Source organism: Cibotium barometz, chromosome 45 (assembly GCF_041138505.1).
Source record: "Cibotium barometz isolate CiBa-2024 chromosome 45, ASM4113850v1, whole genome shotgun sequence".
Lineage (NCBI taxonomy): Eukaryota > Viridiplantae > Streptophyta > Polypodiopsida > Cyatheales > Cibotiaceae > Cibotium > Cibotium barometz.
This window is the reverse complement of record NC_141090.1, coordinates 34,444,587-34,516,675: the sequence shown is the minus strand read 5'-3', so window position 1 is coordinate 34,516,675 and position 72,089 is coordinate 34,444,587. Positions and strand designations below refer to the sequence as shown.

The following is a 72,089-nucleotide window of genomic DNA, read 5'->3' as shown; positions in this document are numbered from 1 at the left end:
TTGGATTTCATCGTCAAATTGCCTCCATGCACCTTCTACCACCTCTCTCCTTTTCAACTTTCTAATTGCTTCTTCAGTATACTCCACAAATAGATCATCCTTAAGAAGGAGATTATTAACTCTCAGTTTCCTTGTGGGATAATGAGAGAGATCAAGCTCAACACCATCATTCACATCCCAACACCATTTCAAAGGCATGTGATCAGATAAAGCAAAGTTGCAATCAATAGAGATTCTCAGGGTATGGGGAACCCAATAACCTTGTTGACTAAAAAAAATCCTATCAATTCTGGAAGAAGAAGAAGAGACATATTGCAGACTAAAATAAGTATGTCCCGATTTGTCCCTCCAATCCCCTAGGTGCCAACTATCCCCATGAGGCCCAGATCTCTTCTTAAATCCTCCCATTTACCTTTTTCCCTTCCTATCAAAGCAGAGCTTCCACTACCTTTTCAACCATATTGAAATATCCCAAGATAATACAAGGGACTTGAATATTTAAATTGGCAATCCAGTTCCACATCTCACTCCAATTCCCCTTGTATTAGAAAATCTCCCTCTTTCCCACAAAAAAGAGACATTTTCTAATACAAGGGCAAAGCATCATCGTGTTTTGTGTACCATCATAAATCCTACTAGAGTGAGTGAGATTGCACTTCTATCGAGCTTGCATGAGCGTCTCGGCTCCAAAAGTCAAAAGTTTGGAAAACAATTTGGAATCTTTTGCAAAACATTATTTATTATCAAAAGTTTTTGATATATACATAGAGCGTCTCGGCTCCAAAAGTCACCGCCTCAATCGCATACGCATAAAAAAGGTGATACTGCAATGGAGACATGCTATGATATACACGATTCATCATTGTTAATGGTGCTGTAATTCTTCTCCTAGGAATAAAGCGGCTAAGAAGTCTAAAAATACGGCAAGAATTTCTAAAATTCCGGGGTGAGTGATTATAGAGTTGGACATAATGAATAACTCCTAACCTTATCAAGATCATGGCTAGTGAGATATTCTGTCTGAGTCTCTGTCGTTGATTGGTATTGACGCGAATACTTCGCCCTCCAGAGAACGACATATGCTGACGTCGCACTAGTGGATCGTGAAAGTATAGATCCTCAAAGTGACGAGCGAGTCTCACTCTGTTTTCTTGGGTTGTTGTAGCGAAGTTGATGAGATTTTTGAAGGCAAAGGCGATCATATCCTGACTCTGGGAGAGTCCAGGAATGCTAGACAGATTTGGGGTATCCATCTAAAAATCCAATTCAATATGAGTTTTCAATTTATGAAGTTCATTTCAAACATAATCTTAACAAGTGAAAACATTATTTCCCAGATTTACTTTAAAGATTTAGGCAATTGCTGTTGCTGTTTCATAAGTTTACAACAGCGCTCTAATACCAGGTGTGAGACCCCTCTGCCCCCTCCGCGCACCGGATTCCTGGTTGCTAGAGCAGAGCGGAAGTAGCTTCCTCTTGCTTGGGGCAGGGTTTCCTACACTCGGGGCCTCGCTCTCGAATGTCCGGACACGAGACTAATCTGGTGGTCATTTCGAAACCGAAACTGAGAGAATTTCTCTTGCCCGAAAAATGGGGACGATTCCACCTTTTTTATTTTCTTAACGAATTTTCTAACGGGTCAAGAGACTAAACTATCCTTCACCTAATTAAACCAGATAGAAGGAAAACTATCACTGACTTAATTTGAAGAAATCAACGCTTTTTTCCTAACCGAAATCAGGCACAGCTTGATCTAATCATTTGAGGAAATCAACGCTTTTTTCTTAACCGAAGTCAGGCGCACAGCCATTGATCTACTTATTTGAGAAATTCTTCAGGATTTTATTTAACTACTCGAATTCTAAGCGTATTCCTATTATTTCAATTTAATTATTAAAACTCCACTGATTCCAGCCTAACCCCATTCGGCGGCCCATGGGTTAGCCACCACCCAACCACTGGAATTGGTAAAACTAGACAATTACTCACCCACCCATAATTGAATGCCTTTCTTAACTTTTGTTTTCGAATACAGATACGCATACACTCCTCTTTAAAACTTTAACATATAAAATAATCCATTGACAAACAGTGGTTACAGATATGATAACTCAAAATTTTCATCCAGTCGCTTGTTTCTCAAAAAACAGTATCACTCTGGACTCTCCATTGAGACCAGCTGGTCAGCAACAACGAGATCCAGTAAATAACAGATTACAATAATCATTTCGTCCATCATACATATCTTCCACGACATACGCATGGGTGTCCTAGGCACCACAAGTCCATGCATCGCCTTGTCAGAACCCTCCAGGATCCTCCTTAGGTGTCCTGGCACTTCACTCAGGGACCACTTCGTGGGCCCTTGCCTATCGTACCAAAAGCGCACCATTTTCAACCATACCGAGGCTGGTCAAGACCTGGGGGCTTTGCCGCGTGAGCTGTCCTTTGAACACTCCTCGCCAGCTGTTGCAACCGAACTTCCCTTAGAAAAACATATACCAAATGCTCCCTCCAGCATTCTGGCGTAAGACAGTCCTTTAAGAAAACAAGGTTTCTATGCAAGTTTTCAGTTTGATTTTCTTTTGAATACAAGGAGTATTTCTTGAATCAGTATCCCTAAAATTCTTGATCGTAATTCTGAATTTCATACCAAAATTTCTCGAATTCTATAACCTTGATCCATAGATCAATTTAAAGAGTCTCAACTTAGTTTCAGATTTGGCAGGAGTTTTAAGTGTATTTTTCTAAACTGGTCACATCTTCTTTCCTTGAAACTAACGAAAGAGTTTGGTCTTGGTCACAGTCTAATTCAAGGTCGAGTCGGATAAGATTTTTCGTGAACTATCTTTCTCGAAAAGGTTTGATAATTCAGTTACTATTTTACCAAATTTCTTTCTTTGAATATACACTTAACTGATTTCTAAATTAGTTACGAATTCCAATGAGAAATAAATTAATTATTTATCTGAATATTTCAATCTCAATAGATTTTTCAAATTTTCTTTTTACAAACTGTGTGAATATAAAACGATAGAAATTTCTCTCTTAGAGTATTTAATTATTCATTTATCAATTACTCATAGAATTTAAACATAGAATTTAAGAGAATTCTAATTTTGATATAAAAATTCTTTATGCATCTATTTATGCATAAAAATCAACTTCAATGGGAATAACACTTTTATATTTAAAAAAAAGAATTTCCTTATGTATCTATTTATGCATAAAAATTAATTTTTATAAGAATAACGCTTTTATAATTTAAAAAATTCCTTTATGCATCTTTCTATGCATAAAAATCAATTTTAATAAGAATAACACTTTTGTCATAAAAATTTTTCTTTATGCATCTTTCTATGTATAAAAATAAAATTTAATAAGAATAACACTTTTATAATTAAAAAAATTCCATTATGCATCTTTCTATGTGCATAGAAATTAAATTTAATAAGAATAACACTTCTATAATTAAAAAATTTCATTATGCATCTTTCTATGCATAGAAATCAATTTTAATAAGAATAACATTTTTATAATAAAAAAATTTTCTTTATACATCTTTCTATGCATAAAAATTAATTTTAATAAGAATAACAGAAGAGTTTAATTAATCCCTTAGTTAATCTTTCTAGGATTAAGAAAGATTGGAATGTAAAGAAGAGAAGGGGTGGCCTTTTTATCAAAGGCATAGCATTTAAATTTAATTCAAACATTTGCAAAACATAAAATTTAAGAAAACCATAGATTTTTCATTAAATAAGTAAGAAAATTAGCTTACATGGAGCTTGTAAGCTCTCCTTTGGCTTGAGGGATTGAGGGTTCTAGTCTTGTTTGAAGCAAGAGTGGAGAGGATTAGGCCAAAAAACAATTGAATTATTAAAAAATTCAATGTAGATGGCTCAGGGCAGGAGTAGAGTAACAGTGCATAAACACCATTAAGCTTTTACAAAGGGGAAGGCTTCTATTTATAGAAAAAAGTGAGCCTCTTACCAAGCAAACTAATTCTAGAATTTTCCAAATCAATTTGGTCAATTTTTTACCATTTTTGGGTCAGTTCAGCTTACTTTTTGGATCTAGTTTTGAAATAGGAGAGAGGAGAGATGAAAATATCTCATTTTATTGATTAAAAATTAGGGATAATGATGAGAAAAAGGCGCCTACTTCATGAGGGGAGATCCCCACTGTGAGGTGTCAAAATTTAGTTTTTTTAATTGTTTTCTTTGCTCCTTAGTCTACTCTTCATCTTATGTGAGCATTTACTCATTTTTGGGGGGTTTTTCTTTTATTCTTCAATTATCTCCTCCCTACATTTGGATTAATCTTATTGGTCCATAAGAACCTTAATCCAAATTTTTTCAGAAAATCTTGAGCCTTAAGCTAAGGTGCACATTATAATTTATTTCTAATGCACCTTAGGAATTTCTTTTTAAACTTCTATTTCAGGGAAATTTATTTTAATAAGAAGGGATATTTTTCCATCCAAAGATATCTAAAAACTGAATTATCTCTCTCTAGAATATTTTCTCTCTCTAGGTCAAAACAGGTAAAAACAAGATCTTTTATTATTCTGAAAAGGGGATTGATTACAGGGGAAGAAACTGGACATCTTGAGAGGCTGGGGAGGAATCTTACATCCTCTTCAACTTGAAAAACGCGAGATGTCCTCATCTCGCAAAAACTAAGAGCATCAGTTCAGCTTCTTTCTCCCAGGTGGCGTCTTCAAAAGGATAGAACTTCCACTTGACTAATAATTCTCTCAGAATTCTGTTCCTAAGAACCTTCTCTCGAACATCAAGGATTTCTTCAGGCTGGAGTTCCATCTGCCCTTGGGTTATTGAAGAAGTTAAGAGTTCATCGTTAAGCACATGATTTGGGCTCGGTACATACTTCTTAAGTAGGCTGACATGAAATACATTATGTACTTTGAGATGAGGAGGCAAAAGAAGATCATAGGCTGTCACCTACTTTCTTTGTAATCAAATATGGCCCACAGTATCTGGGGGATAACTTCTTGTACTTCCCAAGAGATAGAGAACTTCTTTTGGGGCGTACTCGAATGAAGACCATATTTGCTTCTTCGAATTTTCTATCTGACCTCTTCTTATCTGCATACTACTTCAGTCTATCCTGGGCAGCTTTTATATCCTTGCAGATTGACTGCATCTACTGCTCCAAGTCGTCAAGCATCTGTCTGGACATCTCGACACCCTAATCAATGGGTTGGACCAAGTTAATGGTGTTAGGCAGTCTTGTCCATACAAAGCTTTGAAAGGGCTCATCCCAATACTTCGGTGATAAGAAGCATTGTGAGCAAATTCGACTAGGTGTGCAGATAGCTTAGCCACTTCTTAGGTTCCCTACTAGCATGACCGAAGTATGTCTTTGATTACTTGGTTCACCCTTTCTGTTTGACCATCGGTCTCCGGGTGGTAAGCTATGCTGAGATCCAAGAAAGTTCCTACTGCTTCAAAGATTGCAGTCCAGAATCTTGACGTGAATTTAAGATCTCGATCACTTACTATTCTCCTGGGTAGGCCATGCAATTTGAAGATTTCCTTGAGGAACACTCTAGCCACATCCACTGCAGTGTAGGTTTCTTTTATTGGAATCAGATGGGCAACTTTGGTTAGTCTGTCAACTACCACGAAGATGGAGTTGTAACTTGATTGCACTGAAGGTAGTCTAGTAATAAAATCCATAGTGATACATTCCCACTTCATCTGGGGGATGTCTAATGGATGTAACTTCCCAGGCATTTTTACTCTCTCGGCTTTGACTTTCTGACATATCAAGCATTGACGTACATGATTAAGTACATCCTTTTTTAGTCCATGCCAAAAGAAGCTTTTCTTTATAGACATGTAGGTCTTGATGAAACCTCGATGTCCTACTAAAAGGCTATCATGAGCTTCATTCAGAATTTGACCCTTAGTTCCCTCATCATTGGGAATGCATAGCCTACTGTTATAATACATAATTCCTTCATCCAGGCTGTACCCTTGAACTCGGTTCAACTCCTAAGGAGTTTTGCTTTCCTGCATAAGTAGGGTAGCAATAGGGCCAAAGAATCTATCCTGCATGATCTTCTCTCTTGCTTCATTAATCAATGGATTTGACACCACTGTGATTGCAAGCAAGGAGGCTTTTCTGCTCAGGGCATCTGCTCTACCACATTTTCTTTGCCTGGGGGGTACTTGATTTCAAAATCAAATTCCTGCAGGGTCTGCATCCACCTTCTTTAGTGCATGTTGAGATCCTTCTGAGTGAAGATCCACTTTAAGCTCTGATGATCTGTCATCAAAGTAAATCTTTGACCCAGTAGGTAATGTCTCCACAATTTCAGGGCATAGACTACTTAAAGTAGCTCCAGGTCATTTTGACAGCATAAATTCTCTTATGCGTTCTAAGTTTTCGGGATTCATAGGCCACTGCATGACCTTCCTACACATGAGCGCACCTCCCAAAACCATTGGCATCAGTACCTCAAAGGGTAGAGAGAAATTTGGCAACTTCAGAATGGGATTGGTTACTAAGGCGGTCTTCAGCTTATCAAAAGCGCTCTAACACCTGGCAAACCATTGAAACAGGGTATTCTTCTTGAGAAGATTAGTCAGGGGGGAAGCTATGAGAGCATACTTAGGTATAAAAATTCTATACCAACTAGTTAATCCCAAGAATCCCCTGACTTCTTTCACTGTCTTTGGTTCAGGCCAATCTACGACTGCTTGGACTTTTGCGAAATCTGGAGAAATTCCATCTTTGGATACCAAAAAGCCCAAGTATTCAACATGGTCGGTAGAGAAAATGCATTTGCTCTTTTTTGCAAAGAGTTGGTGCTTTCTTAGAATCTCAAGAACTTTACGGACGTGAGCTTCATGGTCAGCTGCATTCTTTGAGTAAATCAGAATATCATCAAAGAAAACAAGAATAAAATCATCCAAGTATTCTCTGAGAATGTCCTGCATTAGGCGATTGAATGTAGCTGGGGCATTTGTCAATCCAAACGGCATGACAGTAAATTCATAGTAGCCAAGTGCCCATTGTCCATGCAGACGCATACACAATTCAAGTGGTCGAGCAGCTGATACCATCTCCATCTGACCGTGTTATTGAGAACCTTCTTGCAGCTTTTATGGCTATGGAGCACTCCAATGCATATATTTTGCATGCTCGAGCCCGGAGTTTTTGCGTTTTTCAGTGCTTGGAAGGAAGGGATTCATTTGGTGCGTTCACTGGGAGGGGCTAGCCACAAATAGAGAGAGAGAGAGAGAGAGCGATCGAGCACTGTGTAGCGGCACGGCGACGGCGAGGCGGTAGAGCATGGTCAGAGAGACCAAGAGAGTGATCAACCTCAATATGAAGACTGAAATCTGTATATTAGCGAGTATTGATGGTGGCCGTCTTCGGGATATCTTGATCATTAATCCTGATCTGGTAATACCCTGGTTTGAGATCTATCTTTGTGAAGATCTGGGCTCCATTTAGCCTGTCCAAAAGCTCATCAATTCTGGGGATAGGATACTTATTCTTAACTGTCAGCTGATTGAGACCTCTGTAATCCACACAGAGTCTTAACGTAACATCCTTCTTTTTCTGAAAGAGAACTGGCACTCCCCACGGTGAAACACTGGGTCTTACAAACCCCTGTTCTAACAGCTGTCTAAGCTGTTCCTTGAGTTCAATGGCTTCAAGGACTGGAATTTTGTAGGTGCACTAGGCTACTGGCTGGGGGTCAATTCTATCTCATGATCTACTTCTCGAATCAAAGGCATCTTAGTTAGCTCTGCTGGGAATAAATCATCATACTCACTTAACCATTCTGGTTCTTTAGCATTTAACTTTATGTCTACCGGATTTATTTTGACAACGTAAATGAGCTGCTTCTTTTCCTTTCATCAGTAACCTAGAAGCTTTTACTAATTACAGATCTAGAGATCCTAAAATTTGAGTTCCTTGAACTTTGTTCCCGTGAAGGCCACGGAAGGAAATGGTTCCATTGTGACAGTGAATGTCAGCTTGATTTTTGTGGAGCCAATCCATTCCAAGGATTCCGTCAAAAACTCCCAAACGTAAGACTTTGAACTGGCAGTCAGTTACATTCCCATCTAGATCAAACTGAATACGATCTGTCTCATGGTGAGTGAAAAGAATCTTCCCACCGGTCAATTCAATTTGCATAGGTTTCCCTGGTTTCTGTTCTAAGACTAGCTTACGCAAGCATCCAGGGGAAATAAATGAATGCTCGTACTGCCTGAATCAATCAAAAGCTTAAATGGCTTACCCTTATACTCAGCTGGAGCATGGATGACAGAGAATTGACGATTTGGCCCTTGGTTTTCAATCACAGCATAAATATGACCTCTTTCCTCTTCCACTAGTTTTGCTATCGTAACTGCTCTGGCTGCTGCTCTGCAGATTGGGGCGGAACCCTTTCTCTTTGGTTACCCCAGTTCTGGGAGGGAGTTCTGAGATTACTCTGAACATAGGCAGATGGTTGAGCTGGAGTCCTCCTGGGATTAACCTGATTTTGGTGAGACGGACCCTGATTTGACTGATACGAAGGGACTGCATCAGTCCAGCCTAACCCCATCCAGTCCCATGGGTTAGCCAATCACCCAACCACTCTAATGATGGGATCCAATTAGGTTGCTTGCAATTACTGTGATATCAAATCCTTTGATTATTGAAGCAAGAGAGAAGATCATGCAGGATAGATTCTTTGACCCTATTGCTACCCTACGTATGCAGGAAAGCAAAACTCCATAGGAGTTGAACAAAGTTCAAAGGTACAGCCTGGATGATGGCATTATGTATTATAATCACAGGCCATGCATTCCCAATGATGAGAGAACCAAGGATCAAATTCTAAATGAAGCCCATGACAGCCTTATAGAGCAGGACATCCAGGTTTCATCAAAACCTACATGTCTGTAAAGAAAAGCTTCTTTTGGCCTGGTCTGAAAAAGGATGTACTGAATCATGTACGTCAATGTGACATGCTAGAAAGTCAAAGCTGAAAGAGTAAAAATGCCTGGGAAGTCACATCCATTGGACATCCCCCAGATGAAGTGGGAATGTATCAGTATGGACTTTATTACTGGATTACCTTCAGTGTAATTAAGTTACAACTCCATTTTCGTGGTAGTTGACAGACTAACCAAAGTTTTCCATCTGATCCCAGTAAAAGAAACCTACACTGCAATGGACGTGGCCAAAGTGTTCCTCAAAGAAATCTTCAGATTGCATGGCCTACCCAGGAGTATAGTAAGTGATCGAGATCCCAAGTTTACTTCAAGGTTCTGGACTGCATTTTTCGAAGCAGTGGGAACTTTCTTGGATCTTAGCACAGCTTATCACCCTAAGGCCGATGGTCAAACTGAAAGGGTAAACCAAGTAATCAAAGATATACTTCGGTCATGCTGTGGTGGGCAGGGAACCCAAGAAGTGGCTAAGCTATCTGCACCTAGTCGAGTTCGCCTACAATGCTTCTTATTCACTGAAGTGTCGGGATGAGCCCTTTTAAAGCTCTGTATGGACAAGATTGCTTAACTCCATTAACTTGGTCCGACCCATTGATTAGGGTCGAGATGTCCAGACAGATGCTTGACGACATGGAGCAGCAGATGCAGTCAATTCGTAAAGATATTAAAGCTACCCAGGATCGACAGAAGCAGTATATGCAAATAAGAAAAGGACAGACAGAAAGTTTGAAGAAGCAGATATGGTCTTCATTAGAGTACAGCCCAAAAGAAGTTCTCTATCTCTTGGGAAGTACAAGAAGTTATCCCCCAGATATTGTGGGCCATATCTGATTACAAAGAAGGTAGGTGACTTAGCCTACGAGCTTCTTCTACCTCCTCATCTCAAAGTTCATAATGTATTTCATGTAAGCCTTTTAAAGAAATATGTGCCAAGCCCAAATCATGTACTTGATGATGAAATCCTAACCTCTTCAACCCAAGGGTAGATGGAACTCCAACCTGAAGAAATTCTTGATGTTCGAGAAAAGATTCTCAGAAATAGAATTCTCAGAGAAGTATTGGTAAAATGGAAGTTCTATCCTTTTGAAGATGCCACCTGGGAGAATGAAGCCGATCTGTTGCGGGATTACTCCCAGTTTGCGAGATGAGGGTATCTCGCGTTTTTCAAGTGAGAGAGAATGTAAGATTCCTCCCCAGTCTCTCAATATGTCCAGCATCTTCTCCCGTAATCAAATCCCTCTTCAAAAATATAAAAGATCTTGTTTCTACCAGTTTTGGCCTAGAGAGAGAAAATCTTCTAGAGAGTGGTAATTCAGTTTTTAAATATTTTTGGATAGAAAAATATCTCATCTTATTAAAATAAGTTCCCCTGAAACAGAAGTTCAAAAAGATTTTCAGAAGGTGCATTAGAAATAAAGTATAATCTGTTCAAGAGGCATTATTCTGAGGGTCAAGATTTTTTTAAAATTTTAAATTAAGGTTCCTATGGACCAATAAGATTCATCCAAATGTAGGGAAGAGATAAATAGAAGAATAAAAGAAAAATCTCCCAAAAATGAGTAAATACTCACATAAGATGAAGAGTTGACTAAGGACAAGATTAATAGTTAAAAAAAGAGAGATATTTAGGTGAAATGATGCATTTTTGACACCTCAGTATGGGGGAATCCCCCTCATGAAGGAGGCACCTATTTCACATGTGTGGGAGAGTTTTAAACTCCCAAATAATGAGATATTTTTATCTCTCCTCTCTCCTGTTTCAACTAGATCCAAAAAGTGGACTAAACTGACCCAAAAATGGTCAAAAATTGACCAAACTAATCTGAAAAATTCTAGAATCAGTTGGCTTGGTTAGAAGCCCACTTTTTCCTATAAATAGAAGCCTTCCCCTTTGTTGAAACTCAATAGCGTTTTGCACTGTTACCCTGCCTCTCCCAAGTGCCAAAAACAGTGAATTTTACTCATAATTCATTAGTTTTTGACCTTCCCTCTTCTAAAAGATTGATGACCACTCTTGTTTCAAACAAGAGTAGAACCCTCAAACCATCAAGCCAAAGGAAAGCTCTCAAATTATCTATGTAAGTTGGAGATTCTTCTCTTTTCTATTTCTTTTATGGTTTTTATGATTTTTGACTTCTCTAAAATGAAATGATCTTATGCCTCATTTAAAAAAGGCATTCCCCTCTCTTCTTTTAGAAACAGAAATAATGAATCAAAATCTGAGAATATATTATAGCCTTGGGTTGTTCAAAATGTTGTCATGTAAAGCATAACTAATACATAATTGATGTTTAGATTTTTGGTGAAGATCAATACTAATAATATTTCATTTCAACAATAAAAGTATACTCAAACAAAAATACACAGCTCAATATGATTTCTATAGGATAAGTGTGCACTCATTGTCTAAGAAATAGTGCTATTACATCAACTAAGGTCTCTTATACATATTTTTCAACAGTATTTCATATTTTAGTCACTCTCAATATTTAAAGTCTATGAACAAGTAGTACCAAGACTTGAACTTACACCTTTATCACTCATCTTAACCAGCCTCATATAAAGGTAAGAGCCCTCGGGCCATGCAACTTTCTTAGGTTGCATGTTAAAGTTGTAGTGAGTTAGTGTAATCTTTTCTTTGCTTTCAACAAACCATGCCAACAAAAGGGATCTCTACATAAAATCTGGACTAATGAGAGTTTGTGGAGTACTCAATGTTGAGTCTATCTTTGAGAGAAGATATGATGGCTTTATGAAACTCCATGTATTATACCATGCATAATTTCATAGTTAAAACCTTAAACAACCTCATTAGGACATACCATACCCAAAAAAACCTAGGCAAATAATGACACTCCCATTATGTAGAATTTAAGGATAAAGATCCCCTTAAATGATAAATATAGATACTAAACTGAGTAGCTAAATGATAGTTAAGTCAATAAACATCAACACTAAAAAAGTATAGTTATGTTGTTCTTTTGAACCCTCACATGCAAGTCAAGTAGCACATATCCACATATATTTTATTACACATAATTAAATTAATGAAAAATGGTGTATGTTATTTCAAAATGATAAAGGAGCTTACTGTCCAATAAATGAACAAACGAGTGTTGTTGTCCCCATACAAAACATGGCTCACCTACCCAAAAAAAAAAAAAAGCATGCAAAAAAGTTAAAGAAAGTATGCAGTCTATAAAAGAACTGATAACAAAATTTATAAGGTACACAATGGTGCATACCTTTTTCCAGAATCGAAGTTTTTGGTGGGCTTTTGTATTATATATAAAACAAGAGTAGAACATTGAAACATTAGGTACTAGCACAAATTAGTTTACAAGGTCCCATTAGTTACTAGCATGCATTGACCTTTAACTAATGTGTGCTGATGATTGACATCTAGCATTGTTTGGTAACAATACTTACTCCTACTCCACCATCTAGGATAACTATAGAACGATAGCTATATGATAATATAATTACCTGCCAACCTACCTCAATACTATTGAGATCATTGTGGAATGAGCCCCCAAGAATCCATAGTTGTGATAAGGTGAACTCATTGGGCACTTGAACCATTGGATTCCACACGTTTATGTTTGCTTTGGCCCCATAATACCTACCGCCTTGCACATGGGCTATGGCATGCTGCAATGTAACAACATAATGTGAGAGATTTATGGTGCATTTAACAACATAATGTGAGATTTATGGTGCATTTATGATGCCCCATATTCATCGATGCCCCATATTAATTAGTTAGAACTTAGTGCCCTTATGGGCACTAATTAATCAATAGAGGCATACGGTTTAAACCTTAATCATTAAGGTTTAATTAGTCTCCACCTCGCCACCCCCACCGAATGCTCTCCTCACCAGATCCTCTCTCTCGATGTGTCCCCTCCCTCTCTTGTGGCGGTTTTTTATACTTGCGCTGAGGCAGCTCTCAGAACATTCCCGATTTTTTTTTCTTTTTTTTAATCTCCCTTTGGCCGTCTAAGTTAAATATTCCTTTAAAAAAAACCAACCTAGGCCTAAGGTCCTTTTGTCTCATATAATTAAATTAATTAATAGCAAACCAAAAAAATTTGGTACCATATTCATAAAATAAACACTAAGTATTACAATAATTATCACTCAAGGCTAGTAGTTAGCCTAAGGTTGAATTTCTCATTTAAGCGTACCAAGATTACCCCATGTAAAGTCTCATCAGATCTTATAAAAGATGGGGGTTGGAGCTTGCGCATGTTTTTGGTCCGCAGGAGGTGCCCCTCTCTTGTCCGGCTAACGGGAATGCTCCCGTGTGGACACGAAGCCCACCACCCTTCAATTTATCAGAGCTCTGTATCCTGGCCTCATCTACAAATTAAAAACGAAAAATAAGCAAGAAAAATACACTGAATCTACCTGCTGCTTCTCATAAGAAAATACACTCCATGCAATTTTTATTTTTATTCTCCATGGCCTTCATGATTAATCCAAAAGCTGCATCCTTAATTACTGCAAATGCATAATGTGAAACTAAGTCGAAAGCATCCTTAATCGTAATTAATTAGTTTCCAAAAGCAGCCAGCTTGCTTTGCAGTATTACTTTGCTGATGAATGATGGGATCATGTACTTAGTCAATTTAAATTTTTTTTAAATCGCTAAAAAAACATTAAAAATAATGTAATAGCTTTACCTTCAAGGAAACATTTGTAAAGAAGTGTGACTTCTTTAGATTAGACAAAGTACATGCCAATGGCCTGAATACGTAGAATGTTTGTATTGTATTTGTTGTGTGCTTAAAAAATATTTAGGGTATTTTCAAACTAAAATTTAACGCTAGAAATCTTTCACAAAAAGTGCCTAAATTATGACCATGGAAGGCTATGTTATTAAAAGTTTTTGGCATATAATATTTTCTCTCAACTATTCTCTTGTTCTAAGAGGAGTATTTCTCTAGTAGAAATTTCTTTGAAGCAATGTACTTAAAGAGAAATGATGTTTTTAATAAAAGTCTCTAAAAGCCACAAATGTGGTTTATCTTTTATTAGACTAGTAGAAAGATTGGACTAGTATTCAGAAAATAAGCCACAAAAGTGATTTATTTTCTACTAGACTAGAATTAAGAAAGATTTGTTTGAATTTGGATACGCTCTAGGTTTAAATAAACCTATCCTTTCCTCAACCATGCCTCTATGCGTGTGTGTGTGTGTGTGTGTGTGTGTGTGTGTGTGTGTGTGTGTGTGTGTGTGCACTTCCAAGGAGAGCCATGTCAATTCCCCTTGGAGATTGCCAATTATATAATGCTTATGATGATCCTAAAATGCAAGGCAAGGTTATATTAAAATAATTTGAGAGTTTGGGTAATACGAGGGTAATACCTTTTGGGTAAAAATAGTTTGGGTTATATTAAAAATAGTTTGGGTAATACCTTTAAAATATTTTGGATAATATCTTTAAAATAATTTGAGAGTTTGGGTAGTACCGTTTAACCCCACTCCATTCATCCTTTTTTATTCTTTAAAATAATTTGAGAGTTTGGGTAATACCGTTTAACCCCACTCTATTATCATATATTCATCTTTTTTTATTCTTTAAAATAATTAACTAAATCCTCTATGAACATAAGGGGATACTAATAAAAGTAATAGATATTGATTGAAATTGGGTGAGGATTAATATTCTTTAAATAACAAAAAAAAACACTTTTTAACTATCATGACTAAACAATTATAATGATGATAACAAGGATGATGAGGATGCTAATAGCACTGGCAAGTGAGACGACGACGAGACGATGATAACTATACTACTATAACTATGAGTATAACTACTACAACCACCTCCATCACCACCACTAATAATAGTGGTGGTGGTGGTGATAGTAGTAGTAGTGCTACACTACTCCTGTTGTGCTACTTCTACAACTACTATTGCTACTGTGCTACTACTACTACTAGTAGTAGTAGTATTGGTGGTACTACTACTGTTGCTGCCTACTGTGCTGCTTCTACAACTACTATTGCTACTGTGCTACTACTACTACTACTACTACTACTACTACTACTAGTAGTAGTGTTGGTGGTACTACTACTGCTGCTGCCTACTGGCTGCTATTGCTATTGGTGGGCTGTAGTACTACTGCTGCTGCTCTGCTGCTGTTGTGATGCTAGTGGAGGGTCTATGGGTTGTAAAGAACCTTCATAACCCTTCAACCATTGTCATTCTCATCTTGTAAGCAATAACTACTACTATTATTTGTGGTAGTAATAGTAGTAGTACCACCACTGGACCGCCACCACACCACCACCACCACCACCACTACTACTACTAGTGCTAGTAGTACTAGTATGAGGAGTAAACTCATAGATTAGTGCTAGTACTACTACTGCTACTGCTACTACTACTGCTACTGCTACTGCTACTGCTACTACTATACTGCTACTGCTAATACTAGTACTTAGTAATATGAGGAGTAAATTCATGGAATTTAATATTCCCATATTTCTCATTATTTATGAATTCTATTAGACGAGTTTAGATTGGGATGCTGCAGGGAGTCGTCGGGTGAGTGGAAGTGGGCAAGCACCCTTATGAGCCACCTAAAGAACAAGATAAAAATGAAGATGTTGTGATGTTTATACAAAGGGTCGACCTCTATTATATAGAGGGAAGAGTTAGTTACAAGATGGTTATGCTATGGACAGATGTCGATGCATGCAGTTACGTGCATATGCATGTACGATGTGAATGCATCAGTGATGTATGTGTGTAAAGCATATATGTGAACATGCCAAAACATGCCTCTCTTTCAAGAAAGTTATGAGCTTGCCTTTGGAAGGCATGACTATGATAGCAATCAATCTTGACTTAGCATGAGAGGATTCTTGATGGTATACCCTGTGTGTGAGAGGATAAAGAAAACCTAATGTGTGTGAGAGAGAAAGAAAATTATTCATATCCACTTCTAGCTAGATTGATTAGTATTTAAATCTCAATGGTCTTTACTCAAAGAGTAAATTTTAACCTTCACAGGCACAAGCATGCGCACACCCACCCATCCACACCAATTAGGAGAGAATGTGTATGATGAGAAACAAAAGCAGCTTGTAGAATGTGTTTGCTTCTATAATTTAAAGTGTTTTCCAAACTAGTAGTGCGGTGCTGAGGAAGCCACTATTGTAGAGTGGGCTTTTAACCTTGAAACAATGGCACAAATAGATATGTGAAATGACTGCCCACTATAAGCAACATGAGCATTCCATCACTCTCTCTATAATGACTAACCACTATTAGCAACATAAGCATTCCATCACTCTCTGTAATGACTAACCACTATAAGAAACATAAGCATTCCATCACTCTCTCTACAACCCAATAACATTCGATTGGCTTGGAGTAGATATAATGTTGGTATGTGGTATAACTTATGTTGCAAGGTTACGCCCCACACTGTGGTCTGTCCACCCCCCATTGGCAAGACAAGTATGTGCAATGGCTACCCACTATAAGCAACATAAGCATTCTATCACTCCCTCTGCAACCCAACAACATTTGATTGGCTTGGAGTAGTTGCAATGCTGGGGTGTGGTGTTAACTTAAGCATCATTGCAATCTTCACTTGTCTATCAATCCCCACATAAGTGAACTGATCCCAAGGCCATAAGCAATGTATGTTTCATAAGGTGTCCTTTATCCCATTAGGGAGCACCCCAGTTCTACAAAAAGTGGCTCTTCTTGGTGACCATGTATGGGTTAGACTCCATCGGTTCTCCATCTTCCCAAGGTCGTGATGTCACGCCCCCTCACTAAAGACTTTTTACTGATATATTCTCATGGCCATGAAAGGTTCTGATGTCACACCCTCCTCTTTAAAACCTTTTTGATAGAGCCTTTCATGGCCATGGGGGAATTAACTTCATAGCTCTAGCCTATATTCTCTACTACACACCCACTAGTACCTCAAAAAGGCCTTTTTTGCTAGCACGTTGCCTACCTACATAGCCCTCTATGCAAAACAAAGACCTATTGTTCCGACAGCTATTGTTCAAAATTCTACCTATTGACCTTTTTTGCTTTTTTATTTGGATGGCCATGGGGTGCACACAATGTCATGTCCCTCCTCTAAAGCATATGCCCTTGCTCATGGTGTAGAAAATGGCAAACTTAAGTGACCTTAAGAAAGCAAGATGTTATAGGCGCTTAGCATGGTTGAGATTTATGGACTTGTAATAAAAAAATGCAAAAAAGATACAGAGGCTATAAAGTCTTTCAAGCATAGAGAATGTATGGGAGAGGTATTTAAGTGAGAACATTGGGTGATTTGAGGGAGAAAAGAATGTTTTATTAGAATACCCACATCTTAGAGAGAGATAGAGAGAGAAGGTTGTAAATATATAAAAATATGTATGTATGCATTTACATGAATGTAAAAATGTGTGTGCGCGTGCATGCGTGCGTGTGTGTGTGTGTGTGTGCGCGTGTGGTGCGCGCGCGCGCGCGCGCACGTGTGTGTGTGTGTGTGTGTGTGTGTGTGTGTGTGTGTGAGAGAGAGAGTATGTGTGTGTGTGTGTGTGTGTGTTAATTATAATAACTATCTACAGTCAAACATTAACAATGTTCATAACTCCAACTATACCCGATCAGTAACAACAAGATATATTACATTGCATTAGATCTTGTTGGAAATGTTGAGACAACGTCTCAAATTATAATACAATGGTTTTATAAAAGGTAAAAGAACCTAACAACATTCGTTTTGAGAAGGGAAGTCCTATTACCTGCATCCATATAAACAAACAAACTCAGATGTTAGGGCCAAATGCATATTGCAAGTGTCAAAGGACCCTGCCACATGCTATAGATGTCACTCAAAAAGAATGTTTATCATCTTTGAGAGGCTCAAAAATCATTTAATCTAGAAAACATCTCTGCAAGTATGCATTTATATTCCAAGCATTGAGCTTAGCTAACTAGCCCTTAAAGTGCTTCTTCTATATATAATCAGATTGTGTTCTATGGTTATAAAACCAAAGTTCATAAACATCTATACAAAGAGCTGAACAAGAGGCAGCCCTTATAGAGCCATAGAAAGACATATATTTATGTCTTCCAAAACTGAGATATAAAATCAAGGCTAAGGGAACAGAATAATGCTCATTTTGCTACAAGGTTTAGACCCAAAAACCTATAGTAAGTTAGAGGTCAGGTAAAGAATGTTAATAACATAGTTGTGTAAATAGCTGAAAACCAACTGATGAGAAGCCAACCCTTCAAAAAATCCCCAAAAAAAACCTTATTTTCAACTATCAAAACAGAGGTAGACAATCTGAGCAAAAACATCATCATATAATGCAAGTCAAACCAAAGGAAAAAACCTATTATGCCTTCATATTCGAGGTTTTTTTAAGTCCTTTAATATTAAATAGAGGTATAGTAAACCATTCCAAGCTATGTGATAACTGCAAGGTATATGCCTCAAATATTATCACAGAGTTGCATATGTGATAGGGTATTTTGAAATTGGTTATGTAACAAGTTGTGAAGGAAAAAATCAAAAACCAACATATCATATCACTAAAGAGAGACAGAACCATATTTTGAAATCAAAAACCAACATATCATATCACTAAAGAGGGACTAAAACCTAATCTTAGAACTTCTCATGCAATCCCTATGTAAACCATATAGAAACATACTCAGATGTTTATGCTTTCTACCAACATTCCAAAAGATATAAATGACCAAATTTTATATGGTCAGAATAGCCATTTCTTAAAGCATATCTCTAAAGAGTCTGCCCCAACTATGATCAAGACAAGACAACCTAAGCCATCATATAACCAATATACCATGTAGAGAAACATTCAGTGTGTCAAAGCCCAGTCATATATAGACCTCAACCATAATCATATTTTAGGGTGGATTCCACTACAGAAAGAACATAGTTTATTAAAGCATCAAGAGTAGTGCTATCATAACCACGAGCAGTTCCATCAAGTGTAGTGCAAGTTATGGCCAAACATACCATAATAATCAATCCCAACCTTATTAACAAACCAGGAAATCAATTGCTAACACCAAATTACCATTATTATTTCTAATATTCAAGTATTTCACCAGTATGTCAAAGCAGAGTCTCATAGCAAATTAGATATTGTTATGTGAGCCCTGCACCATAGCATGCAAAACCCCAAAAATAGTGAAGCATTCCACAGTCAAATACCTACACAAGATAACCGGTGTACCAACAAAGAACTGTGGTGGGAAAGCCTAGGTGTACAATAACCATAGGTAGCATGGAAGTATTTAGAGGAATGTTTTTATACAGTTAAAGACACACCAATCAAGTATGCAAGAGATGTGATTAATCAATTGTTTTAGTCACAAATTTACCACATGCAGGCATAAACATTTGTGTGGAAACAGAAACCGAGTGCACCTGTGTAGAAGGTGCCCCCCAGAGGAAGCAAGGAGTAGAGCCATAAGCACCAACAACAAGCAATAAGAATTTGGGCTAAGCAAGATGTTACCCTCACCTCAAACTTACGACTTTAAATAGGAAACTGTCTCTGAGTGTGGAGTGTAAAGTCGCCGTATGAACTTAATGTGCCCCATCTCCTTCATCGCTATAGATGAGCGTCAAGCAACCACCCGAAATAGAAAGGTTGCAGAAGAAGTTGCAAGAGACACATAAGGTTGATGCCGAACCAATACTCTCATTAAATGATCGAAAATAAGTATCCAATAAAATCTTGACACAAGACTTAGATTTAATAATTCTTTATTACAAAGGTTGTTCACACTATGAACAAAAACTCTCAAAATGATTATTTTTTCTTGTATGTAACTAAAAACGATGTAGTTAAATGTGTGTGTGTGTGTGTGTGTGTGTGTGTGTGTGTGTGTGTGTATCTTGCACACATGTTCTACACAATGTTATGCTTTGCTAATGCATTTTGTAAGCTAATCACATATACACCTATCCTTTTAGGTCCTTTGTTTTTTAGATGAAAGTTTATAAATTTTGAACCATATTTATTACTATAGAATAAAAGACTACTTTATGCATTTTCAAACATCTCATAAGGCTTTAAGTGGAATATCTAGTCATTTCATATAATAATAAATACTATTTTCATAAGTTTCTCATTACATGATTCAATATAAGCAAGGATTCATATACGTTGTTTTGTTATTAATGCAGTTTTGAAAGTTGAGACTATCACCTTATCTTTTAGCTAAATTAAAATATTTAGATATATATTCTTGATCGATTACTTTAGTGGAGACATTGATTTATTAGTATAACTAAAGTAAATCACCATATAAGCTCACACCATAGTCGTATTTTGGGTGTCAAGACTCAACAACAAAAAAGAAATAGTAAATTTAATTCAATTAATTATTAATGTAATATTTTTCTTTGCTATGAAAAATCTCTCTCTCATCTCTTAAATACTATGAAAAATCTCTCTCTCATCTCTTAAATACTATGTAAGATTGAGGAGAAATTTATTATGAGTCGAGATTTATTTTTTTCCATATAAGAACCTACTTTATAAATGCATAACTTGTTTGGATTATAGTGTTAGATATATCTCTACTCGTGGTGATTTATTAATTCTATTTAAGGGTTTTTTATCATTTTAATAATTTTCTAAGGTTTGCCACATTCATGAAAACATGCCTTAGAAGAGAAATGCTAAAATATTTCTCCCATTCACAAGATATTATTTTTTAGCAAACCCTTGAAAAGACATATTTATGTCCTACTGGCTAATAAACTAATGTTAAAGCTCAAGGATTGTTGGCACTGTTCAACTACCCAAGGTTACAAAAGACCCCACCCCAAAGTTGTAAAGCTCAAGGATGGCTAGCTTTGTCTCCATAAAAGTTGTAGCATCATACTTTACTTCCAAGTACCTGTCTTGGACATCCATTCCATTGTTGATGCCAATGATACCCTAATATGCAATATTGTGTATATAGAGAACAACCTTGAAATCCCTTGTATCTTGTTACCAAAGATTTTGCAAGAAATCATTAAACTAAAGCAAGATTATGTCTTAATCATCAACTATGATGCAATCTTTATCAATCTTTTCAAGAAATTGTGGTAATGTCTTAGATCAATAAAGGTTTACAAGATTTGCTCTTTAAGTTAATCACTTTAATTAAATCCAAACTAATTTAATCTTAGCATATTCTATCTGTAATCCAAGTGTTTTGCCCTCTCTAATCTTTCTTGGCAAATTATTTACGTAACATGGATTTCTTACAAGAAAATAGTGAGAAAGATTGAAAAGTTTAATCAAGAACCACTCTGTTGCTTCAATATTTGATTTATGCACTATCTTGCATTTTCTTTATAAATCTACACCAAGAAACTTGTAAACATTACTCTGCACATCAACGTTGTATCATAGATCTACTACATAACTGTAAACTGCACCACTCTACAAATCATATTCTACAACAGAACTCCACGTTGCACTATAATTTGCTCAATATACATCAGAACTATAAACTACACTGATATCTGTATAGAATTTTCAATGTGCACCAATTCTTGATAAGAACTGCACCAAAATCTACACAGCAACCTTCAATATCCTTCAAAGCTGCCAAGATTCCTCAAAAACTAGGTAAATATATAAAGGACATAAGGTTTATGAATAGATTTGATGAACAGAAGCACTAATCAAAGAGATTTTGTAAGAAAAGTCAAAGAAAAGCACTCTAAAAATGGTTGAAAACCTTAATTCGCAAATCAAGAAAATCAAGAAAATCAAGAAAATCGAGATTCTCTCGAATCTGTGCAAGAATTAGGGTTTTTGAAATCTATGATTATTATATATCCAAAAATGATTATCATTAATCCCATTGCTAATCCACTCAAAACAAAATCAAAAAAATTTTAAAAAACTGTGTAAAAGCACTAATCCAAAAATGGATTAAGTACTAATCACTCCCTAATAAAATCACCAAGATCTAAGCCAAGAGCTTTGATACCAATACAAGAAAGCTACACCTAAATTAGCCTAGCTTAACCTATATCAACCTTGATTAGCGTGGATTAGAGAAAAAACTAAAAATTTATAAGTAACTAAGATATCAAATGATATTCTAAAGATGTCAAAGGTATACAAAAGTTACAATAGACCTAGGGCTAGTGCCTCGTATAGTCCCAAGGCCCTCATGCCCTAACGACACATGTGTAAATGTCCCTAAGTCCCATGTGCATGTGTAAGCTTAAAATTCCTTTGTTTGCAAAGCTCTAAAACCAATGCAAGAAAGCTACACCTAGATTAGTTTGAGATTAGCCTAACTAAACTTAGATTAGCCTTGATTAACTTGGATTAAAGAGAGAGCTAGAGATGTCTAGGTGACTAAGATAATAAATGATATTCCAAAGATATCAAAGGTATACCAAAGGTATAATAGACCTAGGACTAGTACCCTTTATAGTCCCAAGGCCCTCATGCCCTAACACCACATGTGTAAATGCCCCTAAGCCCCATGTGCCTAGGCCCATCCCCCATGTGCATGTGTAAGCCTAATATCTGTTTGTTACATTTTTTTAACTCTTGAATGAGATTTGTAACCCTAATTTTTTGTTTTTCGAGCCGAGGTCAGAGATGAACACGTTCGTTTCTGAGACTCGAACAGAGAAACACTTTTGTCATTAGCTTCGTCGCCTCGGTCGTGAGAGAAAGGTTTCGCTAGGTCCTTAGTGCATGACCTCGGAAGACCCAGAGACTGGACACGACAGCAACCAAGAACTCCCGAAGGAGCCCAGATATTATGGGACTTGCCGTTAAGCTCACCCACTAAAAACTATGTATACCCGACGGGTTTCCGGGAGATGATGGAACTTTATCTCTTCAATGAGATTTTTAAGATATGATTTATATGCATACATTTTGAATATCATCAACCCTACTCATGGTGATGAATGAGTAGATTAAAAAATCATGATGGAACTTTATCTCTTCAATGAGGTTTTTAAGATATGATTTATATGCATAGATTTTGAATATCAACCCTACTCATGGTGATGAGTAGATAAAAAATTTATTCGCCCTTGCCTTTGAGGGAATGGAATCATACATTGGCTTGGGGAACCTTAACAGTATTAATATCAGTGTGCAATCCCTATTAAAAAGAAGATTGTATGGCTTACTTTGTTGGAGGGCTCTAGTGCCCTTAAGTAAATGTGTGGCCTTCTAAGACCCATTCAATGATTTAGAATGTGAGTATTTATCATTTCCTTCATGTTTACTCTATTCGATTCTATGGTTTAAGTGGGATTTTTTTTGTTTAGTTGGCTGACGACGACGAGAGACTTTCTATCCTTCAAAAGAAAAGTAAAAAAATGTTTATATAATGAGAAAATGACAGAGGTTTAAGAACTTGATCATTTGTGCACACTTAAAATACACTTAAATATTTATAATAAAAGTATAAAGATGGATACAAAATATGCCATCTAATATAAATCTAACATTACCCTAAAAGGGAATAAAAAATTATAGAGTTTAGTACTATGTGATTGACTGGCTCTTTATGATATGATCGATTAGCTCTTACTTTCCATAACAAGACGATGATGTCCTATTGTCTATTGTGATAGGTGGAGACTAGTAATAGTAGTCCCCATGGCTATCTCATTGGTCACTCGTACAAAACCTGAGCATAAGAAGAATGAAAAGTTGGTGCGATTGGTAGATCCTAAGTGGAATCCTATTTTAGAAATAGCCTTGTCAACTTTTACACCTTACATTGCATAATAAGGATACTAAAGTAAGTAGTATTTTAGTACGTGTGTTTTGCCTACAAGATAGAGTGTGCTTCAGATGCTGATACAATATGCAAGAAGGTAGAACAAGTCTTATCTGATGTTGGATTACACCGGGGCCAAGTAGAAATAAAAGTTCGAGAAAAGTCAAGAAAGAGTGAAAATTTTCCATGCAAACCGTGTTTTAGGGAAGCAAAGACTAAGAAATTCTTATCTTCACCCACATGATGAAGATGGTAGTTTGTTTGTAAAACAACCGAAGAAGTACGAAGCATGAAAAAAACTACACATGGTTGTCTCTCTAATCGGAGCAATGAGAGACGTACACACAATGCATTTAAAGAGGTGGTGGCAAACTTTCATAACTCAGAGACATGGACTTCAAATTGCAACACACTATATGGTAAGAGTGGTTGTCATTTTGTTACAATTAAAATGTGAATGTAATATTTTGAGTTTAATTGTGGATCCTGTGTTTTTGAATGCAGCACATACTGGAGGCTTATGGTCCATACTTTTCTGAACAAGAAAGTTTGGCAATATGATCCACACAAGGCATGGAAGACATGGAACGATCTAGTAATTGTCTCACAGGATTGGAATCATTGATTCTTCTTCCATGTGCTGTTGCTTTCTAGAATCTGTATCGGGCTTGCTAATGCCAATAGTGGTATAGAAGAATACAGATAAGGTACAAGGACAAATTAATAAAGTCCAAAATCCAATTATACAAAAGCTATTCGCATAGAAAATATATAAACAAGATACGAAAATAGCATGGCTAGAGAAAATATAGTGAAGAAAACAAGATACAAAAGCATCCAGATCTGGTGAACCTACTGACACTGACAATGATGAAGGTCAAGCTCCTCCAAATGGGAAAGTTGATCTTGCTACTTCAACTAATAAAACTCGACCTCTTATGCATAAGAAGAGAAGATGGAGAGCAAGCACCCCACTCTTCATGAAATTAAGAGGTTCTAGAGGGATTTCGAGTTGATTATACCTAAGACACCTTTCTCAAGACTGGTGTAAAAATATTGTGAGATCTACAAAGAGAAAAGCACTACATGTACCTTTTTAAGAGATCAAGCATGTGATGTGGAACGATGGTCAGTCCAAGCATTGTTGACTCTTCAAGAAGCTACCGAGACTTACTTGGTGGACCTCATACGTGACGGTCAACTGTTGCTAGCCATCCATGCCCAAGAACTCGGATCTCTATCGTTTGTTCATAGGGTCTGTAACAATAGCGATGCATTGGCATGGTTTGAAGCGCTACGTTAATGCTCGCATGTCACTTTTGTGTTTTCATGTTTTTGTTCGGTTCTACTCAACTAGTTGTACTTGATACAATATACCGGATTTGGAATTTTACTAGTTGTACTTGATGCAATGTACCGGATCTAAAATTACATGATTTAAAGAGCTACGTTAATGCTCGTGTGTTTTCATGTTTTCGTTCTACTCAACTATTACACTTGATATGATGTTCTGGATTTGGAATTACTAGTGGAATTTTACGTTTATACTCCTTGTCTTTGGCCCCAAAGAAATGTTGCATCTCTCATCTATTTTAAACAACCCCTACCAAAGGCAAATGAAAAACTTTGGCCAACCCTGATTCAGGCCCCAAGATGAAGGATTTCTAGACGCAGTGCAAATGACACACATCTTATAATATGATGGCAATTGTTTGGCCAACTCTGTTCTTCTATGTCGTCTCCCATAGAAGAGAGGTGAACTCTAAGATGCGCACCTTCTCCAACTAGGCCATTCAAGATTTGTCATCCAAGATTGTTGTGAGCTTCTCAAACTCAAACCATTCTAAAAATTGGAAGGAGGAAACGGCAAGGCAAAATAAAAAATGTGAAAGGATAATACAAACATAGTTGTAAACATTGTCTATTTAATACTTCTTGTGATCTTCTTGTTTCTTCTCCAATACTAGGATTAGCGATCTTCTTGTTTCTTCTTCAATACAAGGATTAGCAATCTCTAACTGCATCCTCAATTACTAGCCTCCCTTCTTTGGTGATTGCATTTCGTGGGCAAACAAAAAACATTCCAAGGTGTACACTGAATCTAAAATGATGAATTCACCAAGACCATAAATAAAAATCTAATAACGCCCATTTGGTAATATCCAAATCCTAATCCTCATTGCTTGCATGTGATTTCCTTGCTCATTTTTGGCGCTTGTAGATTTTTGCTAGAAAGGATTTGAGCACAACCTGCAGCCAAGCACCATGTAAGCAAATAGTTTTAAAGACTCATAAAATCTCTCTGAACAATGACATTCTCACAAAATCTCTCTGAACAATGAAATTCTCTCTCTCTCTCTCTCTCTCTCTCTCTCTCTCCCAAGGACCACACCAAAGGGCACACAAAGACTACCATGGCTTGCTTTCACTTCATCTATGCACCTGACTTGGCAAGAAGTAGATGGAATGCTCATACGCTCATGCAAAGAGCTGGATGGCACAAGGGCTCTCTCCATGCATAGCCACCACTCCAGCATGAACTAGAGATCTCCATGTGACCAATCCCTCAGGACTATGGATGCCACTGGTTGTAACCTAATTTCCATATTTACCCTAAGTCGGGCGAAGGTTCACTTCTAAGTTAGTTTGTTTCTAAGTTGGAGCACCGATTCCAAGTTGCATCCAACATTCTTGATCCTAAGTTGGGTCCAGAAGGACCAGTTCCCTGAGTTGGAACAAGAGTGAATGTTCCTAATTACTTGGGTGGGACAAAAGGATTCCAAACTTGGAATCCGCCATTCCAAGGTTGGGTTGCAAGGATTTCCTGCCTTTGGAAGATGTGAAATTTTCTTGATAACAATTTTCAAGATTTTTGCCATGTTTGCATGTTGCATGAAAAATGAACACGAGGGCATGACTTGTTTTTGGGCATGAATATTGCAAATGAATATCTGCAGGTTTCGGGGATGCAAGGACATGTGGAGGCATGAAGCTAAGGTTATGGTTCAGTCATGTGTACTCATAAATTAGTCTTAAGGGTTTTGCAAGGGATCAGTGTGAAACTCATGTCTTTATTTTCTTGTCATTATTATGTTTCTAACCTTTGTTTTGTAGGTACTTTATAAACAAATCTAGAAAAGCACATGTGATTTACTGTAAAAAACCAGCATGGGATTGGGGAAAAACACTTGGGAACTTGAATATGTGAAAATTGTTGAGGAGAAGCACAGTTATCACTGAGTGCTAACCTCCCCAACCCCCATCTCTAGTGCACTCACGTTGAAGCAAACAAGAGCCCCAGTTTGAACTGTACGACCAGTCCCATCGGCAGCATCAAACTACATGTACACAGCATCAGTAAATCAACTGTATGTTGTACAGACAGCAGCACCACATCATCACCATGCAATGCGTTTTGGTGAAGATAGTTTCCCAATAGCTGCCTGCACGGCCTACTGCGCATCTGGATAGTGAACAAATGAGCTGACGCAGCAATATACAGGGCGAGTCCAAACAAGGATTTTCCTACTATTTGACGACCCTTGCTATCTCTGACACATAGTGGCCGAAGAAGTTACAAAGGTGGATTTTGACATCGACTAACAGAACCTTCAGAAATGTGTGAACACTACAGGTTTCGAACGAGTTTCAAAAGTTTGAATTCCCAAAGGGAAGGTACAGTACGCCTGTACAAATGCACGCGCGTGCACACATACACACAATAAGTACAGTCTGTACGTGTGTATGTGTATGTGTATGTGTGTGTATGTGTATGTGTATGCTTTAAAAGGCCTAGGTAAATGGAAGTCTCCAAGCTGAGATGGTTTGACAATGTGGAGTTCTTTCAGATGTTCTGGGATATTTTGAGATCGCTAGTTTTGCTTATGGTGAATCAGTGCTGAAATGTTGGATGCTTTCCATCCTCATGGAAAGAAGGCTTGCTGAAATTGCTGCCCAAAAAACAGCTTTGTGAAGCCATATCAGATTGGCATCCTATCTCTCTAATGCCAATCATATATAAATTGGTTACCAAGATGCTTGTTAATAGAATAAAAGGTGTCCTACATTCTAGCTTGCATCCTGCTCAGTATGGATTTGTCCCTCGAAGACAAATCATTGACAATATAGCGAATGTGTATTTTGGCATTGAATATTCCAAGAATACGGATCAAGATGTTCTTATCATGCAGGTGGACATAACTAAGGCTTTTGATATGGTACAATGGGAGTTCATAGCTCAGGTTATGGACAGAATGGGATTCGAGCCTAAAATGAAAAATGTCATCTTCTGGCTTTTTATCAAGAGGGATCAACTAAATGCATTTTGGGCAGAGAGCCTTCAGCCTCGTTGTATCTTGGGAAATCTGTTCGACAGGGTTGTCCGCTTAGTGCACTTTTGTATGCCATTGTGACTCATCAAATGCTCCTTTACATGGACAGATTGACACGAGATGGACACTTGCATGGTCTTTCCATGGCCGATGGTACACAATTTGTGGCAAAGGCATATGTTGATGACGCTTTCTTTTTTCCCAAGAATACAGAAGCGGATGTTAGAACTCTCATGAAAGCACTATCCCTCTCTATGGTTTGGTTGCAAGATTACATTTAAATTTTCAAAAATCAAAGTTGCTCCCTTTGAAAGATTGTGATTGGCATCAGCTTTTGTGGCCAGGTCAGATCATCCCACCTAAATAGATAGTCAAGCATCTTGGTTATCCCGTTGGTTGGGAATTGTCTTTGAAAGATGATACTCAATGGGTGATGGCAAAATTGCACTTTAAAATAGAATACTAGAAATTATCTACATGGCCTCTACATGTGCGATTGCGTATAGTACAATCAATAATCATATGTCCAGATCTATCTTCCGCTCTTACCTTGGTCGAGGAAACAGATTGATAATTTCATGTTTAAAGCAATGGAATGCTTGTGGAAAACCAAGGCAAATAGAAAAGGCTTACATTTGTTAAGGCAAGACCTTATTTGTTTGCCCAAAATGCATGGTGGACTCAATGTGCTTAACATTCATTATCATATATTGGCAAGGAAAGCCGCTCTTCTACCTGCATTTATAGAGCAAGTCAAGCCATGGACACGCATGCTGAGAGCTTTATGCTCTAACATGCAAACATATGCATATGGACATTGGATCACCGATTATGATGATATAATCTTTGGGCATTTTCATGGTCAAATTCCAGGCTCTCCATATTCGATTGCTATATTGGCAAGCTATATTGTGTCACTTGCAATGGTCATGTAAGCCTCTAAATCAAGGAAACTCACTACTCTTATAGAATATTCATTGGAGCAGGCTATTTGATTCACCGCTTGCTTTGTCTCAACAAAGGCCTACAATATTTCTACATTGGGAATTCGTTGCATATGCGATGTTGTGGATGAAAATGGTTGTGTTCTTACCTTCCCACGTGCACTCAGACAATGCAATTTGGGGATGCACCATAGGCCTATCTAGAGACTCATTTCGGAAATAATGCAGCCCTTTCAACCAGTCCCAATGCTTAAGGAAACACAGAGAATTCAAGATTGACGTTTTGATAGGCAACTTCCAGGATATACTCCCATATCATTAGGCAATTTGTCTGCACCTAATGCTTATGGGTTACTCTTACCACCTCCATGGATTGAGGATCATGCAAATCGCCTCTGGCATATGTCAAAATCTCTTGCTTGGTGGAAAGCTACATTGAAAAGAATTTGGAAGAGTGGATTGCCCCTCAAGCAACGTTTGTTTCTGTGGAGATGTCTGGTTGGAGTATTCCTAATTGGATCTCTTTTGGCACGAAGGTGCATTGGCACTGCTTCTTGTAGGCAGTGCTCTCATCCTACAAAGACAGTGCCTCACCTTTTGTGGTATTGTTCGCACTCTCGCAATTTTCTTGATGATTTGTCTACACAACTTCGGGCTCGTTTTTCGAGGAGGCGTTTCGGTCGAATGTTCTTGCATTTTGGTTGCCTCCCTTACCAAACCATACAGACTTCCTTGACTAGACCATATTCTAGGCTTTGTGGACTATCTATCATGCTCGGAATCAGTTGCTCTTCTCTGGAGATTCTATCCGGTTGTTTTTTAATTTTCGGAGAGCACTTTCCAGTCCCTCCGAGATCCGCATGAAATCGGGGGACTAACCTTCCAGCAATTATAAGTGTTTTTCCATTGTTTCTGGTCTAAGTAGTACTTGTCCTGATTTGGGACAGCTATGAATGTATATTTCTTTTTTCTTAATGAGACAATGGTTTCACTTAAAAAAATTATGTGTCTGTGTATGTCTATACGCATGCATATATATACATACATACATATACACGCTTACACATACACATATATACATACAATATGTATGTATGTATGTATGTATTCACATACATACTTACATATTGTACATACACTGTGTGTGTGTGTGTGTGTGTGTGTGTGTGTGTGTGTGTGTGCACGTGCCCGTGCATGTGCGCAATATGTATGCTTGTGTATATGTGAGTGAAAAAAATGCAAGGTTTTTAAGGTGCCATATATTAGAAACAATACACATCGTACCATACGTCTCTCCTCATTTCACACGAGTTTCAAACCAACTATGTACCGACTGTTGTGTTGACATTGTACGACCAATTAGTCTACTTTGTAGGACTTGTGATTTGGCCCTATTGATGATGGACTAGCCCTGTTTACATTTGCTTTAAGCAAGACATAATCTATCGCCGGGAGTACTATTCAAGCATGGGTTGTTTGGGTGTGAGTTGGTCAATATAGCAATAAGACTTAAGTACTCATAGAATGGGTGTGGTTTGACCAACTGTCACCGTAGACCCAACAGTTGTGAATTGAATTTGTGTGATTGAGGTAGTGTGTCACTGGCTCAAGTATCTCCATGCATTGTGCTGTTTAAATTTTTTTAAATTTGTCTAGGAAATCCATTACTTGATTGAGAACTTTACTAGTACCCTCAAAGCTTTGTTACTTGGAATTCTTTTTTGGTGATACAGAACTAGGGATGGAGGGACCAAACATCTTCGGCCCCTAGTGTAGTGTACAACACACCTACATCGATGATATCTTCCATTGTGTAGTTTGATTAAGGGAATGATTAAGATCTCCATGACAAGCACCCGTTACAATGGTATCAGAGCTCTGATTTTCCATACTTAAAGTGAAAACAGCCTATTTACGTGAGGTCTTGATATTGGCTTAATTGACTAAAAATGACAAAAAAGGATGCCGGATGACCATGTGTCGTATTGAGAGACGGCAAATGACCTTGAGTCATCTCATGAGGAGACTATTTCAGAGCTTGAAAGTTAAAGAGAAGGGCTGCCATAAATGTGGTGCAAAGAACATGGGTGTTAACCCCACAGAATTGGCTATGATTTGTTTGACCTCTAAGGGCAACTTGTTCAAAAAAGTTGATGGCCAAGTAATATTGATAGATCCTCCACCTTTGGACAGGCAAAGTGATGTTGTGAAGCGGGCAAAATCTACAGTTCGGCGCAAAGCATATTCATACACCATCTCTTCATCGACATGATCATAGAGATCAGCATAGGATTCCCATAGATTGGTGAGCCGTGCCAACGACCATGGAAAGAGACCCCGAAAGCGCTCTCCTCTACCCGAGGATGAGGTGAAAAGACCTGAAGGAGATTATTGCCGACATAAGAAGCAACCTAAGGAATTCAAGATCGGGTCAAAGATGCCAAATTCTACAACTTCTATGGGATGACGGATGTCAGCTTGGATGTGCCCTTTTCCTTGAACCTTCATCTAACTCACTACAAGGTGAACCATCTCATTTTCTATGACCTCTTCCACCTACGCATGCATACCACATGGCTTGCACCTCTGGAGTTACATGCAAAGATCCAACTCTATCAAGACTTCTCCTTATGAACTACAAAGGATGGATTCATTTACAGGCTTGCATACTTGCATAGACATATGGCTCATGCCATGCAGATTGCGATTAGGCCGGTCCAAGTCTCCTCTTGCTTCCGTTGAGTGGAGCCTGGGAGAGTAGAGGGCATTTCCAAGAACGACAAGGTATGTAGTCTCTACCATATGAAGGTCGAGATGGGAGAGCACTATATATGCATGTGTTTTATATACTATGAGACCCAGAAGATTTCACTCTCTCAAGATTATGGACTTCCTTGACCAGCAGTGCCTGGGATTGTTCCTAATGGAGCTATGCATATATAGAGATCTTCTCAAAGAGCACAAGACCCGAACTCAAGGTACCTCACAGCATCCCATTGCAAGCTTCTTCTTGGTGGCATAGGAGAGCACCACTAGAGGACGACTTGATGCCCCATTAGATTTTGATGAGCTCCATAGGTGGACCAGAGAGCACACACAAGCAGCATCACAGATACATACCACCCTAGGGTCACTATGGATAAATCGCAGCTGCCCCCACATCACAAGCCCCAGATGACCATCTATACAGCAGCTTCAGATCTGTGAAATATTGCGGATGACACAGGGAGGCCCCCCGCTGGATGTGGACAATGTCACGTGCACGCCCGTGTCATGGCTTAATCTTCAGCATGAACATCTTAACCCCTGACTAATCCAACAGTTAGGTCATCAGCATAAGCATCAGTACCATCATCATCAGTAGAAACATCAGTCATCATCATCATCAACAACACCATCTTCATAGTCATCATGAAGAGGGTTGGGAACCCTGTCGGCAGCCAGCAGGAGCATTCAGCCTGCTGTCGGCAGCCCATGGGGGACCTAGACAGCCTGTCAGCAGCAACCGGTAATGGCCAGCATGTGTTGGACAGCATACAAAACAAAGAGCAGCATTTAAATGAATAAAATCAATATTATTTGTCCAATGAACAGGCCGACAGCTCTTGCATGGCAAGTGTTAGTGGTAACCACATGAGCATCATGCTCTCTCCTATCAAACCTATCAAGTTGGTATAACCCATTGTACAATGTGCTGGATGTGATTAATGCATAGCCACTTTCACGATCCTTGACTGTGCACTTGTCGTCTTTAAAGTTCACTACATATGTCATATTTCTGACTACGCACATGTGGAGGAACACCATGGAAGGGTAGGTACAAACCCTGGTGTGAGCTCCTGGCATGATTGGTTACATGTGGAAGGGCTCCATGGAAGGATTGAGATTCTCGTGTGAGCTCCTGGCATAATTGGTTACATGTGGAAGGGCTCCATGGAAGGATTGATATCCTGGTGTGAGTTCCTGGCATGACTCAGTACATGTGGAAGGGCTTCATGGAAGGGTGAATACCCTGGTGAGAGTTCCTGGCATACTAATGAAGTCTCATGGAAGGGTGGACACCCTGGTGGGCATTCTTTATACCTGTATGGGCGGTGCCCGAGAAGGGTTTGGTACAAGATGAATAAGTTGGGAGATGGAATCCAGAATATTATGCATAAAGCATTTGTGTGTGCGCTGACCTACATGAATGACTTGTCTTGACTACCTGGACAATCTTATTGTTCGCCAGTTTTGTTGGTACAGAAGCAAGACAGTTCATATCACGTGTGTGGATTATCGTGCCTTGAATAAAATGTTAAAAGCTTGTATAATATTAGGACCCGTATTGGTTATTCTGGATTTACATAAACCCTTCTCAGTTGAGTGTGATGCATATAGGGACAGCATTGGAGCTGTTTTGAATCAGGAAGGACACGCCATAGCTTTTGAGAGCAGGCGTCTTCAACATGCAGAGCTCCACTTGCAGGTTTATGAAAAAGAGCTATTGGCAGTTATTCATGCCCTTACAAAAGCATTATCTTCTTGGGGCTGAATTTGTTGTCAAAACAGATCACCAGAGTTTGCGGTACTTTTTGACGCAAGCTAAATTATCAGAGAAGCATATGAGATGGGCAAATTTCCTCTCTATGTTTCAGTTTTAGATTTTACATACACCTAGTAAAAAGAATGTAGTGGCAGATGCTCTTTCTAGAAGGCCACAGGTACATGCTGTCACTGTTACCTATCATCAGGACCTTTCCGATATGCGAAATTCGTTTGATACGGATGAGGATTTTCAGCTTGTATGGACTGATTTACAACAAGGCATTTCAGCCCCGAACTATTGCATACAAGATGGATATTTGATGATACAAAATCGCTTATGTGTGCATAAGGATTTACAGATTAAGGTGATGGATGAATGTGCAGGGCATAAAGGAATTCTTGACACTACGCAAGCTTTGGAGAGGTACTTTTTCTGGCCAAACATGCGCAAAGACATAGATGTATATGTGCGCGAATGTATGGTTTGTCAAAAAGTGAAGTTTGGCAGGCATAAGGCACCCGGTTTGATTCAACTGTTGTCTATTCCGAATCAGCCATGCGAGTCCATAGCTATGGATTTCATCATGGATTTGCCTAAAACGCAGCAAGGAAATGACACCACATGGACCATCATAGACAGGTTCAGCAAGCAAGCTCATTTCATTCATGTACGAAAGAATATTAAGCCTAAGCACATGGAGAGGATATTCTTGGCCCAGATTTTAAAGCATCATGGTATGCCCCAAGACTATTGTGGGAGATCGGGATCCAAGAACCACAAGTTTGTTTTGGCGGGCTTTATTTGATAATATGGACACAAAGCTGAATTTTTCATCAACTTACCATCCTCAGACATATGGGCAGAGTGAAATTGCAAATTCAGTTGTACTTGATTTGCTCAAATGCTATGTGGCTGAGCCGAAATAAAATTGGGAGAAGTACTTACCGCTTGTGGAGTTTGCTTATAACAATACAGTGCACACCTCAACTAGGAAAGCACCCTTTGAGATTGTTTATGACAGAGTGGTGCTTCCACCTATCCTTCAGACAAAGGATGAAATCTTTGCTGCAGATGAGTATGTTAGAGATCTTGATACGGCTTCCTCACAAGTACGGACAACCATACAAAGAACTCAGGAAAAGCATAAGAAAGCTGCAGGCAAATGGATTTCAAAGAGGGTGATTGGATGCTTCTCAAGTTTGAGAAGGCATGCCTTCGGAAGCAACCTAGCAAGGAAGGCAAATGTCCAAAGCTGTCTCCCAGGTACTATGGGCCATTCCAAGTATAGGAACAGATTAATGAGGTGACTTTCAGGCTTGCTTTGCCTGAACATTGGCGCATACATAATGCTTTTCATGTTAGCCTCCTCAAGAAATATGTGGGTCCTGAGCCACTCGAGCCAATTATTGAGGACCAACCAAAAATTGATGAGCTTGAAGAAGTGCTTCAACCAGAACAGATTGTGTTTCATAAGGAACGGAAAGTGCTGGTGGCAAGCTTATCCGCAGGTTCCTTGTGAAGTTTAAGAACTACCCCGCTCTGGATGTGAAATGGGTAGATGAAGACTACTTCAAGGATTATCCGAATCTTCTGCAGGTTTATTTGGCCGCATTTCAGTTGTGGACAACTCATTAGAAGCCAGGGAGATGTCATATTTCTGACTATGCACATGTGGAGGAACACCATGGAAGGGTAGGTACAAACCCTAGTGTGTGTTCCAAGCATGGTTTAGTACATGTGGAAGGACTCCATGGAAGGATTGAGATCCTAGTGTGAGCTCCTAGCATGACTGGTTACATGTGGATGGAAGGATTGATATCTTGGTGTGAGTTCCTGACATGACTCAGTACATGTGGAAGGGCTTCCTGGAAGGGTGGATACCCTGGTGAGAGTTCCTAGCATGCTGATGAAGTCTCACGGAAGGGTGAACACCCTCGTGAGCATTCTTTATACCTGTATGGATGGTCCCCGAGAAGGTTTTGGTACAAGATGAATAAGTTGGGAGATGGAATCCAGAATATTATGCATAAAGCATTTGTGTGTTGCTGACATGCATGAATGACTTGTCTTGACTGCCTGGAAAATGCCTGTGATTGTCCATGGGCTCCAAGAGAAACCCTGTGGACGCATGTGTGCACACCTGTTTGGAACTAAGGCAGTGGTCTTATGTGTTTTTGTAGGTGGTAAGTGACCCCAAACTCAATTCACACCTTATATTTTATTATACTAAGGTTTATGAGTGTAGGTGTTCACATACACTTAAATTTGGGTGGACAAATTATAAAGTGTTCACATACACTTATGTTCGGGTGGACAATTTTTAAGGTGTTCACATCAAAAGGGACCAATTTTTAACAAAACTTGGCCATTACTCAAAGTGGGCAGCCCTCAAGCCAAGAAAAGCTCCAGGAGTTGCTATTCTGGGGGTGGGGGGGGGGGGGGGGGGGAGGGCCAAAATCAGCTAGGCGCCTCCCTTTCCAATTAATTTTTGCTGTGAAACATGCAAGGCCGGTGCCAATTGTGAGGAGGGCATGCAAGGGAATTGGAGAGAGCTGATCAAAGAAGAGCATGGCTGTTTTATAGTTGGGGGACTGCCTCCATAGATGCTACAGCAAAAGGCAATTCTTCCCTCTCTCTCCTTTGAAGGAAGAAACCGTTCTTGGCCTCTCTACAGGGCTGGTCGACTGCTATACAGTAGGTCTTTTGGCTGGTTATTGATGCTCTGAAGGCTCCGGATTCAAGGCAAACCACAGAGCACTCATCTCATCTCTTGGGGTGACTTTTAAAGCATGTTTGTGGGCTGAAAACAGGGCTGTGCAGTCCATTCAGCAAGGTTCTTCGCAACAGAATTGAAGGTAAATAGTCTCTGAAGCTACATGAAGCCCATGGCTCTAAGGGTGGAACCTTCGGGTGGCTAGAGCCAAGGTTTTCATGGCTAGTTATTCGAGACAGCATCACTGCTAGAGGGTGTAGCTGTGCCCGAGAGACTCTTGGAAGCTTGAGATTGAGTACTCAGGCTACTGTTTGATTTGTTTTCATCTTATTCTAGATGTATATGGTGCGAGTTTGAAGAGTGTTTACTCTCTGGCACCCGTTCTCTTGTACTCGAACACTTTGTTGGTAATAAAAATACCTCAAGGGGAGCTAGCCCAACTTCAGCTCCTAGTGCTGTGTCTTTGTGCAGATTTTCATATTGTTGTTTCACTGGTATCAAAGTATGATGATGATGATGATGATGTCAGATGCTATGTATGATGCCATGATGTTATGTATGGGATAAGGTTTTCTGTGTACACACTTCCGTATTTGTGACAACAAACCCTCTTTTAGCAAAAGAGAAAACTCACATTAAATTCTTCTTAATCCCAAGCACGTACAATACATCTGGAAGACGTAAGTCTGCACCATCTACTCTTGTGAGGATGACCTCACCAACTCCCTTGACTAGATAAGAAGAATTGTTTACACATGTCACCGTTTTGCCCTCAAGGACAGCCGAACAAATTCCTTTGAGAGGTCGTGTGTTTAGAAGCACCATTGTCAAAGTACCATGTGTCAAGTTGACACTTGCCCTTTTTCTTAGGCTTGCCTGCACCATTTTTAGCCTTTTGTGAAGGTTGTCCCAAATCAGCCTTTGGCTGAAAATTGCTTTTGGCTTTTCCTTTGCCCTTGCCTTGGGCAACAAAAGCCCCATCACTCCCACATATGACGGAAGATTTGTTCTTCCGATTCCGCTCCTTTTGTAGCAACAAACCAACTAGCTCTTAAACAAGATTGGTTCCGAGTTTCCCACATTGATAGAGTGAGCGATGTGTAGAAACTCAGCTAAGTTTCTGGCAGTGTCCCTTAAGAAGAAATCAGTTCAACTTGGAAGCAAGTAAGCAATTTAAAGAAGAGATTCCCTAATTTTTGTTTTTGAGGATGCAAACATTTCTTGGGGGGAGGAAGTGGTGTTATATACCCTGTAATGATAGGTTTTCCCTGAGGATGTTATAAAATTATTGATTCTAGAGGACTTCGGAGTCCTTTGTGTGGATTGGGGCACTACCCAACCGATATAGGAAAAGGCCTAGCTAGGGGGGAAATATAGTGATTCCAAGTAAAATACAAAAAGCAAGCCATCTCCGAATTCTAGAAAGCCATCAGGCGGAAATGTGAAGCTCACAGAGTATTCATAGCATCTTATCTTGCAAGGTTGGGTGGTTAAAACAGCAAACCCTCTCTCTGTATTACATGAGAGAATACCTACAATACCTACTTGGCAGAACACACGAGAGAAGATCCAAGAGACCTAAACTACTGTATATTGCCAAAACATGAATATATACAATGAGTTCCCAGATCTAAACTAAGATTTGTCCTGCATATCTACCATGCAATGCAAGTCCAGCTGTTCTCCAGCTGAGATGCTCGGATGAAGATTGCAAATCTGATGATCCAGACACCTTAGCTCTACAGAAGACTCTGAATGCCTTAATATGACCCTGAACTTGCCCTTCATAGTGATCTACACAGCTGGTCGGCTGCTACTGTCAATGGTTGGCCAACTTGGCCAACGATGACCAGATACAATATATTTAAAAGTTGTCCACGATGATGGGTCCTTGGACGCCCTGTTGTCCAGTATCTGGCTGCCCAAAACCGGAGCCCATCAGTCCAAACACGGACTCTGATCCTGCCCAAAAGGCGGCTACCCTGGTAGGACATGTCCATGGGCATCCCTGAACAAGCATGCACATGACAGTCCACCCCTCAAGAGTGACATAGAAAGCCTATCGCAGGTCAAAGATAATGCCCTCGCACAGTGATCATACTACAAATGGTACCTTTATTCATGATATGAGCCGGGTGGCTACTTTTTGTACTCGTATTGCTATCGTGTCTCTTCATATGATCACTACTGTGTATGTAGCTAATTGTTTCATTTTCTTTTCTTTTCTGTGATGCTTCCTAGTTACCTCATGGAACCACTACTCATTTTGGTCTCATAGGCCACTTGGCTCCAAGATAAGGACCCTCCTCCTGCCAGCTCTAGATCAGCAGGGACATAGTCCAGTGCCATAGCAGCACTGTCACAAAAGGTTGACATTGATGCTACTTACTTAAAACCGATACTACATGGTGGGATGGGTTACCTTGATTGTTCATTGTTCATTGTTCATGCAAATTTGCAAGCCTCGTTGTGTATTTAGATACTTAGCTTTTTTGCTTTCATGTTTCGTTTTGACATTCAGTCTACTCATGGATCACATGTACTACCTTTTGGTCTTGGAGACCCTTTGGGTCTCTCTCTCTCTCTCTCTCTCTCTCTCTCTCTCTCTCTCTCTCTCCACTCACACACACACACACACACACACACATCTTCAAGACTAAAAAGTTGGCAGCAATGAGTTACCTGAAGTGCTTGATTTTCTTCACTCTCAATTTCAGCAATCAGCTTTGCATAGGCCGCCTCCTCATATTCTAAGAAGACAGACTACATAGCCAATTTAACTCTTTGTTAATAACAAGTCCATCCACTACAAGAAAGCTACACCTAGATTAACTTGGATTAGCCTAGCTTAACCTAGATTAGCCTGGAGTAGAGAGAAAGCTAAAGATGTCCAAAGGTATCAAAAGATATCAAAGATCATAGTGGTCATAAAAGGGTCGTAAAAGGTACAATAGCCTAGACCAAGGTCACTTATATAGTGCTTGGCCATTTCACACTGGCTAACAATATGTCGATGCCCCAAACCTATGCCCAAGGGACCAAAGTTCCATGTGCCTAGGCCCAAACCCATACATGTGCATGTGCATGTATAATTGCTTCGTTACAAACCATCCCCTTCTACAATGATTTTGTCCTTGAAATCGAAGGGTAGTCGTGCACAAAGAAAAGACATACAAGTGGCTATGTACAAAAGCCAAAAAACACAACCATGACTTAATATCAATGTCATGAAAGACCGATACATGAGTCGTATATGACCCTTGGGTCAAATGGAAAGAATAAGGGACTCCTGTCGATGACGAAGCTAATGATGCAACCGCCTGGATCAAATGGAAGTCCAAGCCATGTGAAATCCAAGACAACAGCTCTCCAACCGCCTCGATCAAATGAAAAATGTAAAGAACCAATGTCAATGATAAAGCTAGCTATGCTCCCACCTAGATCAAAAGGAAATCCGAAACGTGCAAACTCCGAGACAATGGCTCCTTGGCAATCTCAATCAAATAGAAAAGATAAGGAACCACCATCAACAATGAAGCTAGTCGTGTATCCTCCAGGATCAAATGGATATACATGGTAACCGAGGCCGGCAGTAGTCTCGAGGCTTGCAAGGGTAGCTCCGTGGCGGTATGGGACATCATGGTGGGGATAGCCAAGTCTAGTGGGTTTTGCCTAAACGGCTATCATAGTTGGGTGGTGAGTCAAGCCTGCACCCCCTTCACGTTTTATGGCTTTGTTTTCATAGTTTCCAGAAACGCCGTTTCTGGACCACCGAAACGTGGAAACGTTTCGGAAACGTTTCTAGAAACGGAAACGGCGTTTCCCAAGTTTTATTTTTTCCAGGGTTTAGAAACCCGCGTGCTCTCTTTCGCCGGCATTTTGCGCCTTCTTTCCGCCGCCTGTTTGGAGCTGCTCTACCCATCTACCTTGCCCTCTACTCCTCTACCTCCACATCAGCCCTCTACCTCTCTACTTGGGGCCTCCACCTTTGCCATCTAAGCTCTACCAAGCAAGAAGGAGTCACACCTTGCTTGCAGCCTGCAGGACCAGAAAACAGCCTCGACTTCTCGAATCTCTCCGAGTCTTCCGACCTCGAACCGCACAAGTAAGCTAAGTAACATGGCTCGGACTCCGGATCCTTTTTGGCAGCATGTGGAGCAAGTGGGGGGTTATGCAGGATCTGGTGGCTCCAGGAAATGGAGATGTAAATATTGTGGGTTGGTCAAAACGGGGAGTGTCACCCGTGTGAAGGACCATCTTGCTCATGTTCCAAACAAAGATGTAGGGCCATGCCCCTCTGTTCCTCTAGATGTTCGGAAAAGCCTTGAAATGTGGAGGCGAAAGCGTTTGGCCATTCCCGAAGAGGAAGTATCTACAGCAATGGGTGGTCAAGAGCATGAAGCTGGTTCAAGTCAAGCAGCAGCAGCAAAGAGGGCCAGAGGCAGAGACACAGGATCAGATTTCTCCTCTACCCCAGTGTCGGGTGTGCATGCAAGGAGGACTCCTTTGCCATGTGATGTATCACATTCACAAGACACCCCTCCAATAAATACTGTACAAAGGGCTAGCATCCAAGCAGGATTTCAAAAGCAAGCAATTGCAGAGGCAACTAGGGAGCTCACCCGGATGTTCATACGGTGTGCCATTCCCTTTCATGTGGCCAAGACAAATCAATGGAGGAAGACCATGAGGGCCATCAGCCGCATTGGATGCGAGTGGGATGGCCCTACATCTGAGGCTCTGCGGACACGAGAGCTAAAGCGGGAAAAATCATGCATAGAAGTGCAGCTAGAGCCCTTGAAGGAAACATGGAAAAAGTATGGCTGCACTATATTGTGTGATGGGTGGTCAGATGTACGCAGGAGAAATGTATACAATGTTTTGGTATCATGCTGCAAAGGCACTATGTTTTTGAAAGCCATTGATGCCTCCCTCCCAGGTCTCACAGTTACAGGTGCATTTATTTGGACACATATAAGGGAGGCTATAGTGCAAGTTGGGCCTGAGAATGTTGTGCAGGTGGTGACAGATAATGGAAGTAATTGTAAGTCTATGGGCTCTATGCTAGAGGATGAATTTCCAGCCATTGTGTGGACCCCTTGTGCATCACATAGCCTCGACTTATTGATTGAGGACATAGGTCAAATACAATGGGTTGAAGCCATCTTTTGCACCACACGAAGCATGGTGAAGTTTGTGAAGAAGAGGCCAAAAGTCTTGAGCATGTATCGGGCCTACAGCACTCTTGAGCTATTGCAGCCTGCAGCCACCAGATTTGCATACATGTTCATTGTGCTTGAGAGACTCCTGCGAGTCCGCAGAGAGTTGGTACGCACTGTCTACTCAAATGAATGGCTAGAGTGGGATGAGAGAGAGAGCCCCAAGGCAAGAGCTTTTGTGCGTGATGTCATGAGAGAGGAGTGGTGGGTAGAGGTTGAGGGGTTGATCAAAACTCTCAACCCCATCTAACAGTGTTACGCATTACAGACATGGAGGGCAGTACTCTAGGCCTTTTATACGAGTACATGGACAAGATTGGGGAGGCTCTCAACAAGCAAGACTACTTGAGAGCAGAGCAGTAAGTCTCCTCAATCATGGCTACCCTTGCTTTACTTCTTATCTTTATTTTACTCTTGAGTCTTTACATTGGTCTCGACTCTTGACTCTTGTTTTTTGTCCTTTTTAATCTTATGGTTTGATCTCTAAAGGGTTGATGAAATCAAGGCTGTGTGGAATCGGCGATGGGATTGGTTTCACAGGCCGATTCATGCAGTAGCACATGTATTGCATCCTTTGTGGCAAGATGAGGAGCAATACGAGAACGAGGAGCTAGAAGAAGGCTTCATGACATACATGAGGAACTTGACATCTGGTAATGTGCACATGCTGAAATGTATAGAGGATGATCTCTTGGCCTTTCGCAACCAGACAGGGAGCTTTGGTCGAGAGACTGCAAAGCTTCGAGAGACTCAGCTACAGCCTGTTTCATGGTGGGAGAAGTATGGAAATTGTGCTCCCACGCTGGTAATTCACTACCCTTAACTACAGTTTACATAGTACACTGTACAATGTGCATCTTTCTTGTTTCCACTTAGTTCTAATTTCTAATTGTATGTGCATTTCAATAACAGAAACGCATCGCCATTCGAGTGCTCTCACAGGATTGCAGTTCGGGCCCATGTGAGAGGAATTGGAGCACTTGGGCCCTCTTCCATACAAAGAAGAGGAATAGGCTGAGTACCGCTCAGCTAGAGCGGTTGGTGTTTTGTCATTGCAACCTCCAGCTCCTTGAGAGGAATGCCCGACATCCGGAGCCTTCGCAGGTGAATGTGGATAAGATCGACATCAGGAGGGAGAGGTTCATCCCAGAGATCCCACGGAATGAGCGTGATATGTACACCTTGCTTTATGAGGAGCTGACGGTGCCGAGCCACAACACCCGCTGCACCACCCATTCTCAGAGGCAGAGGGGGGGATCCATCGCTTCCACTTCAGCAGAGGCAGAGGACCACGATCCTACCATTTCTTCATCTGAGCCTGACTCTCATGAGTCGGAGGACGACTCCTCCATGGATGATCTTGATGAGTGATTTTTGGAGCACTTAGCTCTAGGATTTTGTCATGCCAGCAGCTGCTGCCAGCCTGCCAGCCACATGGATATTTTTTGATCATGTTTTGTATTTACTATAGTCTATACATATGGATTATGGATTATGGATGATGGATGATGGATGATGGATCTTGTTTTGTATTGACTCTTTTGAGGCTTGAGCCTTGAGCCTACAGTTGTCATTTCTGAATTTTGATCTATCATTTGAGTCTTTGACATTGAACTTGAGCAAAGATGTATTTTTCAAGCTTTTGTAATGTTTTTATTAATTATATATGTATGTATTAAACCCTAAAACCGAAACTCCGTTTCCCCGTTTCTTCCCGAAGGCCGAAACTCCGAAACTCCGTTTCCCGCCGTGCTCTGCACCCCCATTTCCGAAACTCGTGGAAACTATGTTTGTTTTGTAGGTTTCGAGTCATGTTGCAGGATTGCTCTACGAGGAGACTCTTGGGGATTTGACAATGATGCTCTCTAGCAGAGCCTTTAAAACAACGCGATGAAGCTTTTTTTGTTGTTTTTTTTTTTAAAGCAATGCTGTCGAAGATGCATTGAGCTTTAGAACAAAGCGATGAAGCCTCCTGGTTGGTGAAAATGATCTCAGTTGCGCTCAAGTCTGAGCTTTGGCATCTATCATCAGATAGAGGCTCAAGTTTTTTTTTCGAAGATGTGCTGAGCCCTAAGCAAGAAGGCGATGAGAAACGATAACTATAGATGCTAGGAGTCACCAAGAAGTCCGCACTAAGCTTGCAACTCCTGTGGGATTTGGTGAATGTGACCTGTAAGCTGATCGTAGCGCTCGCGGCTCCACAAGAGATCTATACGCTCTGTATAAGTCCTCAACCTGGCTCACAAGCTCTGGCCTCTTCTTGTAATACATCTCTGCCCACTTCGCAAACGAGTCTGCATCCTCCTCGAGCAGCTTACTCAATATCTCTCTATGTAGTCGAGAAGTGGCTAAATAGAGATCTTGCTTAGAACCATATCAACTGGAGGGATCTGGCTTGCTGAACGAGCATGAAATGGCATGACAGAACCCCACGGGTGATGAAGCTTGTTATGATGCGCTGCAACTGCCAATGTTGCACTGAGCCTTGAACAATACCAAGGCGATGAAGCTTGTTATGAAGGGTTGAATGCTGCGCTGCAACTGCCTACCTTCGCAAGCTGCTTCCGCTTCAAAGAGAGACACTGTGCTGGCTGTCCACACTCCTCCTCAAGGCCTTCCTTGATCTCGAGCCAAATGGCAGGGACTTGAAAAGTTGCCCAAGACACCTAGGTTGTGGGGGTTTGAGTTCAGGATCCCCTGGGTACCCTCGCTCACACATAGAGGTGCACCAACATTTTATGGAGATTTCCAAGCCTGAGCATGCTTATGCAGTTTTTTGGGCCTGCTTTGACTTCTTGTTTAATCAGGAATCTATTCTAAACAAGGCTGAGTTATTTAGAAACCATCAAATGAGGAAATATGATGGCATAGTTGATAGGATTCATCTGCAGCCACAGTGCACAAAGGAGGAAATGAAGAAAGCATATGATGCTATTCTGAAAAAAAATTCAGAGAACCTCCCTCCTGTGCGAGAAAGTCTGCTCTGATTTCTCCGGAAAAGGAGAAAAATCATGAATATCTCTTTCTGTTGCCTTGGGGAACAGATTATTCACTTTAACTAGTCTAGTCGGCATGCCTTGATGGTGTTGAAGCAGGTAACACTGATGATGGTGATGATCTCTTCTCCTCATCTTGGTTGTCCATTTGCAAGGCACCCTACTCTTGTTTTGAAACTTGCTCTTGTTGGAAACCTTCTTCCTTTTTGGACTCTTGGTTTAACCTGGGCCTGCTTTTGTTTCAAGTTCCACCAATTTCTTCAAGCGCTTGAACTTTTTGGCCCTGCCTCTTGAATATGTTCCTCTCTATGGTGAGCCAATATTAAGAGTAAACTGAAAATGCTTCTCTTCTTCTCTGGTTTTGTATGCAAGGTTTCTGGTTCTATTGTATGTAGGATTTGTTGTTGATGTTGCTTGAACCAGTTATAATGCTCTATTTTATGCAAGGTTAGAAGTCATCTCCTGTCTAGATTTATACACCAGGGCCTTTGTTGTGGGTGTGCCATCATTTTTCCTCACTCCCCGTATTTTTTCCCATTTTTCTGAGGCTTGGGAGGGTTGCCAGAGGATGCTAGGAGCACTCCAGTGCTGGCCGACTGTATGTTCATCAGTCGTGGGCTACTGGGCTGCTGGCCGACTGGATTTCCTCAGTCGTGGGCATTCATCTGCTGGCCGACTGCATATATGCAATCGTGGGACCTATTCAGCAGTCGTGGGCACTTTATCTGCTGGCCGACTGCCCTCCCAGGGATGTATATATAGGACCCCAGCCCCCATACCTTATTTGTATCATTTCTCGGGATCTTCTTGTGTATATAGAGCAGAGTTACACGCCTACATCTCTCTCTCTCTTGTGCTGTTTTTCTGCCTGCATTTTTTGCTCGTGTTCCCAGATTTGGTCATCATCTCCGCTGCGTATTCTGACATGGTATCAGAGCCCTAGGCTCTAGATAGGTCTTGGGATTTGTGTGAGCAAGAGGGGGCTGTTTTGTGGCTGATTGGTGGACTGTTCTGGACTGTTCGGGAAGAGGAGAAGCAAGAGGAAGGCGGGCTGATTTGCTGGACAGCCACTTGCAAGTATCAGTTCTTCTTTGTTCCCACCCACCCACCCTTTTCAGAGTACATCCCCGCAATGGCAGATCTGTTTGAGATGGCCGAGAGACGTGTGAAGATCCCGACACTCCCCACGTTCCCGGTGGACGGGAGCAACTACGGCATATGGAAGGTGATGATGGAATCCGTTCTGGAGTCTTACGACCTCGCCGATTTCGTCGTTGTTGGTGTTCCACGGCCGGAAGTAGAGGAAGGGGAGTTACCGTCGATCCGAAAGGATCGGGAGGCCTAGACACAGATGTGGGGTCGTGTCAACGCCAGGGTCCGTTCGTTTATTTTCCTCAACTGCACACCGCAGGTAATCAATCATGTAAAGCATATGACGCTGGCCAGAGGTATATGGCAGCATTTGGCCTCACTTTACAACAGGGTATCGCCCATGAAGAGGATTTCCTTGGAAGTACAGATGCGGGTTATGAGCCCTGCAAAGTCGTCGACAATGCGGGAGCATATTAACAAGCTCTTCAGCAGGAAGTTCTTCAGGCTGGGAAGGAGATATCGTCAGAGGACATGGCCATCACGTTGCTGTCACACTTGCCCTCTTCGTACTCAGCATTTTACTCCTCTTTGATTACCAGTGGCAGGCTCAGCACCATCACGTGGGAGGAGCTTGTGCCCATGGTCCTGGACCAGGAGGAACGATTCACGAACCCTCCTCAAGGTGGAGGTTCGGAGGCCTTTACTGGCCAACGGTCGAAAGGCCGTAACTCGGGCAAAGGGAAGGCTTCATTGGAGAAGTCTTCTGAGAAGAAGTCCGACGCTGACCGCGAGAAACTGAAGGCAGAGAGGACCTGTAATGATTGTGGCGAGAAAGGCCACTACTGGAGGCAGTGTCCCAAGCGGAAGACCGAGAAGGGTGAAGATTCCTCAGCAGCAATCTTGAAGACTCCGGCTTTTGTGCACCTGGAGGTGATGGACACCGATGCTTCATTTTCTTCAGGCAGGAAGGAGATTGGAGGACTCTCCGCAACGGATACTCCGGAGTGGATTCTCGATAGTGGTGCTTCCAGACTCCTTCCCGTTCCGGTTTACAGGATCTCTGCAGGCTTTTTGGTCATATTCTTACTAGGGATACGTCCACTATCCCAGTTCACAGTGAGGGCAGGATGGAGATAGTTCCTGATGGCAGAGGGGAGAAGCATTCCTCCCAGGTGTTGTATGTTCCGGCACTTGGTTTTCATCTGTTGTCAGTGCATCAGGTGTGCAAGACTGGCGTACGGGTGGAGTTTGATGAGCATTTTGTTGCTCTCCGGAATAAAGCAACAGGCCAAGTGGTTTGGGAAGGCGGAGTGGAGAATGTAGTTTACAGGCTTTCAGCACTCTCTCTCCCAGGTCCTCAGGTTTGTGATGAGTGGCAGTCTGTTGATGGCCACTTGTGTGTGGATACGCTGCAGGTGCGAGCTTTCCGAGACCGGGTGGTGGATAGCTAACCAGTAGATGGCAGCAGTTGGCAGGAACTTTCCAGTACTGATGTTGGTAGTTCTTGTGTTCGTGAGTCATAGGAAGCTGAACAGGTCACTTATGCTCTGATGTCTCGTAGTGTTCGGGACATAGAACTTCCAGTAGTTGAGGATGTTCTTTCCACGGGGACCTTTCGGAAAGCCAAGCAGGTGGCAGGTGCTTACTTGCAGAAGGAGGTGGTTTTTCCAGGCTTTGTGGTTCCGGATTCAGAGGGGGTGGTTGACAGGTTTCATCAGGTTTCTAGGACTTGCTTGTGCACCGTAACAGGTGTTGATCCTTGTGAGCAGTGTGATGTCTCTTTGACTCAGAAGCTATATGGTTCATTGATTTGGTTGATGGACACCAGATTGGACGGGAGCTTCCTGATGAGGCGGTTGAGCTCATGGTTGCAGATGTCTCTTGGGAGACAGGATTGCGTTTCCTGCGGTTTCTGCGGCATGCGAAGGATCATGGACTCTTGTACACAGGAGGGGGATTGTTAGACCGACTCCGCGGTTGGAGTGACTCGGTTTGGGGAGGAGATCCGGACACGAGGAGATCTACTCATGGCCCAGGAGCAGTTTTATGGAGCAGGAGGAGGTTACATTGCAGGTTTGGGCTTCCATTGGAGGAACCCATGGTCATCCAGAGGCACTTTGTTCGTGAACAGATCGTTGCTGATGACATCCTGCTAGAGTTCTGTTCGACGGAGGACAGTAAGGTGGACCTCTTCACGAAGTCGCTCTCTCAGGATTTGCTCAGGCGGCACCCCAGCTCCCAGTGGTTGGTTACACAACCAGGAGCTGAGAGGGGGTGTTAGAAGTCATCTCCTGTCTAGATTTATACACCAGGGCCTTTGTTGTGGGTGTGCCCGCCCTTATCAGGTGTTTTATCATTTTTCCTCACTCCCCGTATTTTTTCCCATTTTTCTGAGGCTTGGGAGGGTTGCCAGAGGATGCTAGGAGCACTCCAGTGCTGGCCGACTGTATGTTCATCAGTCGTGGGCTACTGGGCTGCTGGCCGACTGGATTTCCTCGGTCGTGGGCATTCATCTGCTGGCCGACTGCATTTATGCAGTCGTGGGACCTATTCAGCAGTCGTGGGCACTTTATCTGCTGGCCGACTGCCCTCCCAGGGATGTATATATAGGACCCCATCCCCCATACCTTATTTGTATCATTTCTCGGGATCTTCTTGTGTATATAGAGCAGAGTTACACGCCTACATCTCTCTCTCTCTTGTGCTGTTTTTCTGCTTGCATTTTTTGCTCTCGTGTTCCCAGATTTGGTCATCATCTCCGCTGCGTATTCTGACAGTTTTGCCAATTCAATGTTTTGTGCTTTTACTTTTGTCTTCTCTCACTATTACCAACTCCTTGTATATTACTGCATATGCGTCTTGCATTCTCAATTTAGTTTACTTCCCAACAATGTTATTGACGCTTGTTTGCAAGTTAGGAACCTTGTGGTGCTTGGTGCACACTACTTAATACCAATGGATCAGATTGGATTGCATTCAATTCCCAGCAAGGTTGACTTGCAAATACAGTTGTTAGGGTTTAGCCTTTTGATTTTACCTAGTTATTTGTAATTAAATCTGTCAATTTTGCATCAAAACTCAAGTCTGCATACTCTTGTACCAAGATTTCATTGAAATGCATTCAACACAGCAATGTTTACACAAGTATACACCAACACTACATATTCTGCACCTTTCTTGATAAAGAACATGCACCAAAACATTGATATCTGAAGCCATATTTGGTAGTGATGTGTGTGAACACACTAGGACCAACCGGGACACTTTTTCCCTCTTTAGGAGCTTTTTTCCCCCATGCTAGTATACACCCATCTTGGGGTATACTTATCTTCTTTGTGCAGCAAACATTCATTATCTTTCTATCATCTCATTGTGTGCTCTCTTGAGCTTCTCCATTGTGTGTGTGTGTGTGTGTGTGTGTGTGTGGGTGTGTGCGCGCGCGCATTTTTACAACCCTATTTCCAACATTTAGTATCAGAGCCTACGCTCCTCGCCCCTCTGCGGCTGCTGCCTACCCCTCACGCCGAGTCACCTGTCTTCTTGAATCGGATCAAGGAGCCCTTTTGGAAGAAGAAAGAGGACCGTGAAGAGTGCAATACTTTGTACTGCATGTTTTGCGGTCAGATTTTCATTCCGGGCGCGTTTTGGGGGCCATTTGCGTGGTTTTTGGTTTTCTGCTAACATCTTCGAGAAGCGGATTTGCAGGGTTCTCCATCAGATTCTGGAGTAGTTTTGTCAGATCTATTTACAAACAAGTGTGCAGATACTCTGCATTTCTTTCACACCTTGCAAGTCTCTATTGTCAACAACCTTATTAGCAGCCACCTTGGTTGCATCAAAGAGCACTCCGCACTTTACAGGTTGCGTGATTACTTGCTTGGGTATTATCAAAAATGGCAGATAGTGATGTATTTCGGATGTTATCCGTTGAGGATAAGCTTGACGGGACTAATTATCCGTTATGGTCCTATATAATGCGGCATGTATGTAACACCCGGAAGCTATGGGAGTCTTCTTTCAGCCCTAAACACTACTGGAAAACATCTGATGCAAAACGCAGATATGGAGAGAGAGTAGAGAGAGAGAGAGAGAGAGAGAGAGAGATGTGCTGGAAATTCAGTATATTTCATATAGTACAAAAAGGGTACTCTAGTTCTACAACCAGAGGCTGCCTTATAAAAGGTGGACATCACCAAAATCTAGCCTAATACTTGATCCACTCCATACGGGAGAGAATGATTCTAATAATGAGCACTCTTCTCATTTTATAGTAGTCTTGGACACTTTGGTGTACTGGCCGACTGTTGGTCGGCCAATCTTATATGCTTTAAATGCCCCTTTTCAGCGCTGCCCGACTGGTGGTCTTCTTCGATCCTTAGTCGCCACTGCCGCCTTGTCCTCTGGAGCGCCTGCAGCCGCCTTGCCCCCTCTGGTACAACCGACAACACCAAGTCATGCAGCCGACAGGGTTTTTTCCCTTGCTCATCATGCGCCGGCTCCTGCCTTCCTCTCTGGTTCAGCCGACCAGTGCTGGTTCAGCCGACCCCATGCCCTGGCTCCTAACGCATGGTCATGAAGCTCCTCCAGGCCTTGCTCTAAATCCACCATTGTCCTCTTGTGCTCCTAGCTGGTTCATAGTCTTTATCTGGCTGCCTCCTCTAGATCAGCACTTGAGAAGGTACATGGCATTGATCATGCACATGACATCCCCCTCTACTAAACTTGATGACGGGAATCCAACCTGCTCTTGGATGACTGTCATCATCCCAATCCTTTTCCCGAAGTCCCTCTGTCATCCATCCATCCCTGGCAACCCTTTTCTTTGAAAGCCTGGCCCGATCTCCAAACCACTCTGTCTCATACGAAGATCTATGCATCTGTTCCATCTAGTCCACAATCCATTCCTGCCCCGACTCTGAACACTGTCTTGGTCTTCATTCCTGAGAAATGAGTCTGGCACTCACATCGCCCTTGGAGGATAATCCTCCCTTGGGACCGTTGCCCGGGAACCTATCTGGCTCACAGGACTGCCATCCCCTTTGGCTTTGTGGAACACCACCAACAAACCTCCTGGGAGTTTTTCCCGGTTCTGTGCTCCTTGCCTTGGGCTTCGTATCCATGTACTTTCCTGTACCTTGGGCCTGTACACCATCATATGGGACTGATTCAGTGTCTAGCTTTGCTAAGCCTGATGCTCTGATACCAACGTAACGCGTGGAAGCTATGGGAGTCTTCTTTCAGCCCTAAACACTACTGGAAAACATCTGATGCAAAAAGCAGATATGGAGAGAGAGTAGAGAGAGAGATGTGTGCTGGAAATTCAGTATATTTCATATAGTACAAAAAGGGTACTCTAGTTCTACAGCCAAAGGCTGCCTTATAAAAGGTGAACATCACCAAAATCTAGCCTAATACTTGATCCACTCCATAGGGGAGAGAATGATTCTAATAATGAGCACACTCTTCCTTTTATAGTGGTCTTGGACACTTTGGTGTACTGGCCGACTGCTGCTGGTCGGCCAGTCTAATATGCTTTAAATGCCCCTTTTCAGCGCTGCCCGATTGGTGGTCTTCTTCGACCCTTAGTCACCACTGCCGCCTTGTCCTCTGGAGCGCCTGCAGCCGCCTTGCCCCTTCTGGTACAACCAACAACACCAAGTCATGCAGCCGACAGGGTTTTTCCCCTTGCTCATCATGCGCTGGCTCCTGCCTTCCTCTGGTTCAGCCGACCAATGCTGGTTCAGCCGACCCCATGTCCTGGCTCCTAACGCATCCTCCCAAAGATGGTGTCTGCTAAGGTCCACACAAGTCAATGTGAATCAACTCCAATGGTTTCGAAGCCCGCCTGGAAGCCTGCTTCGGAAAGGATTCCCTGTGCTGCTTACCACGTATGCAAGAACTGCAGCGCCCTTGCCTACTACCAACATCTGGCAAGCCAACCACCATCTGGTCTCAGAAAGCTCGCCTCAATGCATCCACATTTAAGTTGCCAAAACGAAAGTGCCACAAATCTCCGACCTGAGAACCTGTCAACGAGGAGAGTGCACAGAGCTTGTAGATACCATTCTCCACACCCCCTTCCCAAACAACCTGGCCAGTCTCACGGTCCCTTAGAGCAACTGAATGCTCCTCAAATTCCACCTGAAAGCCAGTCTTGCATACTTCATGCACTGAAAGAAGATAAAAACCCAGAGCAGAGACATAAAGAACACGGGAAGCATGCTTGCCCCCCTTGCCGTCGGGAATAATCTCCATCCGGCCCTCACTATGTATCGGAATAGTGGAGTTATCGCCAATAAGGATGCGACCTGACTGCCGTTTCAGATCCAGAAAGAAGTCACGGGATGGAGTCATGTGCCTGGAAGCACCACTATCAAGAATCCATTCCCGGGTATCCTTCGCGGTGAAGCCAACTGCCTCCTCGCTCGAAGATGATGAAGCATCTGAGTCCACCATCTCTAAGTGCACAAATGCCGGAGTCTTTGCAGCTGAGGCTGAGGAATCAGCACTCTTCCCTATCCACTTAGGACACTTCCTCCAGTAGTGGCCTTTCTCGCCACAATCATTACAGGATCTTTCGGCCTTCAGCTTCTCTCGTTCTGAATCAGGCTTCTTCTCAGAAGACTTCTCCGGTGAAGCCTTCCCTTTGCCCTTGTTATTCCGGCCTTTCGACCGTTGGCTAGTTAAGGCCTCCGAACCTCCACTGTGAGGAGGGTTCGTGAAACGTTCCTCCTGGTCCAAGACCATTGGCACAAGCTCCTCCCATGTAATGGTGCTGAGCTTGCCACTCGTAATCAACGAGGAATAGAAAGCAGAACACTGAGTAGGCAAGTGGGACAGCAAAGTGATGGCCATGTCTTCAGATGATCTCTCTTTCCCAGCTTGTAGGACTTCTTGCTGAAGGGCCTGCAGCTTGTTAATGTGTTCCCGCATCGTCGAAGACTTTGCAGGGTTCATAATCCGCATCTGCACTTCCAAGGAGATCCGTTTCATGGGTGATACCCTGTTATACAAAGAAGCCAAGTGCTCCCATATGCCTCTCGCCAGTGTCATGTGCTTCACATGATTGATCACTTGTGGTGTGCAGTTGAGGAAAATAAATGACCGGACCCTGGCGTTGACACGATCCCACATGTGTGCATGTGCCTCGCGGTCCTTCCTCGTCGACAGTAACTCCCCTTCCTCTGCTTCCGGTCGTGGAACCCCGATGATGATAAAATCAGCAAGGTCATGACTCCAGCACCGACTCCATCATGACCTTCCAGATGCCGTAATTGGACCCGTCCAACTGACGATCCACTAGGAACGTGGGGAGAGTCGGAATCTTCACGTGCTTCTCAGCCATCTCTAGTAAATCTGCCATCGCGGGGAGTAACCTGAAAGGGTGGGCGGGTGGGTGGGAAAAAAAATCTGTAAAACCTGCAAGTGGCTGTCCAGCCCCTTTGGCCCGCCTTTCTCTTGCACCTTCTCTTCCCATACAGTCCAAAACAGTCCACCAATCAGCAACCTAACGCTCCCCCTCTTGCTCAGCAAAACTCCCAAGATCTATCACGAGCCTAGGGCTCGATACCATGTCAGAATGTGCAGCGGAAATGATAACCAAACTTGGGTAGACAAGAGCAAGTAGAATGCAGAAAATAGACAGCACAAGAAACACAGAGAGATAGGTGTGTAAACTCTTCTCTATACACAAGATCCCGCAGAAAACTGAATGAGGAAGTGGTGGGGGCATGGGGCCTATTTATATGCCCCTATGTGAGCAGTCGGCCAACACTGAAGGGCCTCCACGACTGCATGAGCAGTCGGCCAGCAATGAAAAGGTCCACGACTGCATACATCCAGTCGGCCAGCAATCCAGAAGCCCACGAATGATGTGTGAGCAGTCGGCCAGCCCCAGGACTGCAGATGGGACAGTCGGCCAGCCCTGAAGTGCTCCTGCCAACCTCTGGCCTCCCTCCCCACCACTGGAAAAAATGGAAAAAAATGGGAAAAAATATGGGGAGTGAGGAAAAACGATAAAACACCTTATACAGGGCAGGCACACCCACAACAGAGGCCCTGGTGTATAAATATAGACAGGAGATGACTTCTAACATCCCGATGGCAGAGGGGGAAAGCATTCCTCTCGTCTTCTTTATGTCCCCGCACTTGGTTTTCATCTGTTGTCAATGCATGAGGTGTGCAAGACTAGCTTCCGGGTGGAGTTTGAGGAGCATTCTGTTGCTCTGCAGGACTGCGAGACTGGCCAGGTTGTTTGGGAAGGCAGCATGGAGGATGGTATATACAAACTATCCGCACTCTCCTCTTTGACAGGTTCTCAGATTGGTGATTTGTGGCACTTTTGGTTTGGCCACTTGAATGTGGATGCACTGCAGCGAGCTTTCCGAGACCAGATGGTGGTTGGCTTGCCAGATGTTGGCAGTAGGCAACGACACTGTAGTTCTTGCATTCGTGGTAATGCAGCACAAGGAATCTTTTCCGGAACAGGCTTCCAGGCGGGCTTCAAAACCTTTGGAGTTGGTACACATTGACTTGTGTGGACCTGTGCAAACAGCATCCTTGGAAGGTTCTTTGTACTTTATGTTGCTTGTTGATGATTGTTCCAGATTCACATGGGTTTATTTCCTTTCACAGAAGGACCAAGCTTTTGCTCAGTTCAAGGAGTGGCATGTGATGGTGGAGAAAGAGTCTAGCTTGCAGGTGAAGACTCTTCGGGCTGACAAAGGAGGAGAATTTTCTTCCAATTATTTCGTGAGATTTTGTGCGGAACATGGCATCAAGCGGGAGCTGGCCAATACAGGTTCGCCGTCAGAGAATGGAGTAGTTGAACGTAAGAACAGGACTGTGGTGGAGATGGCGAGGACGATGCTGGAGCATCGTGATCTTCCTCTGGAGCATCGTGATCTTCCTCGTCCACTTTGGGGAGAGGCTGTGGCTACGGCTGTCCATATCCTCAACCGTTCTCCGACGACTTCAATACCGAACATGACTCCCTTTGAGGCATATTTTGGCAAGAAACCTAATGTCTCCCATTTCCGTGTGTTTGGGAGCGATGCATATGTTCACATTCTGAAGAAGCAGAGGGGGAAGCTCGACTCAAAGTCCCAAAAGCTCGTCTTTGTGGGATATAACTCTCTTTCCAAGGGATACAGGTTATATGATCTAGAGAGAAACGAGGTTGTTGTCAACAGGGATGTGGTCTTTGATGAGCATGTTCTGGTTTCCACTGTTGATGAGCCGCCACTTCTTGGAGACCCAAAAGATTTTGATGATGATTCCCAGTCCATTGTTCCAACTGGACAACCTCAGTCAGTTGAGGAGGTTGAGCCCGCAGCTAGAGATGAGCCCCCGCAGAGCAGCAAGAGACTCCGCGTTCTGTTCGAGTACCCACGTGGTTGGTGGACACCCTTCGGGAGTCAGGTGTCACAGAGCTTCCCTCCGAATGGACCACAAAGGACGGACCTCGAAGATCGCACAGAGTCCATGATAAAAGTCATTAGCGAAGCTTTTACAGGTAAACTATGCTTTAATGTCTCGTATCATGCGGGACAAAGAGCCCACTTCTGTCAAGGAAGCCCTTGCACAGGAATCTTGGAGGAAAGCCATGCAGGTGAAACTGGATACCATGCGAGACAAAGAGCCCACTTCCGTCAAGGAAGCCCTTGCACAGGAATCTTGGAGGAAAGCCATGCAGGCGAAACTGGATACCATTGAGAAGAATAACACTTGGGAGTTGGTACACCGAGGCCGTCGAAACGGTCTGTCATTGGTGTCAAATGGGTCTTTAAGACCAAGTATACATCAGATAGGTCGATAGACAAACACAAAGCCAGACTTGTAGCTAAGGGCTATGCTCAGCGGCCTGGCATCGACTATGAGGATACCTTTTGCCCCGACAGCAAGGATGACCACGATTCGGACCGTTCTTGCCCTTGCTTCTTCTTAGCAGTGGCCCGTATATCAGATGGATGTTAAATCTGCGTTCCTTAATGGTAACCTGCAGGAGAAGGTGTATGTTGAGCAACCTCCAGGCTTTGAGGTTCCAAGATCAAAGGGGATGGTTTACAGGTTGCGGAAGGCCTTGTAAATTAAAAATACCTAAGTTTATAATATTTTTTTAAAACACCGTATTTTGTTGTACGATAAGAAAAAAATATATATTATACCGGAGCCAGGTTTACGACTAAGTCTGGAAGATACAGGTGACTCTTTTGATGCTAGCTTGTATCAAGAAGCTGTTAGATGCCTTATCTTTTTGTGTAACACCAGGCTTGACATTCAGTATGTGATCTCAATATTGAGCAGATTTATGCATAGCCCAGGCACAAAGCATTGGCAATCTATCAAATGGGTGTTCCCTTAAATCACAGCTGCATGTATTTACAAACTCAGACTGGGCTAGATGTTATGACACAAGACTGTCCACGAGTGGTTTTTGCTTTCGCCTTGGTAATTCATGTATATCATGGCTCAGCAAGAAGCAACCCACTGTGGCCACTTCTAGTGGTAAAGCTGAGTACAGGATAGCGTTTACAACTACAGTTGAGTGTGTTTGGCTCAGGCGTCTTATTGTTGATTTGGGTATTGGTGAATCCTTAGCCACTACCATCTTCACTGATAGCTATGGCAGTGCGAGGAATTCAATTTTCCATGCTCGCACAAAGCACATTAAGGTGCACTATCATTATGTCAGGAAGAGATGATCTCCAAGGAAAATCAGCTTGGCTTATGTGCCAACACATGACAACTTGGTAGATTTGTTCACGAAGACTCTCCCACGAGAGAAGTTTGAAGCTTTCGCAAAGCTAACTTACTTCTCTTTGAAAACTGGTCTAGGCTCCCTATCACAGTCCAAAGAGCCTGGCACATCTCTGTACTTCTAGTGCCAACTCACCCCTTGTTCACATCATCACTCCCAAGGGAGATTTATAGCCATATTTGGTAGTGATGTGTGCAAGCACACTAGGACTAGCCGAGACACTTTTTCCTCTTTAGAAGGTTTTTTCCCCGTGCTAGTATACACCCATCTTGGGATATACTTATCTTCTTTGTACAACACACATTCATTATCTATCTATCATCTCATTGTGTGCTCTCGAGTTTCTTCACTGTGTGTGTGTGAGTGTGCATTTTTGCAACCCTATTTCCAACAATATCCATTGTGCTCTCGAGTTTCTTCACTGTGTGTGAGTGTGCATTTTTGCACCCCTATTTCCAACAATATCCATTGTTTGGCTCCCTTCTCAAGAAACTTTACACTTTCTTTGTAACTATTGCTGAACAAGCTTTCTTGCACGATATTCAAGCAAATGCAAAATAAAACAAAATGAGAGTAAAGTTCACTCTTACTATTATAAGTTTGCACCAAACTTTAATGAATCTTGATCACAACACCAAGATTTAAACTCTGCATAATAATCTTTGCAAACTTTGAAAATTCTGCACCAAAATTCTTGAAATTTGACTCTACACAGTAAGATTTGTATAAATCTATAATTAAACTACCAACTGCACAATAATCTGCATAAACTCCTACAGAACTGTAATCTTCACATAGATCTGCTTAAATCTGCTACAAAACTATTAACTACACTGAAATCTGCATAAAATCTTCAATCTACACACTTTCTTGATGAAAACTGCACCAAGATCTACAAAGCAACCAAACGTTTCCTCCAAACTACCAAGACTCTCCAGAAACTAGGAAAGTATGGAAGAAACTAGGGTTTATGAATAGATTTAATGAAAGAAACCACTAATCAAGAGGATTTAGCAAGAAAGTTCAAAGAAAATTGCTATGAAAATAGCTAAAACCCTTAGTTCGAAAATCAAGAAAATCAAGATTCTCCCAAATCTGTGCAAGGGTTTCTAAAATTTGTGATTGGATATACCCGAAAATGATTATCATTAATCTCATTGCTAATCCCCTCAAACCAAAATCAAAAGAAAATCTAAAAATTATGTGAAAGTACTAATCGAAAAATGAATTAAGCATTGATCACTATCACTCCCTAATCAAAATATCAAGATCTAAGCCAAGAGCTCTGATACCAATGCAAGAAAGCTATAGATTAGCTTACCTTAACCTAGATTAGTCTTAATTAGCTTGGATTACAAAGAAAGCTAAAGATGTCTAAAGGTATCAAAAGATATCAAAGATCATAGTGGTCATAAAAGGATCATAAAAGATACAATAGTCTAGACCAAGGTCACTTATGCCCATGCCCCAAATCTATGCCCAAGGGACCCAAGGTCCATGTGCCTAGGCCCAAACCCATACATGTGCATGTGCATGTATAATTTCTTCATTACAGATACTCAAACCACTATGATTACAATTAAAGAGTATTTTTATATGAGAAACCAACCTGCAAGGCAAGCTCATTGTACACACTTTTCACCTCAGCAACGCATGTAGGATCTGCCTTCCCATAATTTTCCTATTACATTAGTGAAAAGATTGACAATAAGCCCATGTGCAATTAAATAAAATAAAAACCCAATAGTCAAAGTTTAAAAGATTACAAGAAGGCGATGCTTCTGTTCTTCATTTGCTCTTTTAAGGGCTTGGACTATCAACCAGGAGCATTTGCTATCTTCGATATCGGTCCCAATCTGCCTTCACCAAGAAAAATTTGAGGAAACCAAGGGGACATGTACGCATAAATTGCGCAGAGAGAGAGAGAGAGAGAGAGAGAGAGAGAGAGAGAGAGGAAAAGAACAAATATATAAGGAAAATTCAATTACAAACTATCCAAAAGACTTCCAAAACCAAAAAACTATTTAAAATTTAAAAACACAGCATGTTGCTGCTTACTTTTCCAATAAACTGAGGATCACCATAGCAATCCAGGTAATCGTCCTGCAAATATTACATAGTTCACATTACTGCATACTAGAACCTAACATAATCATAAAGCACCGGGATTGAAAGTCTACCAACCAATTTTTGGTTGATAGCGGCTATGAAAGAAAGGGATTTTGGGACTCCCATAGGGATACCCAAAATGTGAGAGATCATGGTAGTGAAGGAAATCATGGACTTCCTCATGGGTACACATTATAAGCTATAAGACTTCATACATACAGCATACCTGGACTTGAAAATAAGTGCCCATTTGCACCAAGATCTGCTTTGCGGACTCAAACTTCTCCAAGCTTTCCCCCAACATCAAAAGAGCACAAGCTACCTAGCCAAGTTTTAGATGTGCATTTAAGATGCCGGTCGACAGCTCTTTGAACAATCTCTCATGAGATCGGAAAACAAACAATCTACCTTCAATTCACTTATATCTCAACTGCCTAACAAGGGTCTAATATACAAGTAAGCCCCAACAAGATAAAAGCACCGGAAGGCCTAATAAGGTTGTAATACATATAAGCCCATTAAGATAAACTCACCGGAAGGTAGAAGGAGTAGTACGCTGTCTTGCATTGCACAATCTGCAAATACCTGCAAATTCCAGCAGGACAAAATGCATGTGAAGCTTACTTCTCAACAGTCAACCACAACCCAAACATGACTTCATGACCTTATCCACAGCCTACGATCTATCTCACTTTAACTGCTAGGAATTACTCCAACCAGATCCAAAGTTTTATTTCCTTCAACAAATCAGCTCAAGGGGGCAGTTAAAAATAAAAGTAAGATAGCACATGGGTTCAACGTTAAGGGGTTTTATGAATACATTTCTAGACAAACTTACCCAAAAGAAAACCACACTAGGGGCATTTTATGTAATTTTGGAAAAAAAAAGCTTCTAAAGAAGCTCGGGTCAAAACTCCCAGATAACAAGGTTTATAAATACTCTTTGAAGTTTGAACAGATTTGATATATATGATTTTTGCTAGTTGGGAGCATTCAAAAGGGATCTAAACTCAGATCAGGCCATGACCACATCTAGCCAAGCACTTGGATACTGGGCTCCAAGTGTATGGGACACAGATTTGAGCAATGTGCACGGTCACTGTAGGTCTATCAAGCTCAGGACTGCTCCAAAGTCCAGAAAAAGCTATGTTTGGAAGGTGAGAGCCTGGCAGCAACCAGTTCAATCGGTCTGTAATTGTAGGTTTGTGCACAGTGGTGATTGAAGGCTTTTCATAGACTTAGTCATGCCCTGTGGATGTGTAAGTGCCTGTTTCATACAAACCCAATGTTTCATTTACTTCAACTGATTAGCCATACTCTTATGTTTTGATGGATAGAGAATGATGGCATCTTGGGCATGAGTCTAAAGCTTCTGAAGGTTTCCAAAGCAGAGAAACAGAAGTAGCAGCACAATATCAGTATTAGCCCCAACATCTCCGTATCAGGCATGAAAAATAGAAAGGTTATATCAAAAAACAATTTTGAAATGGCATACGTCGGAATCACGTATTTAGACAGGTCCACTTGCCCAGCAGGAGTAGTTATCAAATCCAGCATCTGACCTGAAGCAGTCTGAAATTCTACCTGGAATCGTAAATCAATCTAATTAAAACTCAATCATAATTGCTTATCCATACACCTTATATTGGGCCACGCACATACACTTCATGACAAGCAACAAGCACTATACAATCTAAACTCAGGTTTTATGTCACCAAGAAAACTAAAATAAATGTGGCAGTTGGGCTTGAAATTGCCTCATTGAAAAGGTCATTTAGTTCCATGTAGCAAGCTTTGCTTCGAAATTGCCACTTCAGCATTCTGAAGATATGGTTCCGGAGCAAGATTCCATCATTAACAGCGATCAAGCCCACCTATTCATATCAGGAAAAAATCAAGTCCTCAGTTGCCTTCCATTATTGCAGAATACACATTGCACGGCATGCCCATATGTGAATTCAAGCAAGTTCTATTCTGTAACCAAATTTGCACAACCTATGATGCCATTAGAACATGTAAGACAAAGGTAAAGTGTGAACATAAATTTGAACACCACCATAGTTGTGGATAGCAAAATAGAAATGAAAAAGAAAGCCGAAACAGAAATAGAGAGAGAACTTTTGAGGGGGCTGAAACAAGGAAACACCATATCAACAAGGATGACACAAGCAAGGGGATGGGGGAGGGGCAGGGAAAAGAGAGAGAGAGAGAGAGAGAGAGAGAGAGAGAGAGAGAGAGGGAAGATAGAAGCCTAGAAACAAGCTACTTGACCATGAGAACTTAAATCTAGGGCTCAAAGGCAAGATGGCAGGTGGTGTTGGAGTGACAACAAAGGGGAAACCACTGAAACAAGGGTAACTGCCAAAACAGGAAACAGCCAAACATGTTTCAGACCATGTTTTGGCCTAGCCCTCCAATCAGGAACATTTCCCATAACCATGATCTATGCTGTAGATTGAATGAACAATAAGGATTGCAGAAAAGATACAGCCCAATAGCCGTCTGTCAGATTGTATGAAGTGAAGTCCATAAGGAAAATAGGTTTGATTCTGTGGGTGAATGCTAATGACCCCCAGCATTTCAATTCTAGCAAAAAACTTTTTGATAAAACCCTAGCCATGTATTTCCTCTTTCAAAGAGTTTTAAACTTGCCACAGGCTCCCCCACTTGGTACGGCCTCATTGGCAATATCACGAAAATCAAAGACTTGCCTGGGGCACTCTGAACCAACACGGCTGGCCACGGCGAGTAATGGAATTGTCCATTATGTCGTCCATGACTAGAAAATAAGCTTGAAGCTGAGGCATACAAAAATCAAAGCAATCATAGAATGAGTCTTCAGTCAAAATAATAGTATACTTCACGGAATTTGGATGTTTTGTATCTCACCCACTCAATACACCATCCGAGCACAGATGCAAGAAATTTTTCGTTTTCAGTTAGCTCGTCCCCATTTTTCAGATGTTTAAGGCTATCAACTACCGACAAGCCACGGTTAAGCTTTCCTGCAAAAAACAAGGTTGCTTGTGCAAAGTTTTGAAGAATAATTTTAAGAAAATATATGACAATTAACTTACAGGCTCTACAGGCCTCTCCCCTTTTTCAAAATGAGGCCAGGGGTTGGACGGCAGCACAGGTGGGATTTCCCCTATTTCCAAACGGGAACATGTCTCTAAAGTCCCTTAGCCCATCCACTAGCACTTGTTTCTGATTAATAGTACCAGTAATAAGCTACTTATATAAGAAAAATTAAGGATTAGTTAGCGGTTGAACTCAGCCAATTCTTAGACTATAAACCCATTTTTAACTCCCTAAATAAACTAATCAACCACCCAGGTAATTATTCAGTTGCTACCATCAACTAGCTATATATTTCTGAGATTATGAAATGGAGTGAGTTAGTGTACCCCCAAGGGAGTCCTTAGATACTTGTAATAAAGAGATTTAGGGACTCGCTCGGAAAACCCAAAATCCCTTCATTACAGTTTTCCTCCAATCAACCACACCTGAACATGATTAAGTGAGTGATCCTTCAATCAGGAGGGGCTTATACACGTTTTCTTCTTCTTCTTTTAGAGATCTTCCCTTTTGCAATGAAATGAAGATCAAGCATAATCTCATTGCTAATCCACCAGAGAGATGATAGTAGAACTAGGTGATGGTTATAATCCAAACATAAAACCATCTTATTATTTTCTGAAGCAATCCACAAAAGCAGGCTAGGTCCTATCTCTGTATCTGCATCCCCAGATACACATCGTGTATTCAGAGGCTATACAATTAAACTTGAGATATTTAAAAAATTCAAACTCTCTTGTTTATCTGGACATAATCACTACTCTCTCTCCAAAAAAAAACACTCTGAATAGAAAGGTGTTTAAATGCATACCTCCTGGTACATTGTAATCAAGCATCTGCAAAACCATGGTAATAAAAAAACATAGAAGCTGTGTGAGTCTAGATACTGTTCAAATCTCTTCACTAATCACTACAAAACAAGATGTATTCTAGAACTTATTTGGAATATCACTGCCTAATCTGATCTTCCTTTCCAGCACATTTTCTCATTAAGTAGTGCAAATTTTTTCATAAGAATCAAATTAACAAGTCTTTTGAACTGGAACACAAATGTCCGGAAAGCCTAAAAACTAAGGTAATCAATCAGTGATTAGGGGGGAAAGAACAAAGTTTGATATTACTTAACTGATTACATCCACTGTCACAGATTAAATCATGGCATTTTTAAGCAGATAAACAAAATTTAGCTTTACTGAAAAACCCAAAAAAGGATCTACCTTCTCAACCCATTTTCTAGAGTCTTCTGTATAAGTGAAGACCTCGGAATCTTCCAGCAACTGGGACTTAAGTTTCTGGTAAACTTCTAGAAACTCTGTTCGGCTGGTTGCAGCCTTAGACTTCTCTGATTCCACAGGAGGGTCCATTTTTGGGTCGCCCAAAAGAGAAAAGGCCGCCCACAGATCACCTTGGCGATGGGCGATTGCAGCCCTCTGTATGGAAACAAGTGTACATTATTTTACATTACAAAACGACGCAGAGAAAGACAATTTACTGTGTTGCTGCATGTGGCCTGCTGATACAAAATGAAGAACGTGGATATACACAGAAGAATTAGGGTTACAGTGTTTTGAAGAGAGAACACATACACGACTTGGATCTGATCTAGTCCCTCACAAACAAGAGGACAAATTGTGTGCTGGAAAACAGTGTCTATGAACAAGGGGTCAGACAGCCCTCCGCCTTTTTATAGTCAAATCCAAAAGGTCCATATTTTTCTCTGAATTTTGAAAGTGGCTTTTCCTTCCTTACATTTGGAACATAAAAAGATAGAGGGCCCACTTAGCGACTCTTTTTTCGTCGCGCCCGTTTTTGGACATTTTGGTCGTAAAATGTAGCCGTCCAAAATAAAGTAAAGTATGAAAAAATGGGCACTATTTCTATTAACTTGTCATTTCGAAGGGTAATATGATGAGGTGTCTTTTGTCCATTGGCTAAAATCATGCAGTATAAGTGGAGTCACTGTGTAAGTATACTCCTAGGTGGGATGTCACTATTTTGGGGTTACACAATTTTAATAGTTCGATTTGCTATTTTCACAAATTGCTGCTAAAAGTAATATTGCATCATTGAGGTGACTAGTGGCTTGACCCGTCCTCCCTGACGTCCCTGACGGCGGGCAAGAGTATTCTTGCATTCATATTTGTCGATCACAAATCAGTGCAGTAGAGAGAGGTGTTGCTCTAGAGTCCCAAGGTCACAGGTTCAAGCCCTCATTGCAAAAGCGATGGCACACACGGATGTGTGTGATTTTTGACTTTCTAACTCTAGCCAATTGCAACAACCAAAAAAAAAAACGCTCGTCCTCCAAGGGTAAGTAAGGATAAGCCTTATATTTGAAACCCATGATGGACCCCATGGTCCCTAACTTGCCAACCTATACATAAACACACCATGCTTGCCATATATATCCACGTAGAAGCTCCTAAAGCACTTAATTTCATTGAATAAAGCACCAAACTTGGCGTAAATAAACAACTAGCATTTCAACCCAATATAATATGACAATCTCAACACCCATGAACGAAGCTTTAAAACAATCTTTGGACAACTGGATTCTCTCTCCTTAGAAGCCTATACTCCTCGCCTCCATCTGGCAAAAAATATTTAAGAAAAAATCATTAGCTATTGCAAGATAAACTTTTCATGAAAAAAAGAAAGGAAAACAATAAAACCTCACAGAACTCATTTGGTGGATCAATATTTGAGGCAAATGGGGTTTGAACAGGCTTGTAACCAGCAAATCCAAAAATTATGTATTGTCTAGTGCTTATGACTCGAAAATCTAACATATCAGGCTTTTCATAATCCACAAACATTACATGTACATGAAGTTGATCCGCGATCTTTTGTAATCTCAAACTGTAAATTCCAAGGAGCCCAAAGCTCTCGTTTTGTAAGGGTCTTGACCATACAAACCTAGCAATAATCTGGGTTCTAAAAAATAAAGATATTCCCTGTTGCGAAAAGAATGTGTCAATAGCAATATAAATTTATCAAACAAAACGCAAAAGCTACATAAAAAATAGGTTTATATATATACCGTAAAACATTGATGCTCTCAACAGTTCGATAATTAGAGATGCTATTGCTTGTCCTTTCCAAAATGGAGGGTCTATAATTCCATGAATATTACATAGATTATAGAAAACAATAATACCTAAATTATAGCAATCTCAAAAATAATTACCTTCAATATCTTGGCCATCACCATAAACAAATAAAAATGATCTCCTTGCCACCTCCATCCTAAGAAATATACCCTTGATATCAAATATAACACTTACAACACTAATCATTTACATATATATATATATATATATATATGTATGTATGTATATGTTTAGTATTTTATGTAAAGCAAGAAAAATAAATAATGCTACTGTATATAAAGCAAGTCAAAAGTAAACATTTGCTTATCCAAATGTTAAAAAAAAAAACAAACAAAAACTCATCGACACCCGTCCACCATGTGGGACATAGAGATATTCAAATAGTGTCGCGCATAGGTGACACTATTTGAATATCTCTATGTCCCACATGTAAATCATCCCCTTGACCCGGCATGATAGCTGCTACCTCGCTTCCTGGTAGAAACCAAGTATTGTCTTGAAGTTGATCGCACTTCAATGATGATGACCATTCTCAAATCTGCATGTGGACTTGACTCAACATTTCTCTCGCTTTTCCTCGGAGCTCCTATATCTACTACCTACAATGTAAAAGCCATCTAGTAATCCCAATGCCTCTTTGGTTAAGAGGAGCTTGAGATTGTCATCTAGCCTATAAGAGTCCAAGACTAGATAAATATATCGAGGATTAATATCATCCCACCCATCAAATCCAAGGACTTACCATTTTGGGCTAGGCTGGAATCCAAAAAAGCCCAATTGTGGCATCTCCTCAAAGAAGACAATATTTGACAATTTATTATTGTTATAAGTCAACTTTAAGATATTTAATAACATGTCTCTACATAAAACGTAATCAAATTATACATTAGTAACAATCATGTCTTTTTTAAATTTAGCAAAAGGAAGATTATAAGAAAAGAATGAAAAAAAATTCCATTCAAACACAAAAAGCAATCTAGAACCGAATCCATTCAAGAAGAACACAACCAAATTTATTTTCGGACGAGCTTATGCTTTGGGATACATTTAATAACTTCATCAAATACTTGTCATACTTGATAACGATCAATCAAGCCCAGGATTTCTTTAGTAATCTCACAAGCATAATATTTTCATCTAATTTATCTAAATCTAAACATATTTTAATTTCATAAACATCGTTCCATCCAACAGCTTCAACCGGCCATTGTCCATACCAAGTTGGACTATGGAAAATACAACACTCAAATTCAACAGCCAGATTCATCCTCTCCTCAAAGGAAAGAGTACTCCTCATGTGCTAAAAAAAATGCAAGTAACCTCTTCCATCTTTGTCAATCATACATACATACATATAAGTAGATGCATGACTACTATGTGCATTAGTGTAAATTTTAATTATAACTGATCTATGCATGCGCATGGGTGTAAATAAACAAACTGCAACTATTATGTGTGTGCACATGTGTGTTTGAATTAATACATGTAAGTCAAACCCTTTCCTCAGTGCGTGTGTGAGTGTGTGTATAAGAAGTTAAACTACTAATACATATAAGAACGTAGTTGGCATAATGTATACTACAAAGCTAATGCACATACTAACTACATGCAATTCAAATCACAATCCCACACACACACTTCCACTCTTGCCATGCTTTTCCCATTTGGATGACTAAAATATTTTGAAACACTTCCACTCTCTCTCTCTTTCTCTCTCACACACGCACTCACACACACCCACACACTTTTGCTATTCAAATAACTAAATTAATTAAACACACACACACATACACATACATAACTAAAATATTGACGTCTTTCAAATATATACTGCTATTCAAATTATTAAAACACTCAAAACACTTTCAACATCAATATAAGGACTCTCTCAAACACACACACACACACACACATTTATTCAAATTAAAAAAATATATAAACTTCCATATTTTGATAAACTTTCATAATATGGAATTTTATTAAAAAAACATTTTAATAAACTTCCATTTTATGATGTTATTGTTTAGGGATTTGAGTATGGACTATAATATCTAGGGTTGTACGTGTGTATGTATTTGTTGACATTGTGTGTGTGTATAAAATAATGTATGTAAATAAACGTGTGTGTATGTATGTATGTATATATATATATATATATATATATATATATATATATATATATATATATGTATACATACATACACATAAATACATACATGGATACAATCACACACACACACACATGCACACGCACACAATCACACCCAAAGCACAAGCACAAACACACTAAACTATTTCTCTCTCTCTCTCTCTCTCTCTCTCTCTCTCACACACACACACACACACACACACTTGCTAATCAAATAAATAATAATAATTTTAAAAAGTTTTTAAATACCCTCTCTCACACACACACTTTTCTTATTCAAACAACTATATTATTTATCTCTTACACACACACACACACACACACACACACACACTTTGTTCAAATAAAGAAAGTATTTCAAATTTCTTTCACTCTAAAAACTCTCTCTCTCTTTCACGCGCGCGCACACACACACACACAATCAAACCCCCCCCCCCACACACACACACAAACACACTTGCTATTCAATTTTTTATATATATAAACTTCCATTTTTCTATAAACTTTCATAATATGGAATTTTATAAAAAAACATTTTAATAAACTTCCATATTTCTAAAATATTTTTACAATGTTATTGTTTAGGGATTTAAGTATGGACTATAATGTTTAGGGTTGTACTTGTGTATGTATCTGTTGACATTGTGTGTGTGTGTGTGTGTGTGTAAAATAATGTATGTAAATAGATGTGTGTGTGTGTATGTACGTATATATATGTATATATTTGTATACATACATACATACACGGATACAAACATACATACATATATGGAAAAACATACATGTATATATGTACATATTATAGATATATAATGCTACAACTCTCTCTCTCTCTCTCTCTCTCTCTCTCTCTCACACACACACACACACACACACACATACATAATCACACCGTAAGCACAGACACAAACACACTAAAATATCTCTCTCTCTCTATCACACACACAGGCACTTGCTAGTCAAATTTTAAAAAATAATTTTTGAAAAGTTTTTAAATACTCTCTCTCTCTCTCTCACACACACACACACCCCCCCGCACACATTTCTTATTCAAACAACTATATTATTTTTCTCTCTTACACACACACACACACACACACACACACACACACACGTTTAAACAACGAAAGTATTTCAAATTTCTTTCACTCTAAAAACTCTCTCTCCCTCTCTCTCTTTCTCTCTCTCTCTCTCTCTCTCTCTCTCTCACACACACACACACACACACACACACACACACACACACACACAATCAAACCCCAAACACACACACACAAATACACTTGCTAGTCAAATGAAAAAAACATTTTTTTTAAAACTTTCAACATATTTCAAATTATTCAAAAAAAATATAAACTTCCATAATATGGCACTTTATAAAAAAAATATTTTAATAAACTTTCATATTTCCAATATATTTTGAAATCCTTTTACCTAATAAAAAAACTAAAAAACACACACACATGGCTTGAATAATGCAACAACTCTCTCTCTCTCTCTCTCTCTCTCTCTCTCTCTCTCTCTCTCTCTCTCTCTCTCTCTCGCACACACACACACACAACCACTCACGTAGCAAGATAATGTAATAACTCTCTCTCTCTCTCTCTCTCTCTCTCTCTCTCACACACACACACACACACACACACACACACACGCACACATACATAATACTTTCACTCTCTCTCTCTCTCTTTCTCTCTCTCTCTCTCTCTCTCTCTCACACACACACACACACACTTGTTATTCAAATTAGGGTTTTACAATTTTTGATAAACCCTAATTTGACCCCCAATTGATGTCAGAATCAAGAACTTTAAGGCTTGATGTGAAGTTCTTATGGATTACTACAAGAGGGTATAAAGCCCTATGCAAGACCTAAAAACCCCTATGACTGAATTTATGGAGTGACAACATGGGTGTAGGTCACCATCCTGGCCACATCAAGGCATGGAGTGACAACATGGGTGAAGCTCACCATGGAAGGTTGCTCTAGGCAAGTAGATAACCATATGGTCATGTATCAAAAGATATCAAAGGTTGGTGCATAAACTATGCCATAAGTGACTTATATAGTCACTTACTGCTAAGACCTTTCATCGACCTTTCACATATGGGCTACCAATAAACCCAAGTCCTATAACCCATAGCATGTGCTTAGGTACAGATGGATTAGGGAGAGGATTAGAATTGACGAAGGTGGTTTTGGGAGAAGAAGGGTGGTTTCACTTCAAGAAAAGTGGTTTACGTGGCTTTAAACCTCAACCCTTGATTTCAAATCTTGATCCGATGGCCCAAAACTGTATCCCACGAAAAATCTTGATCGGACCTCAACCATTGAATCTTTGCCCAAAGGTATCTTTGCTTTAGCCTCCTTTGTCCTTTGGATTTTTGAATGAATCCTGTCTTTGTCCAAAGCCCTTGTACCCTTGTTGCAGTCTTTTTACAAATTCTCCTCTTCCCATGCAAGTATTTTGAGTTTGTAGAAAAGCCAATAACCTTTGAGAAAAAATCAATTTCTTGATTTTTCTTCAAGTCTCCATAACCCAAATTCAATACTTGAATTTGTCGTGCTCTGATACCATTGTTTTTACAGGACCTTTAATACATGGAGATTTGAATATTCCATAAATTGAAAATAAACAAAATAAACCATAGACACCACAACATATATAAAGAGTATGAAGATCAAAGAATACAATATTGGGTGCAATCCTCCCCCTGGACGTGTGTGGCTCCACTCCCACACGTGGTATTTAAATTATATTTAATAAATTTAACCCTTGTAGCTATAAATAGCATAGCTTTTCCAAAATTGGGCTTTTACAAAATTGGACCATAGTACAATGCTTTTAAAGTATCTCATAAAAATTAAATCTTGCCCAACATATGTATAGTGGACCAAACTATACAAAATTAATTATTTTGCACACATGTGCATGGCTAGATGATTTTGTCCAATCTCCACCATTGTTGTCCCGAACTTATGGTCTATACTAAAAAAACAGTCCATAATTTTAGATCAAAATTAATTTGGAATCACTCGCAAAAATAATACTGACAAATGGAAATCATTCACTACCATCTTCACACATAAACCATGCATCACACATAATTAATCGGATTCACTCACAATGTCTTCACATAATTAATTGGATTCACTCACAATGTCTTCACATGCGTCGCACGTGTCACATAGTTGATCGAATTCAATCACAATCAAACTCACACATTCCTTACATGCGTCACACATGTCACAGTTGGTTGGAATCACTCACAACCAACTTGGGTCACCCTCTAAAGAATTAATTAGATTCCCTCTTAATTGTTATACCACACTTGGGTCAGCCTCTCAAGAATTAATCAGATTCACTCTTACAATTAATTCTTAAATTGCACTTGGGTAACCATCTCAAGAATTAATCAAATTCACTCTTACAACTAATTTTTAAATCACACTTGGGTGACCCAAGATAAATAGTCAATTTTATTATTTGTAACACAAATATGGCCACTCTACCCTATCCGCGAGAGAGAGAGAGAGAGAGAGAGAGAGAGAGAGAGAGAGAGAGAGAGAGAGAGAGAGAGAGAGAGAGAGAGAGAGAGAGAGAGAGAGAGAGAGAGAGAGAGAGAGAGAGAGACCGACCGATTGACACAGACACACACACACAGAAGAAGAACTAAAGGAAGAGATGTAGTGATTTATGCAGGGGTTCATGTGGTTTTCTTACATGCAATGACATCCGTTATGGTATATCTTCATTGATTTTCCACTAGGAAAGTAGGCATAAGAAAACCTCAAATTGGGTAAATGTTCAAGGAATATTCTTTTTTAAATTATTTTTGAAAACCCAACATAGTTGAGGTATTCGATTTTATGACTTAAAATTGTGCTCATTTTCCTAAATTTTAAAATACAATCTTCACTTACAAAATTATTGAGAAATTATAGATGTAAATCTCACATTTACGAGTTCAGAGAGACACAATTGCTAGCTTGAAGATTTTAACACCCAACTAATAACAATTGAAGGTAGGTTAAAGGATCTCACATATGAAATTTTAAGTTTGCATATTTTAAATCTCTCCACACCAAATCTCTTTACTAAAGAATGGCTACATTAAAACTAAAGAATGGCTACATTAAAACTAAAGATATATAATCGATGTGTAAATCTCTTTACTAAAGAATGGCTACATTAAAACTAAAGATATATAATCGATGTGTAAATCTCTTTACTAAAGAATGGCTACATTAAAACTAAAGATATATAATCGATGTGTAATATATGTAAGCAACAGGCCAAACACCCATTTGCAAACCCAACCTTATTGTGGTTTTAGAACTCTATGAACCATTCACAACAATAGATTTTCATTAAGAAGCATCACCTCAAAGCCCTTTGATTTACAACTAAAGCCTTTTTGGCATAGTAAATTATGCCATGGAGTGGCTTAATATAATGTTGAACAACTTGGCTAAAGAGAAACTTGATTGTGCCAAAATGGGTTCACGATTTGATTATTATTTTTTGTTCAAACTTTAACCTTACAAGTTGTGGGGATGATGAAGATTCTTAAATTTTAAATGCTCACTAAAATCATGGGAACCCACATAATTATGCCATGGAAAAGACTATAAAGTGTCCCTGCATTGTTTACAACCATGCTTCCACATCTAGCTAGCTAGCTAAGACGATAGATCCAACAAGGTCTATTTAATAATAATGCACCCTATCTTTAGTGATTATAATGCATTATTCTCCTTAAGAGCCAAGGAGTTTGGTATGAGGAACTTTAATTGCTTCACCTGGGCATGACGTAGACTCTTTTAGCATAGTAAGGTATTAATACAACATCTTTTATTACTAATTTGATCATGGAACCACTCTTTTTTGTGATTTGCATAGCTAGTGTCAATAAACCACTCTTTTTTGTGTGATTTGCATAGCTAGTGTCAATAAACCACTCTTTTTTGTGTGATTTGCATAGTTAGTTATCGATAAACCACTCTTTTTTGTGTGATTGGCATAGCTAGTTGTCATACACCACATGATTCATGGAAATCTCATTCTTTTCATGTGTTGGGTAGTAATAGCATCATCATTATATTAATTACAGGAGATGTGAGATTTTAATATTGGTTTGCAAAATAGATGCATCATTGTTGTCTAAAGTTAATCATTGCATTGATAAGAGGTGTGAGATTTGAATATTGGTTGGGTAGTAATATCATCATTACTACATTAATTACAGGAAGTGTGATATTCTTTTCATGTGTTGGGTTGCAATATCATCATCACTGTA

General features: G+C 40.4%; 2 protein-coding genes across 3 annotated transcripts; one reads left to right on the top strand and one right to left on the bottom strand.

Moving 5' to 3' along the window:
- Window positions 1-25,613: 25,613 nt before the first annotated feature.
- Window positions 25,614-63,246, bottom strand: LOC147612686 (farnesyl pyrophosphate synthase-like). Of its 2 annotated transcripts, XM_086783252.1 has the most exons (14): window positions 63,113-63,242; window positions 62,744-62,954; window positions 62,338-62,362; window positions 61,338-61,453; window positions 61,160-61,246; window positions 60,206-60,322; window positions 59,944-60,032; window positions 58,982-59,033; window positions 58,675-58,770; window positions 58,398-58,442; window positions 58,106-58,195; window positions 57,949-58,020; window positions 38,956-39,036; window positions 25,614-26,007 (listed from the first exon to the last, which is right to left on the bottom strand). In XM_086783252.1, the coding sequence occupies exons 2-14, from the start codon at window positions 62,888-62,890 to the stop codon at window positions 25,960-25,962; spliced, it is 1,065 nt and encodes a 354-aa protein (XP_086639378.1). In that variant the 5' UTR covers window positions 62,891-62,954; window positions 63,113-63,242; the 3' UTR covers window positions 25,614-25,959. The 2 variants fall into 2 exon arrangements, with proteins under 2 accessions (XP_086639378.1, XP_086639379.1); XM_086783253.1 differs by lacking the exon at window positions 38,956-39,036 and having other exon boundaries at window positions 25,814-26,007; window positions 62,744-62,956; window positions 63,113-63,246.
- LOC147612687 (uncharacterized) lies at window positions 41,770-42,442 on the top strand. Its single transcript, XM_086783254.1, has 2 exons — window positions 41,770-41,851; window positions 41,982-42,442. Exons 1-2 carry the CDS (start codon window positions 41,799-41,801, stop codon window positions 42,313-42,315), a joined length of 387 nt encoding a protein of 128 aa, XP_086639380.1. The 5' UTR covers window positions 41,770-41,798; the 3' UTR covers window positions 42,316-42,442.
- Window positions 63,247-72,089: the final 8,843 nt, after the last annotated feature.

Coding starts and splice junctions, on each gene's coding strand:
- LOC147612686 (XM_086783252.1), bottom strand. CDS start 62,890: ATGGACCCTCCTGTGGAATCAGAGAAGTCTAAGGCTGCAACCAGCCGA. Junction 61,454..62,337: donor TGATTACAATGTACCAGGAG/GTATGCATTTAA, acceptor TGTTTTTTGCAG/GAAAGCTTAACCGTGGCTTG. Junction 58,021..58,105: donor AACAGAAGCATCGCCTTCTT/GTAATCTTTTAA, acceptor CTAATGTAATAG/GAAAATTATGGGAAGGCAGA.
- LOC147612687 (XM_086783254.1), top strand. CDS start 41,799: ATGGACAAGATTGGGGAGGCTCTCAACAAGCAAGACTACTTGAGAGCA. Junction 41,852..41,981: donor GACTACTTGAGAGCAGAGCA/GTAAGTCTCCTC, acceptor TGATCTCTAAAG/GGTTGATGAAATCAAGGCTG.